The sequence below is a fragment of the Jaculus jaculus genome, chromosome 8 (assembly GCF_020740685.1).
Source record: "Jaculus jaculus isolate mJacJac1 chromosome 8, mJacJac1.mat.Y.cur, whole genome shotgun sequence".
NCBI lineage: Eukaryota > Metazoa > Chordata > Mammalia > Rodentia > Dipodidae > Jaculus > Jaculus jaculus.
Genome location: NC_059109.1, coordinates 3,125,757 through 3,197,296, shown reverse-complemented (window position 1 = coordinate 3,197,296; position 71,540 = coordinate 3,125,757).

Sequence of the window (71,540 nt, the reverse complement as noted above, 5' to 3'; positions counted from 1 at the left end):
AAAACCCTCACAATTCTCCCCTTAAAAGGAATAAGTTTATTCCAGAGCCAAGTGTGAGGGACCATGGCTGGGGAATGCAGATTCAGGTTATCCCAAATTCTGTGTTCCAAGGTGGAAATGGTTTCATGAAGTTTTTACAGTCGCAGAACAAAAGAAAGTCATGAATCAAGGCACTTTTCAAAGATAACCATGGAACATCAGGTAGATGGAACATCAGGTAGGCGGTTACAGCAGAGCTCTGTTGCAGGCCTCCTCTGCCGTAGCCTCCGAGCTGCCTGATGACATTCCTAGCTTTGGGTTGGTGGAAGCTGGTGGTCTGCTCGATAAATACCTTTCAAAGCTCTTACCTGACAGTTGAAAGGACGGATGTTGGGTAGACACAGGCGGCAGGCCATGGATGGCTATTCAGGGTCTAAAGGATAATTTATTTGGCTTTGGATCTGCAACATCCCAACTCTCCACAATCACATAAAGTTATTTGCTTAAGAGGGAGAGAGGCGGTTGGAGGGTGGGGGAGAATGGCCCTGCCAGGCACTCCTGCCACTGCAAACAAACTGCAGACACATGTGCCACTTTGTGAATTTGGCTTTACATGGGCATTGGGGAATTGAACATGAGCCATCAGGCTTTGTAAGCAAGAACCTTTAACCACTGAATCATCTCCCAGTACACACCCCCTAACATCTTGTAGAATCTTTTTTCTTTTAAATATCTTTATTTATTTATTTGCAAATAGAGAGAGATAGGAGAGAGACAGACAGAGAGAATGGGCACATTAGGGCTTCTCGCCACTGCAAATTAACTCCAGATGCATGTGTCACCTGGTGCATCTGGCTTATGTGGGTCCTGGGGAATTGAACCTAAGTCTTTTGGCTTTGCAGGCAAGCACCTTAATCGTTAAGCCATCTCTCTGACCCATAAGTTTTGACTTTGGCAAGAGTGGACCCCAGGCTCTGTTAAAGAGGAGGGTCAGCTACCTACCCAAGAACACACACACCAAGGTCAGAGAAGGCTGGGTGAGACCTCTGGGACTCACCATGAGTCCAGGCTATCAGATGACGAGAAACAGTGACCCCCCAGGGATCAGCTCCTGCGTGCTGGGATCACCGGCGTGTGTCACCACACTTGGTTCATGCGTGCTGAGGATGGGATCCAGGGCTTCGTGCATGAGAGGCGAGCATGCTACGGACTGAACCCTAGCCCCGACTCTTTATCTCAGTATTTAATGAGGACTCACAGGGACATGTAAGGGGCAGGCCCTTCTGCAGCCACCAGGAAGAATTACAAACAGATGGCATGGCACGTCACGTCAGACCTTTGCCAGAGGAAAGCCAGCGCATCTGCACAGATGTGAGGAGGGCGGCTCTGCCAGCCTTTTGTAGAGCTTGTGGCCTTGTCACCCAGCTCCAGGAAGGGCAGAGGCCCACGTAAAACCCAGAACCCAAGCCGGTCAGGAGGCAGAGCACCTTTTTACCCCGTGTCAAAGCTTTATACCATTTTGGTGGGTGAAGAGGAAGCCCTGAGGCAGGAGGACGACTCTCAGAGGCATCGGTAGAGTAAATTCTACCCTGTGCTGTTTGCTGGGGCCTCCTGGGTCTCGTTGTCTTTGTGGGCTGAGCGTGGGAACCTACGTTGTCAGCCGGCTACTCAGAAAGGCCAGCGAGGGACTGGAGAGGTGGCTAAGCAGTTTAGGTGCTTGCCTGCAAAGCTTAACGACCCGAGTTTGATTCCCCAGCACCCATGTAAAGCCAGATGCACAAAGAGGTGCATGCATCTGGAGTTCATTTGCAGTGGCTGGAGGCCCTGGCATGCCCATTCTCTTTACCTGCCTCTCTCATCTGTTTCTGCTTGCAAATAAATAAATAAAAGCATTTTAAAAATAGTTTTAAAAAAGGGGTGGTTCTGGTGGTGGCTGGAGAGATGGCTTAGCAGTCAAGGTGCTTGCCTTTGAAGTCTAAGGACCCAGGTTTGACTCTTCAGGATCCACGTAAGCCAAGTACACAAAGAGGCACTCGCATCGGGAGTTGGTTTGCAGTAGCTAGAGGCCCCAGTGCACCCATTCTCTCTCTCTCTCTCTCTCTCTCTGAAATAAATAAGTAACTGTTTTTTTTTTTTTTTTTTTAATCAGGCCACTTAGAGCAGGGAGATAGCTCAGTTGTTAAAAGCACTTAGCTGTATAAGCCTGAGCCAGTGTTTGGATCCCCAGGACCCATGTAAAACCCAGCTGGTGCTTGGATGCAGTAGAACGGGGCTAATTGTGGAGGGTTTTGCCCCCTCCGCCCCCGCTTTGCCGTGGGTGACATTGAGCTGCCCACAGGGCTGACTGTTCTGTGCAAAGCTGCACTCTTCGCCGATGACAGATGCCTTTCTTTGTCTGTCCTTGTTCTCAGGGAAACAGTGGCCTTTCGTACCCTAACAATGAGCTACAGTGTCACCTATTCCTGGGAAAAGGCACACGTCACAAGACCTTTTAGTTGGTAATTTTTCTCTGGAGTTACAGAACCTGGAACAGCCAGTGACTTGCAGAGAGCCTCCTGCCTGTCAGAAAATCAGGGCACCCAGGCTTTGGAATTCCCCTGGGAACGGGAACTCCCACATGCCCCCAGGACTCCCTGTAGAAGCCGCAGCCTGCGAGCACCCTCCCGGGAAGGCAGTCCTTGCCGGCCTACGTCCCCCCTTCCCAAAAAACCTCCCACTTGTCCTGATAACTGTTCTTGTTATCTCACTCGTCTTTTGTTTTCATTTTTGCTGGCCTGCCCTCTTTCCCCTTATTTATTTATTTGAGAGAGGCAAAGAGGCAGGTAGAGAGAGAGAATGGGTACACCAGGGCTTCCAGCCACTGCAAACAAACTCCAGATGCGTGTGCCACCATGTGCATCTGGCTTACGTGGGTTCTGGGGAATCAAACCTAGGTGTTTAGGCTTTGCAGACAAGCACCTTAACCACTGAGAAATCTCTCTATCCTCATCCCCTCATTTTTATGTGTGTGTTTATATATGAACACTGTGTCTATGGACGCCTATGGGAGTGTTGGTCCTTTCTACCTTGAGTCAGGTATCTCTTGTTGCTTGCCAGTATGAATTCTTTTGAGTTTAAAAAAATTCTTTTTGAGAGACAGAAAGAGGGAGAAAGGCTGAGAGAGGGAGAGAGAATGGGCACCCTGCGGCCTTTCAGCCGCTGTGACAAGTGTGACATTGCAGGCTTGTGTCACTTTTGCATCTGATTACACATGGGACCTGGAAATTCAAACAAGTGTTCTTAGGCTTCACAGGCAAGTGACTTAACTGCTAAGCCATCTCTCCAGCCTGCTTTTGAGTTTTCATTTGTGACATCAGGTAGGAGCCAGGTTTCTTTTTTTTTTTTTTCTTTTTAAAAAATATTTTCATTTTTTAGACAGACACAGAGAGAATTGGTGGGCCAAGGCCTCAGCCACTGTAATTGTTGAATTCCAGACGATTGCGCCACCTAGTGGGCATGTGTGACCTTGCACTTGCCTCACCTTTGTGTGTCTGGCTTATGTGGGATCTGGAGAGTCCAACATGAATCCTTAGGCATCACAGGCAAACGCTCCAACTGCTAAGCCATCTCTTCAGCCCCAAGGCTTCTTTTTTTCCTCCCTAAATGATCTGATTGGTCCAGCTGGCCCAGTGCCACACTTAGGAGAGACAACCCTTCCTGCAGGGAACACAGCACTGGCCAGGAGCGCATGGCTCTAGTTTGGAGTTCCTCCGTTCCCTTACACGGGTTTATTTGTCTGCCTTGGAACCCGAGCACCACATCTTCAGTGCTGAAAGTTTCAGAACTTTGGAAATGAGGTTGATGGTACTGTCCCCTTTGTTTTTCCTCATGGCTGTCTGGCTCTGGGAGGCACTTGCAATTCCAGTGCTGGGGTGTGTGGGAAGGGGAGTCTAGGGCCTGCCTGGCCCTACATTTCAGAATAGGCTTGTCAGTTCCCACAAGCCCTGCTGGAATGTTGATCTCATGCACTGAATCTGCACATGAGTTAAAAAAAAAATAGTGGGGGGAATGTTTCAAGGCAGGTTCTCACTCTAGCCCAGACTGACCTGGAATTCACTCTGTAGTCTCAGGCTGGTCTTGAACTCATGGCAATCCTCTTCCTATCTCTGCCTCCCAACTGCTAGGACTAAAGGTGTGCGCCACCACTATGTTGGGTCTTTAAAAATATTTTTATTTATTTATTTATAGGACAGAGGACGAGAGAGAGAGAGGGAGAGAAAGAGAGAATGGGTGTGCCAGGGCCTCTAGATGTTGCAAAATGAACTCCAGGTGAATATGCCACCTTGTGCATCTGGCTTTATGTGGGTACTGGAGAACTGAACCCCGGTTGTGAGGCTTTGCAAGGGAACACCTTAACCACGGCGCTGGCTCTCAGGCCTGCACGTGGTTTTACCTCCATTGTTTTGCTTTCTGCCTTAGGTCAGTGGGGGCGTTAGCTGGCCTGGTGCTCTCCGCTCGCTCTGCGGTGCCCCGGCCTTGCAGCTATCCTCCTGCCTCCGCCTTCTGCAGTGCTGAGACGGCAGGTGTGCACCACGGCACCTGACCGGAGTTTTCTGTTATTATTATTATGATGATTTGCTTTTAGACAGGCTCCTGCCAAATAGCTCAGGCTAGCCCAGAGCTCATTAGGTAGCTTGTGCGGGCTGTCCTCACGGGGTGCTCCTCCTCCTCTGCCTCTTGAGGGCTCGATGACGGGCCTGCGCCTCTGCCTCTGCTGGCGTGAACTCCCTGCTGCCACTGGCTTTCCACGCTCCTCGTGCCCTGGTATTTTATGCCAGCCTCCTCTCCGGGGCATTGGCACCCCACCCTGCCCCCTTTGCCCTGAGGTGTGGGGCGGGGCAGCAGGTCCAGAGGCTTCAGGGCTGCCACAGGGCCAGGCCAGGCTGGGTGCTGCCATTCCCAGGCTAGCCCACCCACTCAGGCTTCCAGCTTATTAAACCCAGGCCGGTGCCAGCTTTGCTTCTAACTTTTTGCTGACAGAAGCAGTTTCTTTCTAGGTTATTCCTAAAGGGGATAATCTCTTATCTTGCTGAGTTTTCATGGAAGACAGTGATCTTACAGTATACTATACAAAGAGGTCCAGTGACCCCTCCCTGCAGTCCATCTTCACATGAGGGTCAAGTTTATATTTAATTAATGTGTTTATTTGAGAGAGAAATAGAGAGAGAAAGAGAGAAAAAGACATATGAGAGAGAGAGAGAATGGGCACACCAGGGCCTCTAGCTACTGCAAACAAACTCCAGACACATGGGCCACTTTGTGCATCTGGCTTTATGTGGGTACTGGGGAATCAAACTCTCTGGTTGTTAGGCTTTGTAGACAAGCTCATTATCCACTGAGCCGTCTCTCCAGCCTGGATTTGGGTTTTCATAGAGGGCATGAGGTATGCAGTCCTGGTCAGGTGAGGTCTCCTCCACCATTGTCTCTGCCATTGTCTTCCCGAATCTTCCTTGAGCCAAGTTCCCCTCTCTGGGTGGCACCGGGCTTCAGCCTTTTCCCTCTTCCAGCATGACACTCCTGGGGAAGTTCCATTTTTGGGGGGAATCATTATCAGCCAAAGAGAGGGGCACCAAGCATTTATTTAGAACTTCTTCCCTCGGGCTGGAGACATGGCTTAGCATTTAAGGCACTTTTCTGCTAAGCTCAGGTTCGATTCTCCAGATTCCATGAAAACCAGATGCACAAGGTGGCACATGTACTTGGAGTTTCTTGGCAGAGGCTAGAGGCCCTGGCGTGCCCATTCCCTCTGTCTCTCTTCCTCTCTCTCCCCCTCTTTCTCTTTGTGTAATAAAAATTAAAAGAAATTTAAAAACAAAAGCTATCTTCCCTCCTGCCAAGATGGTTGCAATGGGTGGTCCCCATCCCAGGTAAAGTTTTGGGAGGGCTTCCAGGAGGAGGTGGCATGCCAGGCAGAATCTGGTTGGATGGGAGCTCTGTACTTGGGAGGGCTACTGAGAAGAAAGGCAAAGGGAGGGGGAGGCCCAGTGACCCGGAGTGATCCAGCGGAGTGACCCAGCTTCCCCGCGGGCTAGAGCAAGCTGCTCCCCAGGCATGCTGGGAAGATCAATACTTGGCTGAGTCTCCAGGCACCGCGCCTCAGGACTGTGTTCAGAAGCCAGGAGCGCAGCGGGCCCGGCGAACCTGGCAGTGGGGAGGGCCGGGCATCCACAGCCCCACAGAGGGGCCCTCACAGGGTCTTTCGTCATTAAATATGCTGGCCTCTCTTCCCTTGGCATGTGGCTTGTCCCCTGCAGACTCTACTGTAGGCCAGCCCCATTCTTGTTTTTTTTTTTGACTTTTATTTATTTATTTTTCTCTTTTTTTTAAATTTTTTAAAAAATTTTTATTAACATTTTCCATGATTATAAAATATATCCCATGGTAATTCCCTCCCTCCCCACCCCCACACTTTCCCATTTGAAATTCCATTCTCCATCATATTACCTCCCCATCTTAATCATTGTAATTACATATATACAATATCAACCTATTAAGTATCCTCCCCCCTTCCTTTCTCTTCCTTTTATGTCTCCTTTTTAACTTACTGGCCTCTGCTACTAAGTATTTTCATTCTCACGCAGAAGCCTTGACTTTTATTTATATATCTTTATTTTATTTTATTTTTTGGTTTTCTGAGGTAGGGTCTCACTTTAGCTCAGGCTGACCCCATTCTTTTTTTTTAGCATCCCTTATTATTTTTATTTTTTTCAGGCAAGCCCAACAGAGTGGCTTTTTAAAATACTTTTCAAATTTTTATTAACAACTTCCATGATTATAAAAAATATCCCAGGGTAATACTCTCCCTCCCCCCACTTGAAACTCCACTCTACATCATATCCCCTCCCCCTCTCAATCAGTCTCTCTTTTATTTTGATGTCACCATCTTTTCCTCCTCTTATGTTGGTCTTATGCAGGTAGTGTCAGGCACTGTGAGGTCATGGATATCCAGGCCATTTTTGTTTCTGGGGGGAGCACATTGTAAGGAGTCCCATCCTTCCTTTGGCTCTTATATTCTTTCTGCCACCTCTTCCACAATAGACCCTGAGCCTTGGAAGGTGTGATAGAGATATTGCAGTACTGAGCACTCCTGTCACTTCTTTCCAGCACCATGATGCCTTCTGAGTCATCCCAAGGTCACTGCCATCTGGAAAGAAAAGATTCTCTATCCAAAGTGAGAGTAGGATTAATATAAGGGTATGAACATTAAGAGAAGTGCTTACTGGGCACTTTGATAAGCATAGTATATACATTTAGCCAGACAGCAGCAGACATTATACCCCAAGGGCTCATGACTACCCCTACTTTAAGTTTTCAGTGTCAGGGATGTATTCCCTCCCATGGAGCGGGCCTCCAGTCCAATTAGAGGGCAGTTAGTTTCCACCATAACAGATGTGCTACTATTGCACCCATTGGCTCATTTGGCCTGGCTAGCCAATTATAAGGCTTGCAATGTCCACTGTTAAGTATCTTCACTGGTGATTTCTCTTTCTCCCATTGAACTGCATGCAGAATGGCTTCTTCCAGCTTTCCATCAGCTGGTCTACATGGAGGAGGTTTTCAGCTCAGCTCCAGCAGTATTTCTCAGTGACCTTGCAGCCCAAGTATGTGGAGTCTTTAGCAATAGGGTCTTACCATCACTTCCAGGTGGGAAGCCAACGGCCTCAGCAATGGCCTATGATGTTTTGGGGGCATCAGGGACCTCTCTGGCCAACAAATCACTGGAAGGTATCCCATTCCTGGCACTGAAAATTTTCTAGCAACAATGTATGGCTTCTGAGTGTTCCATTGTCCAAAAAAGTAGGTTTCCATATGACTTGTTTATATCCTCTTAGATTTTGATTAGCCCTCTCCCCACCTTTCCTTTACTCAGTCTCTTTCCTGACCTCACTTGGGCCTTTTACCCTCATTAATCTATTCTTCTACTTACATATATACAATACCATCCTATTAAGTCCCCCTCCCTTCCTTTCTCTTCTCTTTGCATCTCCTTTCTAGCTTACTGCCAGCCCCATGCTTGAGACCCTGCTCCTCCCATACCCAGCCCTCACTCAGTGGGCAATGCCTGCCCCATCGCCACCTGTCAGGATTCCAGCCAGAGCCACAGGCCGCCTCTCTGTGGGGGTCACCATGAGGACTGACTAGGAAGGGTGGCAGTGGCCAGGTAGGTCAAGGGCCAAAGGACCAAGAGCCTAAGGGGAGGAACGGAGGAGAAGGACCGTCCTGGGGGAGTCTTTGTCTGTCAACTGGCTGAGTCTAGAATTATCTAGGTGCTTGGAGAGGCACGCCTCTCAGTGTCTGCGAGTGTTTCCAGAGAGGATGACTGAATGGGAAGCATTACTCTATACGTGCATGGCACCATCGCATGGGCTGGCGGCCTTGGATAGAATAGAGGAAAAAAGGAGAAACCAGCTATGTGCCAGCCTTCCTCTGTGGCCGGAGGTCTTGTCTGGACCGGGCATTTTAAGTTTCTTGGTAGGGTCAGATTCAAAGAACTGAAAAAGTGCACACAGATAACAAAGCAGCAAGAAGCTTTATTATTATTATTTTTATTTTTGAGGTTAGGTCTCGCTGTAGCCCAGGTTGTCCTGGAATTCACTATGTTGTCTCAGGGTGGCTTTGAACTCATGGTGATCCTCCTACCTCTGCCTCCTGAGTGCTGGGATTAAAGACGTGCGCCACCACACCTGGCTAAGAAGTTTTATTTAAAGGTAAAGAAAAGGGGCTGGAGAGATGGCTCAGCAGTTAAGGTACTTGCTTGCAAAAGCTAACCCCCATGTTCAATTCCCCAGTACCCACATAAAGCCAGATGCACGAAGTTGCATATGCATCTGGAGTTTGTCTGCAGTGGCTAAAGGCTCTGGCACATCCATTCTCTCTCTCTTCTTGCAAATAAATAAAAAACTTAAAAAAATTTATAATAAAAAGATGGGCTGGAGATATGGTTTAGTGGTTAAAGTGCTTGCCTACAAAGTCTAAGGACCCAAGGACCTGGGTTTGATTCCCCAATACCCATATAAAAGCCAAACACACAAAGTGGCACATGTGTCTGGAGTTCGTTTGCAGTGACTAGAGGCCCTGGTGCATCCATCCTCTCTTTGTCTTTCTTTCCCTCTCAGTCTGTCTCTCTCTGCTTGCAAATCAATCAATCAATCAATCAATAAAATATATATTTTTTAAAAAGGTGATTGCGGGACGTGGTGATGCACTCCTTTAATCCCAGTATATGTCCAATCCCACAATGCATCTGATTTTAGTCCTATGAACACTAACCACACATAGACGTGAGATAGGACCAGGGAATTCTTCCTAACAGCTCACTCAGAGAACACTCTGTCCTGCTGCGCATGCACCCAAGCCAGTCCAGGCCGCATAGGCCCATGCCTCTAGTTTCAGGGTGTCATTCTGGGAGGCGTTTGAAAGGAAACGACGCATAAAGGGGACTTACTAAGGCTTGCTGGGGAGGTGACTTACTGTATTGCTTGAAGTTGGGCGAACATGTAGCTCGATGAAGGTGGGGTCCCAAGTTGCCAGGTGAGCTGCTAGGAAAGGGGTATGCACGTAGCTGAAGCCAAGCAGACCCCGTGTGACGAGGCGTTCCCTGTGTCTGTCTGCCTGTGCCTGTGTCTGTCTGTGCCTGTCCCTGTGTCTGTCTGCCTGTGCCTGTGTCTGTCTGCCTGTCCCTGTGTCTGTCTGCCTGTCCCTGTGTCTGTCTGCCTTTTCCTGTGTCTGTCTCCCTTTCCCTGTGTCTGTCTGCCTGTCCCTGTGTCTGTCTGCCTGTCCCTGTGTCTGTCTCCCTTTCCCTGTGTCTGTCTTCCTTTCCCTGTGTCTGTCTGCCTGTGCCTGTGTCTGTCTGCCTGTCCCTGTGTCTGTCTGCCTTTCCCTGTGTCTGTCTGCCTGTGCCTGTGTCTGTCTGCCTGTCCCTGTGTCTGTCTGCCTCTCCCTGTGTCTGTCTGCCTTTCCCTGTGTCTGTCTGCCTCTCCCTGTGTGGTGGTGCACACCTTTAATCCCAGCACTTGGGAGGCTGAGGTAGGAGGATTGCTGTGAGCTCCAGGTCAGCTTGGGTTAGAGTGAGACCCTACCTTAAACAACAACAACAACAACAACAACAACAACAAGCCATACAAAAGAGCGGAGTTTCAAAGCGGAAAGGGGGAAGGGAGGGAATTACCATGGGATATTGTTTACAATTATGGAAGTTGTCAATAAAGAAGAAAAAAAAATACAAGAAAAAAATCAATCAAGTCTGTGGTCCGTTGCTTTGGGGCCTGGGGTGAGGCTGTCAGAACATCATAGTGGGAGTGTGTGGTGGAGAAAGCAGGTCACCTCATGGTGGCTGGAAAAGAAAAGACAAGAATGGTCAGAATTACTGAATTTGCCTCTGTGAGCTAACTTCTCTCCGTGAGGCCCTCACCTCTAATGGCAGCACAAGCTGGGAACCAGGATAAACAGAGGCTTTTGAGGGACATTTAATATCCAAACCAGGGGCTGGAGAGATGGCTCAGTGGCTAAGGCACTTGCTTGCAATGTCTGGTGGCCTGGGTCTGGTTCCCCAGGACCCACGTAAAGACCGATGCACAAAGTAGTGCATGAGTCTGGAGTTCGTTTCCAGTGACAGGGGACCTGGTGCGCCCATTCTCTCTCTCCCTGTCTACCTATTTCTCTTTCTCTCAAATAAATAAATAAATTTAAGAAAAAGATCCGAACCAATGCAGACCCAATCCTGTTTGTGGGCAGCTGAGGGTTGGGGGCTGGAAAGGGAAGGGGACAGAGGGCTCACCTCTTTCAAAGCTTGGGATGGCCTAGGGCCTCAGTTCTGGGGGTTTTGACCAAGGGCTTTCTCTCAGTGAAGGAAGAAACTGTGGGCGAGGCAGGCTGGTGTGCTTGTGTAATGCGTGTGTGTGTGTGTGTGTGTGTGTGAACACGTCAGAGGCTGCTGGAAATATCTGAGTGGTTAGAGAGGATGGGATGGCAGCAAGGGAGTTAGTTTTCCCCCCAACATTTTACTCTGAAAAGTTTGGACCACTCATAAAACTGGAATGAGTTGGACAGTGAAATGTCCATTTGCCTGTCACCAGACTCTCTGTTGGCCCTTCGTGAGGCTTATGTGATTGCCATCCCTGTCTCTCCGTCTTCCCACAGCTCTGGTTTTTGCTGCACCTCACAGTAGCGCAGACGTCAGATCCCTCCGACCTTCCGCGGGAGTGCCTGCAGCCAGAGATCAATATTCACTTGCAGCTCTTTTTTATTCTTAGAAATGTGTAGCGATATTTTCACAAAGTGAAACTCATAGACCTTACATGGATCATTCTAGAAGCTCTGAAAAATGCATACATCTATGTAATCCAAACTCTATCAAGATACAGAACATGACTGACCCCTAGTAAGACCTCTTGTGCCCTCTTCCAGAGGAGCCAGGGAATTGTGAACAGCAAGTTCTTGGTGTGTTTGGACACAGCATCTTGCTCTGTAGCCTAGGCAATTCGCAAACTCATGGTCCTCTTGCCTCCGCCTCCTAAGAGCTGGATGAAGGGTATGCACCAGGGTGCCTAGCTTTTTTTTTTTTGCTTTTTTTCCTTCAGTGCTGGGGACAGAACCCAGGCCCTGCGCCTACCGGGCAAGGTCTCCACTACCGAGACACATTGCTACCCACTGGGCGGTGTTCACCAATGCCCATCTTTCCTCCTTCCTTGGTGACAGAGTATTTGGTTGAGCACCGGCTGTCCCAGTGAGAACTACATTTCCCAGCCATCCTTGCAGCTGGGCGTGCTTCGGTGACGAAGCCTGGGTCTTGAGTATAACTATAGCATGATGTGGCCGCTTCTAAAGGCTTTCCTGAGAAGACAGCTCGGGACCCCAACCCACCCAGGGACTCCAACCCACCCCTTCCTTCTGTAAGTAGAGTTTTAGGGTAAAAGTCCCAGTTCTGGCAGCCCCAATGGGCTAGCCTCGACTTCCCATCCACATATGCCAACTAAAGAGATGAATAATGGAAACAAACAAACAAGGAGATTTAGGGCTCAGTGGTTAAGGCACTTGCCTCCAGAGTCTAATGACGCAGGTTTAATTCCCACATAAGCCAGATGCACAAAATGTCACATGTATCTGGAGTTCATTTGCAGTGGCTGGCATGCCCATGGTTTCTCTTTGATTGTAAATAAATAAAATTAAAGAAAAAACACAGAGATTTAATCAACATGTTAGGAAGAATAAAGGGATCCATAGACCCCCAAATTCCTCTTTGGGGTGCTGACATGAGCTTTATTTATTGATTTTTTAAAATGTTTTTTAAAAATTTTCTTTTTATTTATTTGAGATAGGGAGAGAGAGAGAGAGAGAGAGAGAGAGAGAGAGAGAGAGAGAGAGAGGAAGAAAATGGGTGCTCCAGGGTCTCTAGCCACTGCAAATGAACTCCAGAAGTATGCACCACCTTGTGCATCTGGCTTATGTGGATCCTGGGAAATTGAATCGAGGACCTTTGGCTTTGTAGGAAGCACCTTAACCACTAAGTCATCTCTCCAGCCTGATGATGATGATGATGATGATTTGTGAGACAAGGTCTCATTCTATGATTCAGGCTGGCCTGGAACTATGTAGTCCAGGCTAACCTCAACCTGAAGGCAATTCTCTCTCAGCCCCCCAAGGGCTAGGAAGGCTTGCAGGTGCGAATCACCCTCGGGAAGACCTGGGGCAGGGCGCAGGAGGCTCAGAACGAGGCAGCCTGGTCTACACAGGGTCTTGTGGGCAATTGCCTCAGCTGCTTTCTGCAAGGTGGTCCTCGGAAGTCCTCATCACTTGACAGGAAGAGCTGCTTCTCAGGAGATGCCATGCTCCCTTCACCGGTAAGTTCTGAGTGGCCATCAGACCTAGGCAGAGTCGAGCGGGGACCAAAACCACATAAAGGTGACAGGCAAAACAAAGGCAGAGGTATCAGGCTTCCATCCTGTGTTTAGATGCTTGCCAGGCCCAAGTGAGTTCAGGCTTTTTAGCAAAAGCAGCTTCCTCTTTTTAAAAAGATTTTATTTTTATTTATTTATTTATTAGAGACAGGAGGCAGGAGGAGAGAGAGAGAGAGAGAGTGGGAGACAGAATGGACGCGCCAAGGCCTCCAGCCACTGCAAACAAACTCCAGGTGCGTGCGCCATCTTGTGCATCTGGCTTACATGGGTCCTGGGGAATCAAACCAAGGTCCTTTGGCCTCACAGGCAAGCTCCTTAATGGCTAAACCATCTCTCCAGCACCCCTTTTTCTTCCCTGTGGAGATAAGGCCTCTTGTAGCCCAGGCTGGCCCCAAACTTGATATGTAGGGTCCTCTATGCCTGCAGGCAGCTTGGCTGTTTGCGGCTTTCCTCATCTTGGGGAGGGCCTTGTGAATCTTGTGCGCTTCCTGGGTCTGTGAGGCTCCTGCCCCCTCCAGGATGTTTGAATTAGGATGAAAGGTCCCCTCAGCAGCAGGGGTGGTGGTGGAGGGGTGAGACGCCGGCAGAGTCCCTGCTTTCCCTGGGACAGAAATACTCTGGATGGCTTCTTTCAGACTTTCATGTGAGACAGAAATAAACCTTCTTTAGTCACTGTCAGATGGCAGTCACCATTACAGTCAAACTTGAGTATCAAATGACAAACTTTGGTACCTTTTAAATGTGCCCTGTGAGTGACATTGTTGAGATACTGCACCCTGGTCCAAGAGAGGCTGGGAGACAAAAGTGTCTCTTTTATTAGGAAAGTTATGCCGTCATACCCCAGGCAGCATAATGGGGTTTGGAAGCCAGACAGAAGGGAGGGGGCTCCAGAAATCACAGGAACAAGGGGTCAGTACACCAGGGAAGAGCGCGATGGGGTGGCCAAGGCCAGAGGGAGAGGCGCTTCCGCTTCCGGAGTTTCTTGCTTTCGTGGTCTTCGGGGGAGGGGGAGCTCCCCAGCACCTGCAGAGAGCTGTGGGGAGCCAGGAAAGGACTAGACAGGACTCACGGCCATAACACAGGAGGTCTTGGGAGTCTCTGGTCCTGGGGAGCAGGAAGGATGGGTTGGACCTGGTTTCCACTGTGCTCACAGCAGCGGCAGGAGGAGAGGAGTGTCGGGGGAGACTGCGGGGAGCACGACTGCCCAGGGCGGGCGAGAGCTGGTCGTCTATGTTCCAGCACCTGCACAGGGACGCCGACCTCAGAAAGGAAATGGTGTGGCTGGAGAGGTTGCGCCAGGGTTAGAGGTGTTGCTTGTAAAGTCTGCAGACCTGGGTTTGATTCCTCATGCTCCTGGAGCTCATGGCAGGTGGCTGTGGTGCCTATACACACCTATACATACATACTCTCTCTCTTTTCCCCTCTCTGTCTCTCATAAATAGATAAAATATCATTTTAAATTATTTTTTAAATTTTTTTATTAACAACTTCCATGATTATAAAAAAATACCCCATGGTGATACCCTCCCTCCCCCCACTTACCCCTTTGAAACTTCACTCTCCATCATACCCCATCCCCATCTCAATCAGTCTCTCTTTTACTTTTGATGTCTTGATCTTTTCCTCCTCTTATGATGGTCTTATGCAGGTAGTGTCAGGCACCGTGAGGTCATGGATATCCTGGCCATTTTGTTTCTGGAGAGAGCATGTTGTATGGTGTCCTGCCCTTCCTTTGGCTCTTATATTCTTTCTGCCACTTCTTCCACAATAGACCCTGAGCCTTGGAAGGTGTGATAGAGATATTGCAGTCATGAACACTGTGGTCATTTCTTTTCATCACCATGATACCTTCTGAATCATCCCAAGGTCACTGCCATCTGAAAAGAGAAGATTCTCAACCAAAAGTGAGAGCAGCATTAATATAAGGGTGTGAACATTAACAGAAGTGCTTACTGGGCAGTTTGATAGCATAGTATATACATTTGGCCAGACAACAGCAGGCATTACACCCCCTAGGGCTCATGACTACCCCTGTTTTAAGTTTTCAGTATCAGGGATGTATTCCCTTCCCATGCAGTGGGCAACTCCAGAGGGCAGTTGGTTGCCCCCATAACAGACATGCCACTATTGCACCCATTGGCTCATTTGGCTTGGCTAGCCAATTATAAGGCTTGCAGTATCCACTGATGAGTATCTTAACTGGTGATTTCTCTTTCTCCCATTGAACTGCATGCAGAATGGCTTCTTCCAGCTTTCTGTCAGCTGGTCTACATGGAGGAGGTTATCAGCTCAGATCCAGCAACATTTCTCAGTGGCCTTGCAGCCCAAGTATATGGAGTCTTCAGCAATAGGGTCTTACCATCTATTCCTGGTGGGAAACCAAGGGCCTCAGCAATGGCCTATAACGTTTTGGGGGCATCAGGGATCTCCCTGGCCAACAACTCACTGGAAGATATCCCATCCCTGGCACTGAAAATTTTCTAGCAACAATATATGGCTCCTGAGTGTTCCATTGTCCAAAAAAGTAGGATTACATATGTTTTATTTATATCCTCTTAGATTTTGATTAGCTGTCCCTCCACCTTTACTCAATCTCTTCCCCAGACCTCATTTTGAGCCTTTTCACCCCCATTAATCTATTCTTCTACTTACATATATACAATACCATCCTATTAAGTACCCCCTCCCTTCCTTTCTCTTCCCTTTCTATCGCTTTTCTAGCTTACTGGCCTCTGTTACTGAGTTTTTTAAAAAAAATGTTATTATTATCACTTCTTTTTATTTTTAAATATTTTTTCTTAATTTTTATTAACAATCTCCATGATTATAAAAATATCCCATGGTAATACCCTCCCCCCACTTTCCCCTTTGAAATTCCATTCTCCATCATATCCCCTCCCCATCTCAATCAGTCTACTTACATATACACAATACCAACCTATTAAGTACCCTCCTCCCTTCCTTTCTCTTCCATTTATATCTCCTTTTTAACTTACTGGTCTCTGTTACTGATTTTTTTTCCTTCTCACAGAGAAGCCCAATCATCTGTAGCTAGGATCCACATATGAGAGAGAACATGCGGTGCTTGGCTTTCTGGGCCTAGGTTACCTCACTTAGTATAATCCTTTCCAGATCCATCCATTTTCCTACAAATTTCATAACTTATTTTTCTTTATCGCTGAGTAGAACTCCATTGTATAAATGTGCCATATCTTCAATATCCATTCATCAGTTGAGGGACATCTAGGCTGGTTTCATTTCCTGGCTATTATAAATTGAGCAGCAATAAACATGGGTGAGCATGTACTTCTAAGGAAATGAGATGAGTCCTTAGGATATATGCCTAGGAGTGCTATAGCTGGGTCATATGGTAGATTAATTTTTTGCTGTCTTAGGAACCTCCACACTGATTTCCACAATGGCTGGACCAGATTGCATTCCCACCAACAGTGTAGAAGGGTTCCTCTTTTTCCACATCCTCTCCAACATTTATGATCATTTTTTTTCATGATGGTAGCCAATCTGACAGGAGTGAGATGGAATCTCAATGTAGTTTTAATCTGCATTTCCCTGATGACTAGTGACGTAGAACATTTTTTTAGATGCTTATATACCATTTGTATTTCTTCATTTGAGAACTCTCTATTTAGTTCCATAGCCCATTTTTAATTGGCTTGTTTGATTTCTTATTATTTAATTTTTGAGTTATTTGTATATCCTAGATATTAATCCTTTATCAGATATATGGCTGGCAAAGATATTTTTCCCATTCTGTAGATTGCCTCTTTGCTTTATTCACAGTGTCCTTTGCCGTACAAAATCTTTGTAATTTCATGAGGTCCCAGCAGTCAATCTGTGGCTTTATTGCCTGAGCAATTGGCGTTCTATTCAGAAAGTCTTTGCCAAGACCAATATGTTGAAGGGTTTCCCCTACTTTGTCCTCTAGCAGTTTCAGAGTTTCAGGTCTGATGTTAAGGTCTTTAATCCATTTGGACTTAATTCTTGTGCATGGAGAGAGAGAAGAATCTATTTTCAACTTTCTACAGATAAATATCCAGTTTCCCCAGCACCATTGCTGAAGAGGCTGTCTTTTCTCCGAGTATTTTTGGCATTTTTATCAAATATCAGGTGGCTATAGCTACCTGGACTTGCATCTGGGTCCTCTATTCTGTTCCATTGATCTATATGTCTGCTTTTGTGCCAGTACCATGCTGTTTTTGTTACTATGGCTCTGTAGTATAGGTTAAAATCAGGTATAGTGATACCATCAGCCTCATTTTTGTTGCTCAGTATTATTTTAGATATTCGAGGTTTTTTTGTGATTCCAAGTGAATTTATGGATTGTTTTTTTCTATTTCCGTGAAGAATGCTGTTGGAATTTTGATGGGGATTGCATTAAATGTGTAGATTGCTTTTGGTAAGATTGCCATTTTCACAGTATTGATTCTTCTGATCCAGGAACAAGGGATGTTTTTCCATTTCCGAGTGTTCTCTGCAATTTCCCACTTGAGTGTTTTATAGTTTTCATTGTAGAGATCCTTTACTTCCTTGGTTAGGTTTATTCCAAGGTACTTTATTTTCTTTGATGCAATTGTGAATGGGAGTGATTCTCTGATTTTATCCTTTGTGTGTTTGTTGTTAGCATATAAGAATGCTACTGATTTCTGTGTATTTATTTTGTATCCTGCTACAGTGGCTGTAGGTTTTTATCAGCTCTAACAGTTTGCTGGTAGAGTCTTTAGGGTCCTTTATGTATAGAATCATGTCATCTGCAAATAATGATAACTTGATCTCTCCCTTTCCAATTTGTACCCCTTTTATGTGCATCTCTTGCCTTATTGCTATGGCTAAGACTTCCAGTACTGTATTAAATAAAAGTGAATTCCAGGTCAGCCTAGACTAGAGTGAAACCCAACTTGAAAAACGAACAAACAAGCAAAAACCAACAACAACCCCCCCCAAACAACAACAACAACAACAACAGAAAGACGTTCTGGGGCTGGAGAGAGGGCTTAGCAGTTAAGGTGCTTGCCTGCAAAGACTAAGGACTCATGTTCAACTGTCCAGGTCCCATGTAAGCCAGACACACAAGGTGATGCAATGTACAAGGTTGTCTGGAATTTGAGTACAGTAGCTGGAGTCCCTGGTGCATCAGTTCTCCCCCAACACCACCTCACTCATAAAAAAGCAGGGGGGCTGGAGAGATGGCTTAGTGGTTAAGGTGCTTGCTTGCAGAGCCAAAGGTTCTTGGTTTGACTCTCTAGGACCCAGATAAGCCAGATGCACAAGGTGGCACATACATCTAAAGTTCATCTGCAGTGGCTGGAGGCCCTGGTGTGCCCATTTTCTCTCTCTCTCTCTTTCCCTCTTTCAAATAAATAAATAAATAAATATATTTTTAAAAGGCCAATCTGTTGGTCTTGCCTCAAAGAAAAACCACCTTCTGTGGTGGAGACTTCTGCCTGCCCCTCCCATCCATCAGTAGCTGGTCTGCACAGAGGACCTAAGTCACATAGTAGGAACCCAAATTAACAGTAACTGAAAAAAGACAGAGAGACAAAGGTATGTTTCCTGCCTGGGAAAGCTGGGCCAACCCTACCACAGGTTTCAGCATCTGGCTCCCTTCTCTGCTCCTGATCAGACACTGACCATAGTTTCTGAAGACACAGGACACAGAACCTCATACCTGACTGGCCAGGGGACAACAGTGGCTAGGAGAGGAGATGCAGGTATCCCTCTGGTCCATACCACAGGGCCTGTACTATAGCCTTTCTGTAGGAGAGCCCATGCACAGTAGGCTCCCAGCAATAGGCATCTCAGGGCTGGCCTGTGTCCCTGATCGCATCTGTGCCTGGCTTCAAGTTGTCATCTCTGTCCCCAGACAGCCCCATCCTGGGCCAGGGATTTGGAGGCACATTCTCTTATCTGGCCCTGCAGCAGGTGGCCGACAGCTTCCTGCCCCCCCACTGACACCCCGGTATTGACACTCCACGTCTTAATCCTCTTAAGACTGTCATACTGCTGTCGGGCTCTGTGCCTGCTGCCCCTCGGACCTCCACCTCTGATCCTGGCTGGCATGTTTCTAGCCTTTTGCCTCTGTTCCCCAGCCAGGTCGCAGGAGCCTGGGCCTTGGCTGACAGCTCTCGGGGCCCAGGAGACGAGGGACAGGGTGAGAAGGGCTCTTTGAGCATCCTCCACTCCAAATCTTGGCAGCACTGCAGTCAGGCGTGCTTCCTGCATGAGCCTGCGAGCCTGGGGGGCCTGAGGCCGCCACGCGAAGTTGCTGGGCGTGGCCACGCGCACCTGCAATTTCAGCCCCGCGGCGGAGCAGAGCCCCCAGAATCCACAGAACCCTGCAGATGCCAGACCTGGTGCCGAGAGAGCCCAGCTCAGGCAGCTCAGCACAAGGCCGGGCAGAAGAGACGGAGCAGAACACCCGGCACTCCACCGTGGCCCCACAGGCACACACATGTGCACACTCCACATGCATGCTGTGTTTCACACCCACACGCAAGCAAATAGTTAAAAAGAAAAAAATCCAAACCTTTGGGCTGGAGAGATTGATCAGTGGTTAAAGGCACTCCTGCCCCCAACCCAACCCAGTTTGGATCCCTCGATCTCATGGGGTACATGTGTCTATAATCCCAGCTTGTCTATGGGAGGCAGAGTCAGGAGAACCTTGATGCTTGCGGGACACCTAGTGTGGTGTTTGCAGAGGGCAACAAGAAGACAGACCCTGTCTGAAACAAGGTGGAAGGCAATGACCGACACCCGAGGGTCTCCTCTGACCTCCACGTGCATTCCATGACACACATATACATGCCCAAAACACAGCCACCCTTGGACTGAACCATCATTAGAGTGGTAACAACTATGACCTCAATGGTAACCATGGTAACCATAACTGTAATACTCAGAACTTCTGCTTCCTGGGTACCCACTGATGACAGGTGCCATCTTCCCCGTTTCTTTGCTGATGTTTATGCAAAACACAGTTCTCACCTCAAAGGGATTAAGAAGGTTGATTCTGAACATGGGTCCAGATTACCCCAAATGCCTTGTTCTACTGTGGAAATGGGTTCATGGAGTTTTTATAGTTACATAACAAAAGAAAGTCATGAATCAAGGCACTTTTCAAATCCATGGTGGGAACATTGGGTAGGTGGTTACAGCAAAGCGGGAATTCTCTGCTCCAGGGCTCAGACGGTACCTGATGACGTCCTTAGCTTTTGGGTTGGTGGAAGCTGGTGGTTTGTTAAGTGGATACATTTCAAGGGTTTTGCCTGGTGGTCACAAGACCGTTAGACCAGAAACCCAGGGAGGCAATGAATGGCTATGGGGGGAGCTGTGGAGAACCCGAATAATTTGGCTGTGGATCTGCAACATCCCAACTCTCCACCTTCACAGAAGTTCTTGTCTGCGGTTGCTGGGTTATGCATGTGTGTGTAAATGTAGCGTGTGGGCGTGGCGTGTTCACACGTATGAGCCCGTGTGGCACCGCATGTGCTCACCTGTGGTGACGGGGGTGTGAGGTCGGGTGTCCTGCTGTCCTATTGCTCCTCTGCCCATTTTACAAGATATTTTATTAATTTGAGAGAGAGAATGGCCATGCCAGGGCCTCTAGCCACTGCAAACAAACTCCAGACACATGTGCCACCTTGTGCATCTGGCTTTATGTGGGTCCTGGGGAATTGAACCCAGGTCACTAGGCTTTGCAGGCAAGTGCCTTAAGCACTGAGCCATCTCTCCAGCCCTCCTCCACCATTTTTGTTGGAGCTGGCCTCTTATTTTCCCTCCCCCTCCCCTCAGGTCTGCTCCCCACAGGACTGGGGTTACAGACATGTGCGACCATGCCCAGCTGGGAACGGAACTGGCATGGTCACTCAGGCCCCATGTCTGCACAGGAAGTGCTCTTTAGCGGCTGAATCATCTCTTGAGCCCATCACAGAAGTTTTAATCAGCTTTGTAGGACATTTAGCATTTGTTTCTGGGACACGTTTTACAGATGAAGAAACCGAGGTTTAGAGGTGTTAGCTCTGTTGAAGGCTACAGTTTAGACACCACTGTATGGCTGAACCCCAAACCCTCTCCACCCCCACCTCCCCCCACCAAAGACCTGGAGGTCAGTGTGCTTCTCTCAGTGTCCCTAGCTGTCAAGTGGCCAGCATGATGCGTGGGGACACAACAGAGCTCTTTCTCATGGCACTGTGACCAGTCTCTCTTCTGCTTCCCAGGCTCCTCAAGTCCGGGCACCCTCAGGTCTGACCCCGGCAGCACCTCAGTCACTACTGGGCAAGGAGCTGTGAGCTGCTGTTTCTGTTAACAGGCCCTGTGGAGAAAACCCCAAGGAGGGAAAAGAGGTCAATCTGGGCTCTGTAGTGTGAGGTGGAGATGGGGACCCTCAGATAAGATCATGGAGGAGTGGACTCTGGTGGTGGACAGAGGCTGGGGCAGAGCTGGGAGGGGCTTAAGGCAGGGCAGAGGCATGGGGGGTGGGAAAGGACCTCGCATGGCACATTGCCCAAGGATAGGACAAGCAAGGGCAATGACCATGGCTCCCGTATTAGGCCCTCCTGGCACAAGGCCCCTGGTCCTGGCTGGCAAGGTCACATTTGTGCCCACTTTGCACCCCAGGCCTGCCCACTCTTCTTGGGGGTCAGGCATGAACCCTACTACAGTCAAGCTTCTGGAAGCTTCCAATTATAATATCCCTGGGAGCTGAGGCAGAGTTTCTCCAACACCTCAGGCCCAGCGTCCTCCCAGCCAGTACCAGTGTTGGCTGTGGGCAGTGGACATCGGCGTTGGGAGCTGGGGCTGGAATGGGAGGGACGGATTTCAGATAAACCTGTCAGTCCTCAACAGGGGCCTTGGGTGAGACATTGGACAATTTGGAGAGAAAACTCCAAGCTGTTTACCCACTGGCGAGGCTCTGAGCATTTATTTACTTTTCTGAGACGCTGGGAGGGAAAACGAGCCTGGGGCCTCAAGGGGCCTCAGCAAACCGAGGCGAGGCAACCAGTGTTAACTGATTCTGTCAGCTGCTTGGCAGCTTTGCCTCCCCAAGGCCACTGGCATACACAGCAGATCTGGGGGAGCCTCCGTGACAACATGAAAGGCCAAGCGCTCAGCCAGAGAGTGGGGTCAGGGAGCCGTGTGGCCACCCACAGCTCGGTGCCCAGATGAGGAGCAGGCCTGGAGAGGGGACGCTGCCCCCTCCAGTTCCCACGACCCACTCAGAGTGGACTCTGGTCACAGAACCCGGGCCCAGCAAACAGGAGAAGGAATGTGGGGAGAGAGAGGGGCGAATGGCAGCCAGGGACACCGGCCACTGGGCATCCAAGACTCTTCACAGCTGGGCTGTTCCTGCAGAAGAGAGCTGGTGGCTCCCACAAAGGCAACTGAGGGGCTCACAGGTCTCAGCCAACTGTGGAATTGGAGAAATGAGTGTCACCATCTTCTCACCTCGTGCCTGGGGGCCATGTGACTTTCCTTTTCAGAATTGTGGGTGGCAGTGAGAGCCATCGGGGTGCCCCAGCTCCTTCCTGTGACATGGCTGCATTGCTGTGGGGAGAGTGGAGCCCCTCAGGCCAGCAGTCGTGACCAGTGACCGTCCACTGGTCCTGCTCCATCTCTGGAAGGAAGGCAGCGGACCGAGCTGGTGGCTGTTCTGCTCGTCTCTGCCACAGACTTGCGGGGAGGAAAGGACAGCCGGGCCCACCGAGGACTGATGAGCTGATCCCAGGGACAAGCGCGATCAAATCTCCATCCTCCAGTGTCTCTTCGGCATTCTAAATGCATGGCCAGTGGGGAGGCGCGAGCGGAGCGTTTCTGAAGAAGGAAGGCTGTCCGAGCCCTGAGCCGGCACTGGCACACCATGCCCTGCGGAACGAGCAGAGCCAGTGCTTGCAGCCGGTGCCCCTCCACCTTGGTGTTGGCACACCCGCTCCTGGAGAGCAACGAAGTGAGCCTGTTGCTTTGAGGAAAACAATGGACAGGGTTTGTTGCCAATGGTAAAATGTGAGCTTTCCAGCAATGATTTGAATTTGGAGACACCTCCCTATCTTTCAAAGACTTTCATTCCCCAAATGGCCTCTGGCACGTGTGGTCACAGAGGAGAAAAGACGCGCTGGCCGCGTGAGCTGCATGAGGCTTCTAACGGCCGGGCATGAAGCGTTTGTGGTAAGTGTTTAGGAGGCAGGCTCGTCAGCAACCCTTAAGAACCTACCATGTGTTCAGGTTTGGTGAGTCAGAGGATGCCCACGGTCACCGAAGGGCTAGAATTAACCTTTACCACAGCCAGATGTGGGCAAGGCTGCACTTTCCCAATCCCCTTCAACCCAAACAGCAGCTCTCCAATTCCACGAGAGCACAGACAAGAGTCCAGCTGTCTGCTGCTGAGCAGACTCTTGAGAGAACGGAAGCAAGGCTACTTGCTCTCTCTGCTGCTGCCGCTGTGACAAAACACCTGACAAAAGCAACTTAAAGAGGGAAGGGCTTCTTTTGGCTCGTGGTTTAAGTCCACAGTTGCAGTCCGTCATGGTAGGGAAGGCTGGGTGGCAGGCGTGTGCGGCGGCTAGGCACTTCACTTCCACGCTCAGGAAGCAGAGAGGCGCGTGCTGGTGCTCAGCTGGGCTTTTTCTTTTGCATTCAGCCCAGGACCCCAGCCGTGGATGGACCCGCTCACACTCAGGATGGGTCCTTCCTCCACAGTCAAATCTCTCTGGAAATAGCCTCACAGACACACCCAGAGGTGTGTTTACATGGTGATTTGAAAGCCAGCCAAGTTGATAATGAAGATTAACCACCACAGTACACTTTCCTCTTTTGTTTTCAAAATAGTCACCTCTCACAAAAATATATTACTTATATTGACATGAACTGAGTTGATTTATTTAAAATATTTTTTATTATTCATTTGCAAGGAGAGAGAGAAAGAGAGAATGGGCTTGTCAGGGCCTCTTACTACTGTAAACAAACTCCAGATGCATATGTCACTTTGTGTGTCTAGCTTTACATGGGTCCCAGGGAATCCAAAGTAGGCAGTCCAATTTTGCAAGCAAGTGCCTTTAGCAGCTGAGTCATCTCTCTGGCCCGAGTTGATTATTTTTTTCCTTAAATGAGTGAATGAATGTTTAAAAATTTCTCTGTTTTAATTTAACTGATAATCTCACATGACCCAACATTCTGAAGATAATACATTTTAAGAGCTTGAGGGGTCCTGGCACCCAAGAAGTTGACCACTAGTGACACGGGGGTGGGGGACAGCGGGGCAAACCAGCAGCCTTTTGCGGCCGGGGAAGACCCTGTATGTGTCCAGGAGGAAGGACCACTTAGGGAGCCCGAGGGAGGTGTCCTTGTCACACGGCAACATATGGCTGGCAGGAGGCTGTCCCCTTTACTGGTACTGAGAGGTGGGCAGGAGGTCTCCCCAAATAGCAGGGAGACTCCCAGAATCTGTAAGAACGCAAACACCTGAGGGACAACTTAGACCGTTTCCTACAGGCAAGGCTCTATGTTCCAGGTGCTTGAGCCTCAGGGACCTTGCCACCTTGTCCCCGCATGCTCAGGTCCAGTGGGTCCAGCCTGGCCCCTTATTTTAGCAGTAATGTGGGGCCAGGATCAGGGAGGGGCCTAACCTCCAAGACTCTGTCTGCCCCTCTGGAGTGGATGGTGGGTGGGTGGGTGACTTCCCTTGGAGGACCTATTGCCCTGGGGTACCCCACGTGATGATGCCAGATTTGAGCCACCAGCCAAGAGTGACAGTCCACTGCCTGGTCTGGATTCATTGTAAAGCCTCAGCTCCACACCCAAGCCCAAGCTGAGCTTCCCTTCCAAGCGAACAGCCCCACAGCTCTCTTGGCTGCCCGAGGTGGACACAGCTCCTTTCTGTCCCCATGTCCATGCTGGGCATCTGTTCTCCCTCTCCTAGTCCTCTGTCTTGGTGCAGGTCTGTATCAGCCTCTGCCTGGAACCTCTTTCCCCACAGCCCCTCCTTACACCGGAATCCATCTGTTCAGGTCACACATCCATCTGGTCCTTCTTGTCATGTTGTCACTGCTGGAAGGTCCTTTCCGCTCAGGTCATTAACAACCAGCTTCTCTCAGGCAGGTGCATGCCCTGGTCCCATCAGACAGGGACATGGAGGATGGGGACCTCGCTATGGTGACTTCCGAAGGGGCTGGGGAAGGGCTAGAAGACAGGTGGTGGCTTCAGCAGTCCAGCCTCTCCAAGTTCTCACTCTGACAAGGCCCATCTCTAACCTGCCTAGGAGCCTCCTCTCCCCAACAGAGGTCAGGATGCCACAGCTTGACTCTTGTCTACTGTGGTGGTTTCAATTAGGCAACCCCCATAAAGTCATGTGTCTTGAATGCTTGGTTCCCAGCTGATGGCAATTTGGGAGGTGGAGCCTTGCTGGAGGAGGTGTGTTGTTGGGGTGGGCTTAGGAGTGTTACAGCAGCTCCCCTTTGCTAGAGCTCGGCTCACACCCCGCTGCTGCTGTCCACTTGATGCAGTTGGGGAGGTGATGTCTGGCCTGTGCTCATGCCAGGATTTCCCCTGCCCTTGACACTGTAAGCCAGAATAAAGAACTTTCCTCCCATAAGCTGTTTCTGGCCAGGTGCTTTGTGTCAGCAACCCTAAGATAACTACAATAGCCACCATGCATTAGGACCCCACCTCACAAGAATGCGCATGCCAGGGCATGCCTCTGAGTGGGTCCCCTTCCTGGCTTGTTTTTGGACCCCTTCCCCCCAGTCCCTTAGCCAACCTGTGCTGTGAATACATGGGTGTTAATAAGTGTTGGGAATATGGTGTGAGCAGATGCCTGGCCTGGAGGGCGCAACACTGTCCTCTTGCTCCCCACTTCCTACACCCCATGTGGTGTCCGTGCCAGCCCTCCCATTGGGCGGGATTGCCCATGCAAGTCTGAACATGGGCTGCCTTCGTATGTGATGATGTGAGGTCACCCAGAGCAGAGCCTGAGTTGAGGCTCTACCTGTTTATTTATTGGGAAGATGAGGTCCAGTGTGAGGAAGAACAGACCACACTGAGCTGAGCCCGGCAGCTGACTCGGGCAGCATAGGGCATGGCCTTCTGACATTTCCCCACTGTTGGGTGCAGGGCCACCTGGACAGAAGTTCTGAGGCAGGAAGTGGACGATGCAGGAAGGGTGCTCGCCTGCCACCCTTATCCCACCTCAGCCTTCAGAGGCAGCTGGGGGTGGAGCAGCGACTCTCCTTGGCTTGTCAGGAGAACTTGCAGAGCCAAGCGGATCCTTCCAGCTAGTGACCCTTCTGCATTCTCTACTGTGCCTGCAGGCTGGCCAGTGTGCCAAGCACCCTGGCACCTCATTCTTTTCCTGAGGACACGGAGGCTGAGGGACCACAGCCAAGGTCACACAGCTGTGCACACACTCAGCTCAGGGACCCCGACTCCTGGTGGAGTATCCCTACCACCGCTCCCCTTACCTCCCCACCACAGGCTGTGGTGGCCTCTCTCCTCTGGCTCAGGAGCAGGGTTCCAGCCCACTCTGTCCAAGCCCCATCCCCTCTTGCAGCCTGCGGGACCGGATCTAGTAAATGACATGCCACCCATCGATTGGAGGTCACCAGGGCCAGGGCCAATCGATGGCTGCAGACAGCTGGGCAGGCGGGTAATGAAGTGCTGGCTCCTTTGTGGGGGCGCTGGCTAGGCGGGATTTAATCCCCTCACCTCCTCCACAAGGCTTGATGACAGAATGGAGGCAGAGAAGATGGATGGAGGAGGCTCTGGGGCAGAGGGGGTGGGGTGGGTGAGGGATGTGGAGTCTTATGCTCCTTTGGTCCAATTCAGGGTCCCCAGTGGGTTTCTTTAGAGACCCCCAAATAAAAAGTGCTTCCCAGCTTCCCCTGAATGTGGGGCACACCCCAAAGCTGTGCTTGTTTTTATAAGCATGGAAGTGGCCATCCCTCTAAGACGAGGGTTTGGCAAGGCAGGAAGGGTCGGGACTGGGCCGTGTGCAACACACAGGGGAGGCCAATTCCGAGCCTGGGGCTTTGTGGTGCCCCGTCCCCCCTTTGTTTGAGACAGAGGCTCAAGGCTCTGGCCTTGAACTCACTATGTAGTTGAGAATGACCCTGAACTTCTGCTCTTCCTGCCTCCACCTCCCAGTGCTGGAATGACATGCATGTGTCAGCACACCAGTTATGGGGTGCTGGGGGTTGAACCCAGGACTTCGTGTATGCTAGGCAAGCACTCTACCCACTAAGCTACCTCTTTAGCCTTGCACGTCACCTTTTTCTAGCTTATTGAGCCCATGCTAATAGATGAAGAAAGGATTTGGAGAGGAAGAGATGACTGACAGTCGCTGGACAGTTGACCAGACCAGGCAGCCTCAAGCTGGTGATGTCCCTGTCACTCTGGGCATCAGAAGAGGTTGAGGGCTAGCTGTCAAAGAGTGACGAGGAATTCCTGGAGAACATGGGCTTGGAGCCACATGGCATGGGTGGGCTCCTTCCCAACTCTAAGCCATTGGTTCAAGTTTTCTGAAGGGTGGGAAGGAATATGCTGGCTTTAATGGAAGGATCACCAGGTGAGATGTGGTCACTGACTTCCTCTGGAGGCAATTCAGAGTCCAGGGATGTTTGACTCCAAGGTCATTTTCTTTGAAGGGTCAAATATACAAATACTTCATACATTATTATCATTTATTTTTTGGGGGTTGGGTCTCACTCTAGCCCAGGCTGACCTGGAATTCACTATGTAGTCTTAGGCTGTCCTTGGACTCACAGTGATCCTCCTACCTCTGCCTCCCAAGCCTCCCAAGTGCTGGGATTAAAGGCGTGTGCCACCATGTCTGGCCACATTGTTATTTCTTTATTTATTAAAGGGGGGGGGGGAGGGAGGAAGGGAGGGAATGGGTGTGCCAGGGCCTCTAGCCACTACAAACGAACTTCAGACACATGAGCCACCTTGTGCATCTGGCTTATGTGGGTGCTGGGGAATTGAAACTGCTCTTAGGCTTTGCAGGCAACAGCCTTAACTGCTAAGCCATCTCTCCAGCTCTCCAAGTTCACCTTCAATACCTGCGTTTAAAACAAGTGCAGGCTGAGGATAGGGTTACACAGTTATCAGCCCATTGGAAATTGCCAGAGGTGCTTTGGGTAGACACGAGTCTCAAGAGTGTCTTATGGCTGTCTGTCTTCCTCCCTCCCTCCCCTCCCTTCCTTTCTTTCTTCTTGTCTTTGCAGAGCCGGGGAAACCTCAAAACCTCAGATCCTCATTATGCTAGGTAAATGCTCTACCACTGCACCATGCCCCCAGCCTGTCCCTGGGGGATTCCAGGTGGACAGTCAATGACCAGGCTCCAGCCTGGCCCTCTTGTACCTGCATTAACTGAAGAGCATTGCAGGAAGGGGTAGACAACAGAAAAGGACCCAAGCCCCCTCTCTTAACTTGCAGCTACTTATCTGTATGAAAAATAACAGCGTAACAAACATACAGGGAAACACTGGCCACTGCGCCCGATGTAGGAGGGAGCGGTCCTGGGTAATCCCTTTTTTCTGTTTCTATTCCTGAAGCAGCCTTGTTCTCATCTTATCTGATCGGTTTGTAATTGCTCTCTCCCATTAGGAGAAGAATGTGGCGCATGTGGTCATGCTAAGGGCATTTGTCCTCGAGGAATGAACGTGCCCTTATTTGTGGCACCCGCTGTGATTCCACTCCACTCAGGTTTCATTTGAGAAAGAGCTCTTCTTTGAGAATGCCCACGTGCCACTGTGGTGGGGTCACCTAGGCTGCCAGTCCAAGCGCTTTCTAAGCAGGGTAAGGTGGGATTGGGGTTCACAACCCTGCGTCTCCCACACATGGTCTAGCCTGGGGTCTTCCCCAATAGGGAAGCATGCTCTCAGAGGCTCTTGGTTGGCTCCTCCTGGGGAAGTGGGAGTATTGTTGTTATGCGGCCATCTGCTGCCCCAGACCACAGAGGCCGCCTGTGAGCAGAAATGACATAGGATCTGAAATTCTGAGGCCAGGCTGAAATTAATGGTGTCTGTGGGACGGGCCTCACATTTGATCCTGTCTGTGTCCTGACAAAGAGGCCTAGAGGCTGAGCCTGCTCTGGCCCTGGACCTGTGTCCCTCTACAATCCCCTCTGGGGATGTGGGCTACGGAGGTCATCCATGGGCCTCACTTCTATTACTTGGTGGTGTCCCATGGCTCAGACCTTGACACACGAAGAGACCATCTGCTCAATGGCAAGCCTGAGCCCCTCTCCCAGCAGGCCTGGGGATGGCCCTGACCCCTGCCGTAGGGATGAAATGCCAACCTTATCTTCGAGCACTCGCTCAATTTGTTAAGCTATTCTAGGGTGATTTCTCAAGACATGGGCAATGCAAGTTGTTAAACTCGGCAGCACGGCGTCTAGAACAGGGAGACAGACAGAGAGACAAGCAAAATCTCAAACTTTCATCGGCCACTTCCGGTTCAGTCTTCCTTGCTGGGGCCCCACACACCTGAGAGGACCGCTGGCCCCGGCTGGGCATCTGGGAGCTGTGGCTGTCACGGAGGAGGGTGTCTCCGGCTGGACACTTGCGGAACACAGGCTGGCGACACCGGGAGGGAAAGCGGCCTGGACCCACACGGCCGACCAGGAGGGAGGGTGGGTGGGCCGCGGCGGGGCCTCTGGGGGCGGGGCGGGGCCAGCGAGGGGGCGTGGCCTTCGGGGACGGGGCGTGGCCTGAGAGGACGGGGCGTGGCCTTCGGGGACGGGGCGTGGCCGGCGCGGGGCCCAGCTGAGAGCAGCCCCGCGGGTGTCCGCGCCCGCGCGCGCTCCGGCTCGGTGACAGCGGTCCTTTCAGCCCTCTGCTCATCAGGGCCACCTGCCCGCCTCCCCACTCTGATCTCGTTTAGCGACAATTAAATTTTAAAGTCCCTGCCACGCCGTCCTCCTCCCAGACCGCCTTATTTAATACACTGCCTGGCGACTCTGCGGCCGTGCCTGGGGCTGCTACCCACCGAGGCAGAAAACGAACAGCGCCCGCCGCCTCCGCGCCCGCTCGGGGCCGCAGGTGGTGCAGAGAGCCGCGAGGCCTGCGGCTGGGAGCTGCTCCCGGGCCCCGGGCCTGTCTGGGAGCCGGCCGCCCTGATCGGCTGAGCGGCGGGGACCGGGGCTAACTCCCGCGCCTCGGCCCGCTCTCCCGCGTAGTGGGCTCAGGACAGGGCCGCAATGCATGCAAGAGTGGAAACCAGGCCCGCAGCTCCGCAGACCGCGTCCACTAATAATCCCACTGGGTGCTGATGTCGCCGGCCACCTGGCTGCGGAGTGGGGACCACTCACAGTAGCCAGGCAGTCCGTGACCAACCAGGCCCGAGGGTGCCTGAGTGGGTAGGCTCCTGGGACTTACTTGGGCCTTTGGCGTCAGGGAAAGCCATCCTGGAGCTGGAGAGATGGCTTAGCCGTTAAGACATTTGCTTGCAAAGCCAAAGGACCTCGGTTCGATTCCCCAGGGCCCATGTAAGCCAGATGCACAAGGGGGTGCATGCGTCTGGAGTTCGTTTACAGCGGCTGCGCACATTCTGCTCTTTCAAATAAATAATACAGTTTCTTTCCTTTTGTTTGTTTCTTTTTTAAAAAAGCTGAACTGTGTGGGAGCTTCACTATGCATTTCAGCAACTCATCTGCTGTCTTGGCCTCACTTTCCTCACTTGTGAAGGCAGATCATCGACTTCATGGGGTCCTGGTGAGGGGGTGAGGTGATTCTGTGGAGCCCCTAGCTCAGCAGCAGGCCTCCATGTTCCTGGAGTCTCCAATGGGCAACCTCGGGAGAGCCACAGGGAGCCAGTGCAGGGTGGTGAGGCATGCTCTGGGGATGAGCTGGGCTCTAAGGACAGAGCAGGCCTGGCACAGGGGATCCCAGGACAGTTTCTTCGCCACCTGCCCCCTTCTAGCTCCTTCTAGAACCTTCTAGATCCAATGCTGTTTTTATGGGGGTAGGGTGGGGAGAGTGAATGGGACTGTGTAAGCTCCAAGTGCCAGAGACCTAGAAGGGATCACAAGGAAGAGCTTGGCTTCATGGAGCTACAATTTAAAGTCAGCCAATGGGGAAGGGGCCAGGTGGGTGGTGCAGTCAGGGACCAGCTCTGAGAAGGTGACATTTGAAACAGCCCTGAAAGAAGCAAAGAGCCATGAAGCTACTGGGAAGCGGGGTGGGGGGCTCTTCCTTGGGCAGACACCCAGTGCAAAGGCCTGGGTTGGGAGTCAGTTGTTGTGTTTGAGGGGCAGTAGGAGTTGGAGGAGGAAGTGGGCTGCCATGCTGTAGAGATGCGGGAATGAGGTCTGCTGGGCAGGAAAGGGCTCCCTGTGTGCTGTTTTACTCACAGAAGTGCAGCAGGGGAAGGCTCTGAGCACGAGGGGGGGCCGTCCAAGATGGTCCCACTTGCTGTGGCTTCTGAGGGGAAACAAGATTGAAGAGGACCCCAAGGCCAGTGAGACAGCTAGGCCCCCTTGTGGGTGGGTCCTGCATACAGTGAGGAATGAGGGAGGTTTGAGGAAGCTGGACTTCTGGATAGGCCGAACAGACAGGAGGGAGCAGCTGGCTCCTCCCGCGGGTCATCTCCCCCTTCCCTTCCCCAGGTCAAGCAATCGTCTCCATGGCTTTTTCTTAACCTCATCCAGCTGGCTGGGCAGAAGTATCTGCGACCATTGGCATGAAGCGTGGGCAGCAGTATCTGTGACCATTGGCATGGAGCGTGGAGGCCAGGGACCAAGATGAGGAGGGTGATGGAGAGTTATGGGGAGGAGGTGCTAGAGGGGACCAGCAGCTTCTCACCCTCCAGCCTGACTCTGCACCCCTCCCCCTCAGCTCTGTGCCCTCTGCAACCTGGAACAGTCCTCAGCGTCTGCCACCCCCACCCCTGTGGGGATCAGAGGCCTGCGGGCTGCCAAGAGGGAGCAACCATCTTGGCAACGCTGAAAATCAGCAAATTGTGGGGTGTGCTCAAGCCTGCTTTTCTGCCGTGCTCCGGTGCCCCGACAATTATCCAAAGAGAAATCAACCCTGTTTTCCTTTTTTCTCACAAAGGAATAATGAAAAGGTTTCCAAATTGCTTCAAATGAGGCGGGTCGGCCTGGCGCTCTGGCGATGTGACTGGCACAGTTCCCACCCACCCCCACGTGGGGGGCAGGGTGGCCATTGAGGCCCCTGGAGGCCTGCTGAGATGTAGATTGCCAGCCCCTGGCTTCAGGACACTCCGGGGTGTAGACCTGCGTCTCCAGGCCTCAGTGCCCCCAAGCCCCTCCCCCAGACGGCACGATAAGGAATTTGAAGACCCCTGGAGGGAGGGTGTGTCTTGGGAGGTCATTGGTGAAGAATCTGGGTGATGTGTGGGCATGGTGACACAGCCCAGAAATCCTAGCTCTTGGGGGGCTAAGGTGGGAGGACCTAGAATTCAAGGCCCGCTGCAGCTACACAGTGAGCTGGAGGCCAGCCTGGGCTATGTGAGACTGTCTTAAATAAAAGGGAGTGGGCTGGGGGTGTGACCCAGCTGATAGATATTTATCTTGCATGCAGGAGGCCCTGGGTTTGAACCCCAGCAACTCATAAATTGGGCCTCATGGTACACACTTGTAATCCTAGCATTTGGGAGGTGAAGGTAGGAGACTCAGAAGTTCAAAGTCATCCTTGGCCTCATAGGGAGTTAAATGTTAGCCTGGATCCTGTCTCAAAAAAGGAGCGGGGAGAGCCGGACATGGTGGCACACGCCTTTAATCCCAGCACTCGAGAGGCAGAGGTAGGAGGATCACAGTGAGTTCAAGGCCACCCAGAGACTGCATAGTGAATTCCAGGTCAGCCTGGGCTAGAGTGAGACCCTACCTCGAAAAAAACAAAAAAATCAAAACCAAAAAAATTTATTCTACAAGCATAGTTTGCCAATTTGTCACACACACACACATATAATATATATATTATATATATATATTATATGTGTATATATATATTATGTGTGTGTGTGTGTGTGTGTGTGTGTATGTGTACCTTCTATTTGGCGCATCTGGCTTTAGGTGGGTACTGGGGAATCCAATCTAGGTCAGCAGGCTTTGCAAGCTAGTGCCTTTAATCACTGGACTATCTTCCAGACCCGACCTTGTATTCTCAAACCTTGGTGGATTTACTTATTAGTTCTTGGAACTTTTAGATGATAGATTCCATATTCTCTCTGTGGAAATCATAGTCTGTGAAAGGGGACAGTTTGTTTCTTTATTTTTCATCTCTGTGTCTCATTTCTTTTTCTTGCTTTGTTGCAGTGGCTAGAACATTCTTTGGAGCATTGAACAGGAGTCTGAGAATGATCAGCCCTACCTTGCTCCGGTCTTAGAAAACAGCATTCAGTCTTCCACTGTTTGTTTTCTTTTCTGATAATGAAAGTGGATAGAGAAAGCTTTTATTTTATTTGCTCAAAATAACCAGTACTATTGAAGCAAAATGAGAAACCCAAACCCATCACATCTTAGCAACCCTCGGGCGTCCAGTGCTATTTTCAAAACCAAGAGACCCAACTTGATTTTCCTTGGAATGTAGCGGCTTCTTCCCTGGAGTAAATCAAAACCAGGACCGAGCCGTACCGTATGTTGGTGTGCAGTTATTGCTCATCTTCCCAACAAAGTGCTAAGTTAAAAGTGATGACGGGAGACTCCTTTGATAGCGCCAGGCCAGTCTTCCCCTGCAGGCGAGGCCTGTCCTGTGCTCCCGGGGACAACGGCTGCAGCACCGGGGGTCGGCTGTGGCTGGCAAGGCCTCCAGGTTTGCGCTCAGAGCCTTCCCTCTTCCTTAACTTGCTGTCACCAGCTCCCACTGTCCATAAAGATTCTTTTTCTGGACCATCTTTTTCTTTTCCAGCTATTCGAGAATTAAGAATAGTTTCAGCAGGGCGTGGTGGCACACCCGAGGATTGCTATGAGTTCGAGGCCAGCTTGTGACTACATAGTGACTTCCAGGTCAGCCTGGGCTAGAGTGAGACCCTGTTTTGCAAAAACCAAAAACCAGTAAGGAATAGTTTCAATTAGCTGGGTGTAGTGGCACGCTCCTTCGATCCCCACATAGTGAGGCTGACGTCGGGGTGAGCCTGGGACTACGGAGTGACCCCGGTCAGCCTGACAGTTGACACTTTCTCCACGTTCTCGGATCCATCGGCATCTGTGAGTGTCTCGGGCTTCCGGAGCTTCTTCACTCCTCTGTCGTGGTCGCTGGGTCACTGCACGCTGCTGGCCAGCCGTGGTGTTGGCAGTACACGTTCCGCAGCCTCTAGCTCCTCAATGCCTCCCTTACCACCGGCATTTTCCCTGTTTGTGTGACATGGCTCGTGTGTGTGTGTGTGTGTGTGTGTGGTGTGAGGATCTGGATGTGAGTTCATGTGTGTAAGATCATGTGTGTGTGCAGGTGTGCATGCGTGTGGAGGCCAATGGCGGGCCTTGGCTGTCTTCTTCGTCGCTCTCCCTTTAGTCGTTGAGGCACAGTCTCAGTGAACCCAGAGCTTGCCAATTCAGCCAGTCTAGCTAGCTAGCTTGCCCTGGGGTTCCTCTGTGCCCACCACCTGAGGGCAGGGCTTACAGGCGGGCACCGCCACACTCAGCAGATACTCGGGTCGTCACACCCGCGCTGCAAGCATTCAGCCACTTCCCCAGCCACAAAAGTCCTTCTTATTGTAAACTGCAGACTGGAGAACGATTACTCACAGCCTCTGACATACCAGGCTGGAGTCAGTGGCATCATTGGCCCTGTGTGTCTCAAGCTTGAGTCACACATGACAGGGAGGGGGTGGCTAGCTATGGAGTGTCATATTAATTGCAAGGGTTTTTTGGTCATTTTTAAAATAAGAGAGTGGGGGAGAGAGAGAGAGAGCGAGTGTGAGAGAGAAAGAATTGTCATGTAAGGGCCTTAACTACTGAAATCAAACTCCAGGCACTTGCACCTCCTTATGGGCATGTGTGATCTTGCGCTTGCCTCCCCTTTGTGCATCTGGCTTCTATAGGATCTAGAGAGTAGAACATGGGTCCTTAGGCTTCACAGGCAAGTGCCTCAACCACTGAACCATCTCTTCAGCTCTAGCCTAGCCCCCTTCTTTGAGAAGGTTCTTGTTACATAGTTCAGGTGAGTCCAGAACTTGTGATCATCCTGCCTCAGCCTCTTGCGAACTTGAATTATGGGCGTGTGCCCCTACATCAGGCCCAGGCCCTTCTGCTCTTTTTTATTTTATTTTATTTTTTTTCTGCTCTTTCTTAAAAAATAATTTTCATTTTAAAAAAGTTTTTTATTATTTATTTATTTGCAATCATGGAGGGGGGGGAGAGAGAGAGAGAGGGAGGAGATAGTGCACCAGGGCCTCTAGCCACTCAAACAAACTCCAGATGTATGCCGCCCCCCGCCCGTGCATCTGGTTTACATGGGTACTGGAGAATTAAACGTGGGGCCTTTGGCTTACAGGCAAGTGCCTTAACCACTAAGCCATCTCTCCAGTTCCTGCTTTTTTTTAAACCTAAGGCAGTTCTTTCTTGCTTTCTTTTTAAAAAATTATTTATTTATGGGGCTAAAGAGATGGCTTAGTGGTTAAGGTATTTGCCTGCAAAGCCAAAAGACCCCAATTTGCTTCCCTAGGACCCACATAAGCCAGTTGCACAAAGTGGTGTATGCATCTGGAGTTCATTTATAGGGGCTAGAGATCCTGGCACACCCATTCTCTCTCTCTGCCTCTTTCTCTCTCTTAAATAAATGTTTTAAAAAAAGATGTGCTTTGTCACTAAAGGATTTTAATTTTAGGTAAATAAAATTATTTACTTATGTGTGGGAGGATGTGTGTGTGCCGCTGTATGGTGTGGAGATCAGGGGACAGGCTTGTGGTATCCCTGTCCCACCTTCTTTTTCCTCTTAGAGATAGGGTCTCCTGCTGCTGCAAATGAACTGCCAGACTGCAGACTGGCTGGCCCAGGAGCCATCTTCCCAGGCCCCTCCTGTGCTTTTGGCGGGAGGCACATGGGCCTTTCCAAAGGAGACTGTTCCAGAAGAGAGAGCAGTGACCTGGGGAGACAGCAGGCTGAACTGTGGGTTCCCCAGCAGGCAGGAGAGACCTCACTGGGAGGGCGGGGCTGGGCACGGCTCCGGCAGGACGGGCTCCTGCATGCTGTAGCTGTCTAAGTTTGGTCCCACAGCAGAGCTGAGCCAGCTTGTTTGGAGGCAGCTGGGGCTCAACCCTGTGGGGACACTCCGGGGCACCCTTTCACTGTCCCTGCAGAGAATGTTCATTTACACATTTGGTCTGTACTGGGTCAGGGTTTCCCCTGGGATCCTGAGAGCTCACTTGGGTCTGTTATGTCTGCATCCCTGCCCCCACCCTGTCTTCCAGCGGAGGAGGTGGGACAGGGGACTGGGTGGTCACTTCTGCACTGTCTGCACAGTGGCTGACCCAGGAAGGTAGACGCAACTGGGTCACACCGACCCCCTACCTAGAGGAGGGGCCAGGAGTGTCCCCCCCTGCTGGCTTCTCTGGCTCAGGGAGGAGGGCGAGGCTGGGGTGAGTGTGAGGAAGGATGGTGGGCAGCTCAAGGGGGAGAGGGCAGAGGGTGGGGGAGGAAGGGCCTATCCACTGTAGAGTGGGAGAGGCCAGTGAAGATGGGCAGGTGGACTTTAGGGCACAGTCAGGCTGGTGACCCTGAACTGGAGTGGAGACATTTCAACACCTGTGTGCGGCAGGCAGAGCGGGTTCAGTCAGGGGTAGGGTTCTGCTAGACTCACCGGGCTCTCTCTCTCCCACAGTGGGGAGCAGTGAAGGGTGGGGTTCCTACTCAGCAAGCCTGTCCCCGTGCTGCTGAGCACCCTGTGGGTCAGTGAGCCTGGGATTGAAAGAGGATCTGACCAGGCGTGGTGGCGCACGCCTTTAATCCCATCATGCAGAGGTAGGAGGATCACCGTGAGTTCGAGGCCACCCTGAGACGACATAGTGAATTCCGGGTCAGTCTGGACCAGAGTGAGACCCTACCTCGAAATAACAACAAAAACTAACAGCAACAAACAGAAAGAGGATCTGACCTCATTAGCGAATCCTGTTGTCCCAACCTTCTCCATATTCACCCCCTCCCTGTCCCCACCCTCCCTGACTGGGCGATAGCCACTGCTCCCGCACCACCATGTGGATGTCTGCGGGGAGAGGCCTCGGGAGAACTGTGAGGACGGTACGACTGCAGAGACTCGGGACTTAGGCTTTGGTGCTGTCCTGGCAATGGCTTTGGACGACCCCCAGGGAGCTGGAGCGGTGGTCGCCTGCTGCTGGTCCTGTCTTGAGGCCAGGCTTCCAGGCCTGGGTGTCCTTCATTTGAGCAGCTGTGACTATGGGCCACCTCGGGCTGGGAATGTGCCCGGGGTGAGTGAGGCGGCTCCCTTTGGTTGGGGGACAACTTCCAGAGGTCCTAAATGAGGAGCTGGTAGGGCAGTGACGTCACCAGGCAGTGACGTCACCCTGCGTCCTGCCGTCCATCCGCTCCTGTCTCTTGTGGGAGAGGCCTTCTGGGGACTTGCTGGGAAATAGCTCCCTGTCGCAGTGTCCCAAGCCTGTCTTCTTAGAACCAGTCACCATCTGTGCTCATCACTTGCTGTCCCCTCCCCACCCTCACTGCCAAGGGCAGCACGTCCCCCAGCTTAGGACATGACTGTCTGTAAGCTTCTTGCTTAAATACACAGAATATGGGCTGGAGAGATGGTTTAGCAGTTAAGCGCTTGCCTGTGAAGCCTAAGGACCCTGGTTCGAGGTTCGATTCCCTAGGACCAGATGCACAAGGGGGCAAAAGCAACTGGAATTCGTCTGCAGTGGCTGGAAGCCCTGGCGCGCCCATTCTCTCTCTCTCTCTCTGTCTTTCTCTCTGCCTCTTTCCCTGTCTGTCGCTCTCAAATAAATAAAAATAAACCAAAAAAAGTTAAATACACAGAATACTGGGGTACAGGGAGGGCACAAGACTTTGGTGTCCCCAGGCATTAGCTTGGGAGGCCCTGTGCTTGATGCTGAAACACTAGGGGACAGATACTCTGTGAGGCCCTGAGGCTGTGGGCCCATGGCAGGGTGGGGGTGTCTCATAGAGATGTCACCTGAGATCTAAGAATGACAGCAGCCATCTGCCAGAGGATGGAAAGGACCAGTGGCTGCAGAGTCCCCCCCTCCCTTGGCGTGGGGAGGCCGGCCAGGTGGGGGATGGGGCTGAGGGAAAGTGGCAAAGTGCTTGCCAGGAAGACCTGCGGCCCCACAGCAGGCTGGCTCAGGAGCGTTTTGTGCTCTGGACCACTGGGGCTTGGCGGAACGACTTAAGCCATGGGGAGCCCCTGAAGTGTTACAAGCCAGCGAGGGACATGATCGGATTTGTAATTGAGAAGGATTGTAGCAGCTGGGGCGCAGGGGAGGGCCAGGCTGGAAGCCAGGAGACGCTGCCAGAGAAGTCGCCATTGTCTGGGCTGACCCAGGGACTCTAGCGGGGAGGAGGTGGCAGGAAGGGGTGCTCAGGAGACTATGCTGGGGTGAGGTGGGGAGGGGCTCCCTCAACCCCTGCTGGGAGAAGTGGGGGGGGCATGAGTTTGGGTCTGGCAGCCTGGTGGAAGAGCCGGGCCGGGGATGTGGGTTTAGGGGAGCATCAGGGAGCCCAGGGCCTTTGGTGGAAAACTATGCACTGCAGCTGTGACCATGAGGCCCTGAGGTCTCATGCTGGGGGAGGCCATACTTTGGCTCCTGAATCTGCAGTTGGCAGAAGAGCCCAGGCCAAGACTCGGGCTTCTATAGCCTTGAGACAGCTGGAGTTCAGAACTGAAATGCTCTTGGATGTAGCCATCCTCGGCCATATCTTTCTTTCTTTTTAAAAATTTATTTACTTATGAGAGAGAATATATGGGTGTGCCAGGGCCTCTAGCCACTGCCAAAAACTCCAGATGCATGTGCTACCATGTGTATCTGGCTTATGTGGGTTCTGGGGAACCAAACCTGGGTCCTTAGGCTTTGAAGGCAAGTGCCTTAACTGCTAAGCCATCTCCCCAGCCCCCTTTTTAAATTTATTTATTTATTTATGAGAGAGAGAGAGAGCATGCGCTCAGCTGTATTTCTTGAAGCCACTAATGCCACATAGGGTACAGGGAAAGAGGCACAGAGAGAGGTTTCACTGCAGAGAGGGAACATGCTTTGGTTTCAGGACAGCAACTAGTTCCTCCTGGCTGGCTAGCACCTCCAAATTCTAGGCCCCATAGAAGCATGAAGCATGCCGTGTCAGTGGTGGGTGCTGTTGGCCTGTCGTGGTGACTCTACGTATAAGAGGAGGTCAGGGGGGATTCCACGGGAACACTGTGGCTGGGTGGAGCACAACTGAATTGGCTGGGTCCATGCAGACGATACCTGACTCAGGGACGTCAGGGCCTGTGCACTGAGCCACAGAGGGCTAGGCAGCCCGTAGATGTGACTCTGCCAGTCCTCTAACCCAAACCGCAGCCTAACTTTAAACCCTAACCCTAACCTTCAGCTCCAACTTTAACCTTAAACGTAACTTCTAACACTAACCTTAAAACTCAACCTTAGAGCCGGGCGTGGTGGCACACACCTTTAACCCCAGCACTTGGGAGGCGGTGGTAGGAGTATCACCATGAGTTTGAGGCCAACCTGAGAATTTTGTGAATTCCAGGTCATCCTGGGTTAAAGTGAGACCTTACCTCTGGGGGTGGGGGCGGGGAGACCCAACCTTGGTCTGGAGAGATGGCTCAATGGTTCAGATGCTTAGTGTAATGACTGGGGTTTGATTCCCCAGTATCCATGTCAAGCCAGATGCACAAAGTGGTGCATTCCTCTGGAGTTCATTTGCAGTGGCCTGAGGATTTGGTGTGCCCATTCTCTCTTTCTGTCTCTGCTCACGAAGCAAAGTAAAAACCCAGTCCCAACCTCTAACATTAACCTTAACCTTAAATCCCAACACATACAAACCTGTAACCCCAGCCCCAACCCGAAATCTAACCTCTAGCCCTAAATCTAAGACTCATGTTCACCCTTAACTGAAACTCTAACCTTAAACCCTACCCCTAACCTTGAACTTAATCCTATCCCTAAGGGTAGCGGTAATCCTAACAGAATCTAGCAAGGGCACACACAGTGGTGTCAGTGACATCTGTCGCTAGGTGCAGCTGCTCAGGTCCGATGTCTATTACCATTCTCTCTTTCTCCTGGCCCTCCAAGGGCACATGGCAGAGGCCCTGCCCATCCATCCATCCATGCTCCCTCACCCCTCCTCCCTGGGTACACAATGGCGGCACCCCTGTGGCTATTTCCATCACAGAGGCCTGGGGGCAGTTGAATCACTGCCCAGGGTGACACAGTGGTTAGCTGGCCTGGCTGGGAGGCTGCCGTGATGTCTGCTCTCTGCTGCAGGTGGAGGCGGCAGGGCACTCTGGAGGAGACGGGAGAGAGGGAGAACAGACACAGAGCTCATCCGGAGCTGGGCGACAACGGGGGACAGGGCCAGAGGGACGTGTTGAAGGAGATGGTGAAGGTGCATGGGGTCAACAGAGGGCAGCACGGACTCTGAGGCTGCTTGGGACACATGGAGGCAAAGCATGGCTCTTGAGGGGCTGGGTACACATACGCCACCCACAGGATGCATGCATCAGGCCATCTCAGGCTCAGCCTTGAAAGGAAGCCACTGGCAGGAGGGATCCATTGGGAGGCGTGTCAGACGTCCCAGCAGGCGTCTTTCCACGCAGAAGACGCCTCGTGCAGTAAGTGCTCAGCCCGACCCGCAGGGAGCCTGGGGATCCCGGAGGCCTCCCTGCCCCAGCTGCCTTGAGTCGGTGTCTCCCGGCCATGGTTTTAGCTCTCACTCCCGGAGCCTGTTAAAGACTGCATTCATTAATTAACCAGGCACTTTGCTGAGAGTCAATGGTGTAATTGTTCGCGGTGGATAAATACTAATTGAATGTCAAGAACACGTTTGTGCAGAAGGAGCTGCTTCGGGAGCAAGCCGTGCCCTTTGTCAGCCGGTGTCCAGGCTCGTCACAGAGGCTGGTCGTGAGCAAGAGCCCTGGCATTTGGACCGTGCCACTCTGTGTCAGGCATGGAAGGAGGGCAGACCTGCTGCCAGGCATGATGGACGGGGACTGTCCTGGGACAAGTGGACGGTGAGTATGTGTTGAGCCATGTCATGGGTAAACTGAGGCACTCAGAACTTCCTTCCCTCTGGAACCTTTCTACAGCTGGTTTAATCCTGGCCAGTGAGGCGTGCAAGTCAGCCTGCCCATCTACCCATAGTGCAGGGCGCTCAGAATTGCCAAGCCAGTCACTGGCTCTCATTGGTGCCAAATGCTTGGCCCCTGGCCTCCTAGCTGGCTGGATTGGGGTGACCACCTTCAGTTAGTTCTCTGGAGTTCTGTGTTTTGGGGTGACTGACTCCCTGGAGTTGGAGCCCCCTGGCTTCTAGCCTCACAGCTGGCTCTGCCCCGTGAAGAGGCCACCCTAAGACTCCATAGTGAATTCCAGGTCAGCCGGGCTAGAGTGAGACCCTACCTTAAAAAATAAAAGCCGTCCCTGAGAAGTGGGTGTGTACCAGATCATAGCTCAGTGACAGTTTGCCTTTCCTCTTGAGCAGTGAACAACTCCTGACTGTGCACGGTGGCCTGTCTCCAGACCTGATGGGGAGACAGAGCACCCCGTGTCAGCACTCAGTGCCTGGTGGTCATCTTTGGTTTTCTACATCATCTTGCTGCTACTCACATGCTGTTGGCATCGTCTTCTAGAAGGTCTGAGGAGACCTTGGTGGTGGGTGTGGTGGCTCACGCTGAGGATCCCAGCACTCCAGAGGTGGAGGCCAGAAGATCTCAAGACCCTGTCTGCCACAACCAAACAGCAAATAAAACGCACTGGCCTGGGGCCCAGGAGCACCAGCGAGGGCGCCTGTCACAGAGTCCATGACAGTGGAGGTCTGCTGAGCCCATGAGGAAGTGCCTCCCCAAAGCCTGGGAGTGAAAGAGGGCCCCTGTCTTCAAGGCCACCTCCAATCTCCTCCTCACTCGCTTCCGCAGAGCCGCCTCACGTCACGCTCACCTCTGGACTGGCCATGCTGGGGGCCAGGCCTGCAGTGTGCTTCTCCCCCTCCCTGGACCCTGTTTGAACTCTTTTTGGGGGAAATGAGGCCTTTCCCGGCATCAGTGCTGGGGAGCAGGAGGGCCATGTGGGGCCACACTGTCCTGGTTTCCCAGGCTCAGGGGGGCCCACAGGGAGCCACTGGGCTCCCAACGTTCCAGAGCCCTGCTTCCCCACCGAGGAACATGGTGCCCATCCAAGGTTGAGGAGGCCTCTGCCACAGCAGCCCCGTCTCACAGCGCAGGGCTGTGCGGAGCGGCGCTGGGCTCAGACAGGCATCAGCTTGGGTGCTGGTCCCCGGCCCAGGGCCCCAGGCCAGGCCCCCCCAGTCTTACTCTTCTTGCTGCTGGCTGGGGTCTGGGTGGCAGGGCATGCAGGGACACCCATCACCAAACCGGCAGCGGCATGGCCAGAAGCTCCTCCGGAGGTGGAGCCGGGGGCTGGTGCAGAGGTGGAATCACCCAGAACTTCTTAGATGTGGGGGGCTCAGTCCTAGTTCTGGGGACCACTGTGTGTTCCACCTGCTGGGTGGCATCTTGGGGTCTAGACAAGCTACACCCGGAAGCCTGGAGCTTGGGTAGGTGGGGGTGCCAAGTGGCCAGGAGGAAAACCAGGGTGCCTTCTGCAGAAATCCACCAGTCAGGGAGGCCAGGCTGGGAGAGTCGGGACCCTGCCTGCCTCTAAAGGGCCTTTACTACTGCTCCCCTCAAGGACAGTTGGGATGAGGCTCATCCTTCAGGCATGCGGGCCCTGCTTGGGTAGTCTGTGGTGGTGTCGGGGACATAAGCCTTCTTCGGTAGGCCTGGGGTGTCTGTCTGTGGGTCTGCTGCCACGGGATGGAGGAGCCAGAGAGGGCTGAGGTGTGGAGCCGCAGGTGTGTCACCATGACCTCCAGGACTTTAGCAACTCAGGCCCCCACCAGCACCCAGCCAACCAGTCCTGGGAGCCAACCATGTCACAAAATGCCCCAGGAAGCCATCCACCTCCAGGGTGACAGACAGAACTGTGTGTGTGGAAGAAGCAGCCAGTCACCTTCATCTTCAAGCTGCCTTCTGCTCCGCGGGCCTCGCTCCCGGCTGCCGCCGCCTATATTAGGAGTGGAGCAGATGGAGGCAGCCGGGACCCTCCCCCGTGGGGCGCTCCTCGTGCGCCAGCTCCCCGCAGCTAGCAAGGGCCTGGCCCAGCCCTCCTGAGCTCCTTGCCAGTGCCAGGCTGATTCCACACAGGAAGGGGTACAGGGAGGTGGGACGGGGGTGGGAGGGCACAAAACCCAAAGACCTAACAGACAGTTTGGGGTGACTTGGCCCTGAAAGTAAAAATCAAGAACGTCCTTGGGTCTGGCCTTACAGTCTGAGATAAGAAGGAGCACTTCTCTCTCAGGACCCATGTAAGCCAGATGCAAAAGGGGCACATGCATCTAGAGTTCATTTTCAGTGGCTGGAGTCCCTGGCACACCCATTCTCTTTCTCTCTCCCTCTCTCTCTCTCTCTCCGTCTTTCTCTCTCTCTTGAATAAATAAATAAAAACAAAATCTGTATTTAAAATAAATAAATAAATAAAATTTGTGAAAAGAGAGAACCTCAGAACCAGTGCGAGCCCATTCAGTGGACACGGCGTAGCATGGCTCAGGCCCGCATGAGGAACACAGCAGGAAGCACGTGGCCAGCACACAATGGGGGTGACTGTGTCACTCGGCTCCTCCAAATTTTGTATTTCCCATCTATAGAGTGGGTGTGATGACATCATACTTACTTTCCTCAAGGAGTGGTGGGAGGATCTATGCACAGCTGGAAGCCTGTGCTTGGGAAACTGCATGTGGACTGGATCCTCTTGGGGTCCAGAAGATATCTTTCTTTAGCATACCAGGAACCTTAGTCATCCCAGGTCCTCAATCTCAGAAGCTCGCTCTGCTCAGAAATGCTCAGGCTGGAGAGATGGCTCAGCAGCTAAGACACTTGCCTGTAAAGCCTAATGCCCCTTGTGAGATTCCCCAGTATCCATGTAAGCCAGATGCCCAAGGTGGCACATGCATCTGGAGTTCATTTACAGTGGCTGGCGGCCCTGGTGTGCCCATTCGCTCTCTCTCTGCTTGAAAATAAATAAATAATAATGAAATAGATAAAAAAAGAAATTCCAGGCACCACCTTATGTTCACAGCAGCCCCACAAAGCCATCGCACTGCTCCATGTGCAGAGGAGGGACGGCCTCTCGAGCAGGCCATTCCTGACCTCTGACCGCCGACTCTGCGTAAGCCGCACCGAAGGCCGGGGTTTGGGTGGGCAGGAGAGGAGCTGGATGTGACCACAGCTATGTCCGCTTGTATCCAAAACAGCCACAGTGGACGGCCTGGCAGCTGGGACCCTGAGAGAGTGTGCACCTTGCTGGAAGGAGCAGAGACTTGTGGCCCTGAGCTGAGGGAGGACAGGTGGCCTCGGGCTTCTGTCCTCTGCTCGCCAAAGTGAGCCCTACAAATGGATGCTGCTCTTTGAGCACGGTGTGATGGGTAAGAGGACACCAGTGAAGGTTGTGAGTAGCAGCCCTGGCTGGGAGTGGGCCACTGGAAGAACGGCTATGCCCTGGGCTCTCCAGTACCCTTCGCCGATGACTTGTCCCAAGTGCCTTCTAACCTCCCTCTCCACAAACACCTGTACGCTGATGCTGGGGTCTCGGAGGTCACCCTTCCAGAGGCATGGGACAGCCCCTCCTCATGTCATCACCACGTGGACGCATGCCTCAGCCCACCTCACTTGCAGAAGCTGCAGGCCCCAGCCTGTGCAGAGTACGACCATGTCGCTGTGTAGTTCTGTGGACAGGGCTCTGTGGATGATTTCCCCTTGTGGCTGACTTATAGGCCAAAGCCCCATCTCTGTTGTGATTTCCTGAGCACTCACCGAGCCCAGGCCATGCTCCAAGCATGCTGCTGTGGCTTCATGGACACCATGGGCAGCAGGTACGACTGTTGTCTGACAGCCAGGGAAAGTGAGGCTCTGGCAGAGGCAGCTTAAAGCCCAGGGCAGCATCAGGATGTCCTCTCTCCACTGAACTTGATCATTCGTCCCTCACTCTCCTCCCCATGCCCTCCTTCTGGCTGCTGTGTATTGAACACCTACTTTGCTGAGCGGTCCCTCTGCACAGTCCAGAATGGGTCTCCTCCTCATAGCTATGGCTATCAGATGGACCCTTTTGATATCTGGGGAAACCTGTGGTCCCTTCCTTAGAAGGACCCTTTTTAAAGCTCACAATATAAAAGGAATAAGATTCAAAGGAAACTCATTATTCTAAAATATGGTTATCAAAATATTAGGAAAAACTCGTGATGAAGTAATATATGTGCTTCCTTAGGCAGTCACTAAAGAAAGATCGAGTGGCAGGCCTCATAAACCCCCACTGTGTTGAAATAAGACTGTACCCAAGTGCTAGTTCAAGTTCTCAGCTGTGACTGGAAGAGGACTGGAAGCTGTGTGCTCCGTGGGGACAGTGGCACAGCCTGTGACTGCTGCTGCTCCCACAGCCCAGGCATGCGTCAATTGCAAGTGCTAAAGGTCAGCTGAAGAGGAGGTGAACTAGGCGTGACTTTCTCCATCCACATTCAGACTCCTGAGCCCCCCTGCGACCCTTTGGGGGTTCAGAGGCCCCAGGTCTCTTGCCGGGGCTGAGGCAAGCAGAAATGGGTATCTGCTTACGGGTTTGAAGCTGAGAAGACAAATGAAGAGGTCTGGAGCTGGGGGTGTAGCTCAGTGGATAGAGCGCCTGCCTAGCATGCAGGAAGCCCTGGGTTCAAGCCCTAGCTTTGCATAACCAGTGTGGTGTGCATGGCTGTGACCCCAGCTCTAAAGGGATAGAAGCGGAGGATCAGGAGTTCAAGGCCAGTCTGAGCTCCATGAAAAGCTGTATCAAAAAAGAAGAGGAGATCGGGCGTGGTGGCGCACGCCTTTAATCCCAGCACTTGGGAGGCAGAGATAGGAGGATCACTGTGAGCTTGGAACTACAGAGTGACTAAGGTCTCAGTAGAGGGATCCTTCCTGAAAGAAAACAAAAAGGAGACGAGAGGAGGAAGAGGAGAAGGAGGAGGAGGGCTGGCTGCATAGGTGGGCAGGTGCATTCCAGGGGAGAAGGCCCCTGCATAGGAGGGGCAGATAGGAGCCCAAGCCGCAGGCTGCGTGAGTGGAGACGGTAGTGGCCATGAGCCGCATGTCACAAAGGCGGAGGCACGGGAGTGGGCGAGACGACTGACCCTCCAGGCTCTGGCCCGGGTGGCTACAATGGGATGGAGGCAGTGTTGAAGTTGGGGTGCAATTTTTTTGAGAGAGGCTTGCTCTAGCCCAGGTTGACCTAGAATTCACTCTGAAGTCTCAGGGTATCCTTAAACTTTCTGTAATCCTCCTACCTCTACCTTTCAAGTGCTCGGATTAAAGGTGTGTGCCACCATGCCTTGCTGGGGTGCATTTTGAAACAAAGCCAACTGATTCCTGGGATTGAAGGGAAAGTCATGTCCCTCTCCCTGACCCTGTGGGTGGCTCAGGACACCTGCTCAAGAGGGCACAATGGTGAAATGCTTGGTTTGGCTACCTGTCCCCAACCTGACAAGGTGCCCTGGGAACACTGAGACGGGGTGGGGGGTGGGGTGGGAGGTGGGAGAATGGAGGTTGAGCAACCAGCAGGACAGATCCAAGAGCACGTGGGTTTCCACAGCTGCTGTTCTGGGCCATCAGGCTTGCCTTGCACATGGGACTGGCTGAGCCAACGCCCAGCAATTCCCTCAAGAGGGTCATCCTCTGCCCCACTGTAGCCAAGTCTTCTGCGTACTCACTCCCCAGGCAGCTAAGCAAGGGCCTTGACAACCCACAATGCTCCTCTCCTCCCAGAATGTTTGCCAAGACAAGCCAAGACAGGTCTCAGCAGACGACACCTTCGGTTGAAGCTCCAAACAGGTTCATGGGTGAGTGAGGTGAGCGGGGAGAAGGAAAGACAAGTCCACGGCCCCTCCGGGTTTGCTCTTTTGTTTCCTTACAAGTCCCAGAGCAGGAGCTGGGAATGTGGCTCAGTGGTAGGGTGCTTGCCTAGCATGCCTAAGAGCTGGAAGGCGCCCACACGGGAGCAAGAGGCCCCTGTGTAAGGGCTGTCGGCACACACACACACGTACACACACACACACACACACACACACACACACACACACGTGTGACTCAAAGCCATCCACACCAGCTCCTCAGTCACCTCTCTGAGCCCACAGACCATGCCACAGGGCCACCCAGTTCTCTGCTGATGTCTTCCAGTCCTTCCTAGCAAAGGGCTCCATGAGAGGAACCTTTTCTCCTTCCCCAGGAAGTCACATCCCAGAAATGTTCCTAAAGCCTGGATCAGAGATTGGAAAACTCTGGCATGTGGGTCAGAGCCAGCCGCCTCCTGACTTGGTGCAATAGTGTGGTCCTTGGGCTGAGAATAGCTTTTCCATTTCTAAATGTGGAGAGAATCACAGTAAGAATATTTTGTGGCACGTGAAATTGCATGGGGTTCCCGTTTCAGCACCGTAAATAAAGCTTCGCTGGCACTCTGCCAGGTGGCTCCCGTGAGAAGCATCTGTAGGTGCTCTCATGTCCTCAGCGGGACTGGGTGGGGTGTGCCATGCCCTCTGTGGTAGGCAAAACTTACCCTTGCCTCCTGGCCCTTTACCGAAGAGGCTGAGGATCCCTGGCCTAGATACTGTGGCCTTTGGAGCCCAGGCCTGGGGTCAAGGGCAGGCCCACTGTGGCGGTTTGATCCAGGTGTCTCCCATACACTCAGGTGTTCCGAATGCGAGGCTCCCAGCTGATGGAGATTTGGGAATTAACGCCTCCTGGAGGCCGTGTATTGTTGGGGGTGGGCTTATGGTTGTTATAGCCAGCTTCCTCTTGTCAGTATTTGGTACACTCTCCTGTTGTCCACCTTATGTTGGCCAGGGGGTGATGTTCACCCTCTGCTCATGCCATTGTTTTCCCTTGCCATCAGTTTCCCCTTGAGTCTGTAAGCCAAAATAAACCGATTTTCCCACAAGCTGCTCTTGGTCGGGTGATTTCTGCCAGCCATGCGGACCTGACTGCACCACCCACCCTCTGCTCGCTGGTTCTGGAGCATGAGCCCCTCCTGGACTGGAGTGGTCTTCCCTCACATCACCTCCTGCTAAGATCACTGGAGGGTGCCGAAGAGCAACTTGGGTGACATATGGTGAGAACGGGTGTGGGGATGTGCCTTTTGGAAACTCACACTGCAGACCCTTAAACGGCTGTGCCACCCTGCTCACGTGTGGCACCACTTCATTCAGGAAGACAAGTCACAGGGGCCACCGTGGCTGGGGAAGGAACCCTGGGCAGAGACACAGTTACAGGTCTGTCCTAAGAAGTATGGAGGCTGTGTAGCCCCTGAGCCTTGGGTGGGTGTACGCCTGCCAGGTTGGGCTGCCACCCATGCAAGGGCTGGGCAGAGGTGGGCAGGAAGGGCATGGCCCTGACCGTTCTGTCTGGGGGGGGGGCGTGTATTCACTGACACCATCAGGGCACTGGCAGCCTGGCTTCTCCCAGCTCTGCAGCTAAGAGCCCCCACCCCGCCCGGCACCCTCTACCTGACCTCTGTCACGGGAGCTGGCCAGCATGCTCAGATAGGGGATGGGGCCCTTCCTCTCACCTCCCATGGTGCCTTTATTAATTGTTTATATTGCAGTCTGTTAATTGGCAATAACCGACATGCTGAAGTGTCTTTTAATCACCCCCTCTCGGCCCGAGGCAGGAAGGATTGGTAGATTCAATAAAGTAAGCAGGCGTGAGAGCGTCCTCTTCATTATCACAGTTAGACAAACTGCCAACACCTGTGGGCAGATGCCGCGGAATGGAGGAGCCGGGAGCCTCTGCCTGAGCGCGGCTGATGGCCCACCATGGTCAGGACGGAGCCCAGCACACACTCAAGCTTGCACACATGGGAACACACAGGCACACACGACCCCCTCCCAGAAGCACATAGCTGCACACACATGTGCACACACACTCAGGAGCATGTATGCACACAGACACACACATACAGGTCCATGCACCAGACTCAAGTCCCCTGTCTCCACAGTCAGGCCTATGCACACACTCAAGTGAACACACAGACCCATGCGCATGCACACTCAGGTGCAATCAGATACACGCAGACTGCCCACACCCAGGCACGCGCACAGGCGGAGGTAGACCCATCGCGAGCTCCCGTGCTGGCTGTGGCTGGCCTGTCGTTCCGCGGACCCAGACTGCGCGGTGCCACCGCCGCGGACGGCTGCTGCTGCGGGGAGACAGACTGGTTCCACACAGCACCATCAGGGCCGGGAGAGAGGCCACCCCAGCCTGTCGTGAGAGCCAGAGAGCCCAGGGAGGAGCTGATGAGGCTGCAGGGCTCAGAGCCGTCCCCAGGGCAGCTGGCCCAGGTGTGGGCTTGCTGGCCCCCTCCCACACCCGGCTCTCTGAGTGCATCTTGCCAGCTCCAGAGAGCGACTCCTGGGTAAAGTGGCCCATCTACCTTTCTGCCCAGTCACCATGACTCACCAAGTCCCAGTGTACACTGCCCAGGCCAGATGCTAGGGGCAAAGGCCCTGAGGCCCGCGAGAGAGGGGGACAGAAAGTGAAGGGGCAAGCTAAGCCCTGGGAGAGCAGCACAACATGCTCCGTCCTGGAACCTGAAAGCTCTGCTTGCCCTTTCCCAAGCACCCTCCTTCTCCTGGAGGCAAGGCCATCTCTGCCATGGTCGCCTGCTCTCTGCTGGCCTGGGTCCCTCAGAAGCCAGCTCCTCTGCAGTCCCCCAGCTGCTCCTGATGGCTCCCAGCCTTTCCCAAGTGCTCTGACACCAGGACTTAGGAAAAGGTCTGGGGTGAGGGGGTGCTTTGCTTTCTGCTACTTCTCTTTTTAAAAAATATTGTATTTATTTGAGAGAGGGAAGGAGGGAGGGAGGGAGGGAGAGAGAGAGAGAGAGAGAGAGAGAGAGAAAATGGGCACGCCAGGGCTTCCAGCCACTGCAAACGAACTCCAGATGCATGTGCCCACCCTGTGCATCTGGCTTATGTGGGTACTGGGGAATTGAACCTGGATCCTCTGGCTTTGCAGGCAAGTGCCTTAATGGCTAAGCCGTCTCTCCAGCCCTCTGCTACTTCCGATAGCTTAGCTTGCTCTGTTCATTCATTCATTCAGCAGCTGTGTGGTAGACTGTGAGAAGATGGCAGAGGTGAGGTCCCTGAGCCTGTGCTGGGGAAGTGCCCTGCCTCCAGGCTTCCCATACGGCAAAGCCCACAGCCTCCCTTGGATACCGCCTGCTTCTTCTCTGTGCATCGAATCAAGTGGGATGGCATTAGTCCTGGCTCCAGGAGGATGCTGGGCCTCAGTTCCAAGTTCATCTACAGGAGATGTGGCAGAGGTGCCTCTTCCTGTGGCAGCTTTCCCACTTGTAGAAGGAATTTCTGGGGCTTCCAGGGGGCAGCTCTGCCAGCTCAAGTGTGAGGCCAACCCCAGGAAGTCAAGACAGCCTTGAAGACAACACTGGGACACCTGGATCCAGCTGTATGTGCAGTGCTATGCTTTTCATTGACTTGAGCCAATACATTTATCCCTCTTTATATATATATATTTGTAAGCAGAGAGAAGGGCGTTGCTGGAGAGATGGCTTAGTGGTTAAGGTACTTGCCTGCAAAGCCTAAAGACCCATGTTTGACTCTACAGATCCCATGTAAGCCAGACACACAAAGGTGAGGCAAGCGTGAAGTCGCACATGCCCACTAGGTGGCGGAAGAGTCTGGAGTTCCATTGCAGTGGCTGAGGCCTGGGTGTGCCCATTCTCTCTGTCTCTCCTCTCTCTATCTTTCCATTTTTTTCTTTCTTTTTGGGGGAATGTGTGTGGAGACAGAATGGGCATGCCAGGGCCTCAGCCACTGCAATGGAACTCCAGATGCTTGTGCCACCTAGTGAGCATGTGAGACCTTGCACTTGCCTCACCTTTGCACATCTGTTTACATGAGATCTGGAGAGTTGAACATGGCTGCGCAGGCGAGCACCTTAACCAAGGTACTAAACCATCCCTCCAGCCACTTTTTGAGTGTTTTTAGCCCAGGCTGACCTTGAATTTACTATGTAGTCTCATGCTAGCCTCAAACTCATGATGATCCTACTACCTCTGCCTACCCAGTGCTAGGAGCACACCACTACACCAGCTAACATTCTATTTTATTTATTTATTTTTGGTTTTTAGTTTTTTTCTCAATTTTTATTAACATTTTCCATGATTATAAAAAATATCCCATGGTAATACCCTCCCTCCCCACTTTCCCCTTTGAAATTCCATTCTCCATCATATCCCCTCCCCATCTCAATCAGTCTACTTACATATATACAATACCAACCTATTAAGTACCTTCATCCTTTCCTTTCTCTTCCCTTTATATCTCCTTTTTAACTTAACTGGCCTGTGCTACTGAGTTTTTTCCTTCTCACGCAGAAGCCCAATCATCTATAGCTAGGATCCACATATGAGGGAGAACATGTGGTGCTTGGCTTTCTGAGCCTGGGTTACCTCACTTAGTGTAATCCTTTCCAGATCCATCCATTTGTCTGCAAATTTCATAACTTCATTTTTCTTTACCGCTGAGTAGAATTCCATTGTATAAATGTGCCATATCTTCATTATCCACTCATCAGTTGAGGGACATCTAGGCTGGTTCCATTTCCCAGCTATTATAAATTGAGCAGCAATAAACATGGTTGAGCACGTACTTCTAAGGAAATGAGATGAGTCCTTTGGATATATGCCTAGGAGAGCTATAGCTGGGTCATATGGTAGATCAATCTCTAGCTGTTTTAGGAACCTCCACACTGATTTCCACAATGGCTGGACCAGATTGCATTCCCACCAGCAGTGTAGAAGGGTTCCTCTTTTTCCACATCCTCTCCAACATTTATGATCATTTGTTTTCATGATGGTAGCCAATCTGACAGGAGTGAGATGGAATCTCAATGTAGTTTTAATCTGCATTTCTCTGATGACTAGTGATGTAGAACATTTTTTTAGATGCTTATATGCCATTAGTATTTCTTCCTTTGAGAACTCTCTATTTAGCTCCATAGCCCATTGTTTGATTGGTTTGTTTGATTCCTTATTTTTTAACTTTGTGAGTTCTTTGTATATCCTAGATATTAATCCTCTATCAGATAAATAGCTGGCAAAGAAATCTTCTACATTTATTTTGTTTTTTTGAGGTAAGGTCTCACTCTAGCTCAGGCTGACCTAGAATTCACTATGTAGTCTCAGGGTGGTCTTGAACTCACAGTGATAAGGCATGTGCCACCGCTTATTATTTTATTTTATTTTTTCAGGAAAAGAGAGAAAGAAATGGGCATGCCAGAACCTCCAGCTGCTGCAAACAAATTCCAGGTGCATGTGCCACCCTCTGCGTCTGACTTACACGGGTACTGGGGAATTGAGCCTGGGTCGCAGGCAAGTGCCTGAACTGCTAAGCCATCTCTCCAGCCCCCAGTCTCCTGCATTTGCAGCCATCTTTGGAGCCCCTGAGAATGGAACATTCCAACCCTGTAGGCGAGATCCTGCCAGGTCTCCTGTGGTCCCAGTTACCTTTCCTTCCTGAGGTCATCACTGGTGAGGGAGGACCACAAATTCCCTCAAGACATCAGAGGTCAGGTGAACGCTTACGAGACCCCAATGGGGACAGAAGCTTCCTTATCAAGAGGCCATGAGACCCGCAGCACTTGGCCATCAACAGAGGGACAGGGAGGGAGTGCTCAAGAAGGCAGAGAGCTCGCACCTATACCTCACTCGGCAGCTTCCATAAATCCCTGGAAACCCTGCCCCTAAATGAAAAGCCATTAAACGAAGGAATATTTTCATTAATTTTAATGAAAAAAATTACTGAGAATTCAATCCCAGGCTAAGGCAGCCAATTTCTCAGACACAGAAAAAAACACAGCCACCTAACAAGGAAAACAAGTTCATGTAATAAACAGCAGCCTGAGGTTGAGGAAACTAACAAGTAATAAGGATTTTTTTTTTGGAGGGGGGGTTCGAGGTAGGATCCTGCTATAGCCCAGGCTGACCTGGAATTCACTGTGTAGTCTCAGGGTGGCCTTGAACTCACGGCGATCCTCCTACCTCTGCCTCCTGAGTGCTGGCATTAAAGGTGTGTGCCACCATGCCCGGCTCTGAGATAGTCTTGCTATGTAGCCAAGACTGACCTGGAATTCACTATGCAGTCTCAGGCTGGCCTTGAATTCATAACAATCCTCCTCCCTCTGCCTCTCGAGTGCTGGGATTACAGGTATGCACCACCACACCCAGCAAGCCTGTGTTTTGGAGGACTGGGCTGCTGGTTTATTAGCAGAAGGCTAAGCCCTGAGACTGAAGTGTTCAGGTACAAACCAGTCCTGCGGATTCTGCAAGGAATTTCCCGGCACCCCAGGGGAAGCAATACTTCCCTACTGCCCTTCCCTTCCCCTCTCACACCAGCACCCAAGGGACACAAATCCATGGATATAACATGGATGGAGTCTGAGTTTATATGATTCAGGCAAGAAATGGGACTGTGCCAGGCATGGTGGCGCACGCCTTTAATCCCAGCACTCGGGAGGCAGAGGTAGGAGGATCGTTGTGAGTTCGAGGCCAACCTGAGAATACAGAGTGTATTCCAGGTCAGCCTGTGCTAGAGTGAGACCCTACCTAGAAAAACAAAAACAAAAATTAAAAAATAAAAAGGAAGGAAGGAAAAGAAAATTGGGAGTGGGATTCTGTAGTCATGGACGGTGGGGGGGGGGCGGGAGTCCCTTACTTCCTGTGCCCTGTGTGCAGCCTGCTGCTAGCAATAATGGCAATCTGCCCCCTCTACTGGAGGACCACCCTCTCCACTTAGCTGAGCGGTCTGGATATCACTGGCCCCACAGCCTCAGGGGCGGAGCTAGAGGTTGCAGGTTCCTTTTGGTCTGTGGCTTTGGGCTCATGTGGCTTCTTGACTCTCCCCACCCCTGAGATTCCTTGATTTACTGCAGTGTGAAGTCAGGTGGGGACACAGCCCTCTGAGTAACTGAGGTGCACAGGGCTCGGTGGTGGTCCTGTCTTCCAGGGTGAGAGGTGGCACAGGTGATCGTCTAGTCACCCACCTCTTCTGAGCACAGTAACCCAGGTGACAGGCCTTGAGTGCATCTGGGGAACTGGAGGGACTGGTGTGGTGACCTGGGGACTGCTCTAGGGCCCTGAGCAGCGCTGGGAAGCTCCGGGGGCTCTGACCGGCTGCGATGGGAATGCCCGTGGCAGCGCCGCCTTCTCATTGCTGGGACAGAACACCCAAGCAGAAGCAGCTTGTGCAGGAAGGGTTGACTCTGGCTTACAGCTTTCAAGGGGAAGTTTCGGCATGGTGGGCAGAGCATGGCAGAGCAGGCGGCAGAGGCAGCCCGTCTTGTCAAGGCAGCTTTGAGCTCTGAACGCAGGTCCTACCTCCCAAGGGCTCCAGCAGCTGGGGACTAGCAGGGAGGCTTCGTCATGAGCAGTGAGGCTAAGGGGGCTATTCTGCATTTGAGCCAGTATTCCAGGTGGCAGGTGTGCTGGTGCGAGAAGCCTGAGGCTCCCCCTGCACTGCAGTCTCAGGGTGAGGGGCGGCTCCGCCTCCTTCACCAGACCTTCCCAATGATGGGATGGCTTGTTTGACTCTGCTTATTAGGGGATGGCCATGCCAGCTGCTTTCATACCATCTGTGCCCTGCCTGGGTCACTGAAGCTGCCCCAGCCAAGTGTGGCAAAACCCTGTGCGTGCCATCCTTCACCCAGAAGGCCTACTGTAGACTGTGGGTGGCTGGGTCCACTTGAAGGACTTAGCAGTGTGTTCTCATGTGGTCTGGCTGGTGTCCAGGCTGCTGCCAAGCCCTCCATTATAACTGCACACCACCCTCACGCAGGTGGCTAGAGGCTTCTGTGCCTGGGGTGGGGGTCCTCTTCTAGGACATCCCCGAGGCCTCTTAAAACATTTTTAAAATTTTTATTTATTATTTGAGAATGGCAGACAAAGAGGCAGAGAGAGAGAGAGAGAGAGAGAGAGAGAGAGAGAGAGAGAGAGAGAGAGGGAATAGGTGTGTCAGGGCCTCCAGCGACTGCAAACAAACTCATGAACTCCAGGTGCATGCACCACCTTGTGCATCTGGCTTATGTGAGTCCTGGGGAATCGAGCCTTGAACCAGGGTCCGGAGGCATCACAGGCAAGTGCTTAACTGCTGAGCCATCTCTTTAGCCCCTTATGAAACATTTTGAGAGCCACCTGATGTCTGATCTCTCCTGGCCTAGCCTACATCCTTTACCCCTCCATCCTTCAAGACAGACAGGTCTGGTGACCGTAAGGCTGTCACATGGTTGCTGCCTCTCTCCCAGCTTCCCTGAAAATGCTTTCGAGTCTCTCTCCATATCTGCACACAGACTTGAACTACCACGTTTCGTGTCTCCAGTTGGATGAAGGTTTCATGAGTGCCGTGTTTCTCCGTGCCTCTTGTAGCTCTACTTCTTAATGACAAAGACAAGACACAGCATCTCGTGTCACTGCTGGCACCCGCTGGGAAGGCAGGGAGAGCCTCGGGAATAGATGGGGACTGGCAGATCCACGCAGCACTTCTGTGTCTGGCTATTTTGACTTCATTCCTGACAATGTGCCAAGAATTTTCTGGTCCCTCTTTGCCAATTAGTATAGATTGTCATTTGAACCTGGTTCATGATAGTGACTTCTGCAAAATGTCAGAAGATCTGCCAACTGCCTGAAAGAACACCAAAAGCACAAATTTCCAGCACACAGCCTCGTCCTCACAGTCTCCTGAAAGAACACCCCAGGCACACACTTCCTGTACACAGCCTCGTCCTCACAGTCTCCTGAAAGAACACCCCAGGCACACACTTCCAGCACACAGCCTCGTCCTCACAGTCTCCTGAAAGAACACCCCAGGCACACACTTCCTGTACACAGCACGTCCTCCCAGTCTCCTGAAAGAACACCCCAGGCACACACTTCCAGTACACAGCCTCGTCCTCACAGTCTCCTGAAAGAACACCCCAGGCACACACTTCCAGCACACAGCCTCGTCCTCACAGTCTCCTGAAAGAACACCCCAGGCACACACTTCCAGCACACAGCCTCGTCCTCACAGTCTCCTGAAAGAACACCCCAGGCACAAACTTCCTGTACACAGCACGTCCTCACAGTCTCCTGAAAGAACACCCCAGGCACACACTTCCAGTACACAGCCTCGTCCTCACAGTCTCCTGAAAGAACACCCCAGGCACACACTTCCAGCACACAGCCTCGTCCTCACAGTCTCCTGAAAGAACACCCCAGGCACACACTTCCAGCACACAGCCTCGTCCTCACAGTCTCCTGAAAGAACACCCCAGGCACAAACTTCCTGTACACAGCACGTCCTCACAGTCTCCTGAAAGAACACCCCAGGCACACACTTCCAGTACACAGCACGTCCTCACAGTCTCCTGAAAGAACACCCCAGGCACACACTTCCAGCACACAGCCACGTCCTCACAGTCTCCTGAAAGAACACCCCAGGCACACACTACTTCCAGCACACAGCACGTCCTCACAGTCTCCTGAAAGAACACCCCAGGCACACACTTCCAGTACACAGCCTTGTCCTCACAGTCTCCTGAAAGAACACCCCAGGCACACACTTCCATCTCACAGCCACGTCCTCACAGTCTCCTGAAAGAACACCTCAGGCACACACTTCCAGTACACAGCACGTCCTCACAGTCTCCTGAAAGAACACCCCAGGCACACACTTCCTGTACACAGCCTCGTCCTCACAGTCTCCTGAAAGAACACCCCAGGCACACACTTCCAGTACACAGCACGTCCTCACAGTCTCCTGAAAGAACACCTCAGGTACACACTTCCTGTACACAGCCTTGTCCTCACAGTCTCCCAAAAGAACACCCCAGGCACACACTTCCTGTACACAGCCACGTCCTCACAGTCTCCTGAAAGAACACCCCAGGTACACACTTCCTGTACACAGCCACGTCCTCACAGTCTCCTGAAAGAACACCCCAGGTACACACTTCCTGTACACAGCCACGTCCTCACAGTCTCCTGAAAGAACACCCCAGGCACACACATCCAGTACACAGCACGTCCTCACAGTCTCCTGAAAGAACACCCCAGGCACACACTTCCAGTACACAGCCACGTCCTCACAGTCTCCTGAAAGAACACCCCAGGTACACACTTCCATCTCACAGCCACACATGTGTCCCACTTTACCACGGCACCGTTGGGTCATCCCACATGTGCTCTCCACTTTATGTGAATTCCACAGCCATGAATCTCTGACGTTCTTTCTGAGCATATCTCTCCTCTCCCTACACCAGGTCCTCACTGGATCATCTGGACCACACTGAATTCAGATCCTGAAAGAATTCAGTGGTCATGCAGTGAAGTACCTGGGGTCTCAGGGTCCTCTGAGTTTTCATAATCCTCGTAGACATCACTGTTGTAATAGAATATTAATATTTTCTGGCATGTTCCCTCCCTTCCACTGAAGGGACCTGGTGAGGCTGTGAATCCAACAAGCACTGTAATTCACTAACTTCAAAATCAATGTCCAAGTTCCGTCTTGAGCAATTTCAACCTCATGGCTGTATACAAGGAAAGATTCTCTCAGCATGGCCCTGTAATGGCCCTGAATTTTATTCTGTGCCTCGAGGTTAGCATTTTGATTTGAGCCTGTCATTTTCTTGCTCTAAATTATCCCGTGTTAGGAACCGTTGGGCCAATGGTCCCAGTGTTCCTCATCCCTTATAAATTGGTCCACGGCAGCTGCCACTGACATTCATTTTTGGCTGGCATCTGGCCCCAGGTGACTGGAGGGTATAACATGATTAGCCACAACCATTGGCAACCACTTTCCTATGCGGTGATACGAAGCTGAGCTCAGTTTTTGTCCTATGGAATTAAGCAAATCCAAGTAGCTCCTATGTCCCCAAGGGTTTTACGTGACTCTCAGTCTGGGCACTAGTTTTGGATTAAGTGTTATTTGGTTGCAAGTACCAAAACTTGGCTGTGGGTGAGGACATGCCCCATGCCAATAACTCAGGGCTGCGTGGGGCAGAGTCAGAAGAGCAATCACTGGGGCTTTCCTGGTTACAGTCTAGATGAAAATTGGGGTTTCAGGCTCAGTGAGAGACTCTGTCTCAGGGAAATAAGGCAGAAGAGTGAGGGGGGAGGACACTCACCATCTTTCTCTGACCTCCACATACATGTATGATGAGGTGTGCTCTTCTTCACACACATATGAAGACACTACATGCCTACATATATAACCCATACAATACACACACACGCACACATACACACACGCACACACACACGCCCTGGAAAAAGCTAACCAAGAACAGAGGATTTACTAATGATTTACTGAAACAGGTCCCACACAGCACTGAAGGAAAATTCGGATCATAAGTCTCAGGATGGATGGAGCCAAAGTGGCCCTGCGGTTTGACGTCATGGGCAGTCTCCTCTAGGACATGGCCACAAGCCACTTCAGCACTAACAACCCTCCCTCCCTCGTGTCCGCACTAGAGACCCCATTCTCAAGAGATGTTCTCATTGGGTCCTAACCCTATGGTAGGGATGCTGTGATTCCCCCACGATGAGTCACCTCACGTAGGACCAGGGAGGCTGGTGTCCTCGGGGAGAAGATGCTAACCAGACACGAGTGGCATGTGAGTTCCTAGAATGGTTCACTCCCCTCCATTTGGAGCCATTCCCACTCTGTCCCTCTTCCTGGAGGCCTGTGCCCTCCTGAAGACCTGGGCATGCTTGTCCCCTCCTCTAGAGGGTCTGTGAGTTTCTCAGCTGGGAGTGAGTGTCATTCTCAAGGTTTTCACCCTGTGGGATTGTTTGTTTCCTGTCCTTTCTCTCACTGTGCTGTGGACTTAGTGACAGTGGACATTCTGTTCCCTTGCTCACAGTTGTAATCCCAAGTGACATACTTGGTGGCACATACGTGTCCTCTATAGCTACTGGTTATGAACAAGGGACGCAGACCTGGCCCTTTCACTGACTGGGGGAAGCCTTCACCTCTGCGCTTGGTCTTCATACTCACAAAACACAGGCTGGGGCTGAGGAGATGGCTCAGTGGACATAGCACTTACAATGAAGTGTGAACGGCATGCGGGTTGTGGGCACGTGCAATCCCAGCATGGGGCAAGTGGCTTAGGTGATTAGCTGGATCGGTGAGCTCCGAGGAGCTCTGGACGGACACTGTGCATCAGTGAACAAAGTGGCAAGTGATTTAGGAAGACGCTTGACTTAACCTCTAACCTCCATGCACACACACACACAGCACATACACACATTAAAAGTAAAATAAAGCGCCACATGTTCTCCCTCATATGGGGATCCTAGCTACAGATGACTGGGCTTCTGTGTGAGAATGAAAATACTTAGTAGCAGAGGCCAGTAAGTTGAAAAGGAGACATAAAGGGTGGAGAAAGGAAGGGAGGAGGATACTTAATAGGTTGATATTGTATATATGTAATTACAATGATTGTAATGGGGAGGTAATATGATTGAGAATGGAATTTCAAACGGGAAAGTGTGGGGGGGGGGAGGGAGGGAATTACCATGGGATATATTTTATAATCATGGAAAATGTTAATAAAAATTAAAAAAAAAATAAAATAAAATTAAGGGCTGGAAAAAAAAAAAAAAGTAAAATAAAATCCCTCCCACAGGGGAGGAGGCAGTGTGTCACCCTCAAGGATCACTGGATGGCAAGAAGTACTTCAGCCAGGTAGTTTCAGAAGTCAGCCTGAGGGCTGGCGAGGGACAGACCCAGGAACACACTTTTGTCATCGCCATGGACACTGGTCCACCACCTTCCCTCCATGGCGCTGGCCTCTAGTGCCTATCTCTCTCTTCCACGTCTGAATCCCCTCGTGTCCAGGCTGGGCCCCTGGGTGGCAGGCTCTGCAGAAGCTCCTGGTGAGGCTGTTTCCAGGTGAACTCCTGAGCAAGGACAGGGAAGGGTACAGTGGGGTGTCACACCATTCTCAGTAGTCTGATCTCACAGATAGCTCAAGACTGGGGATTCTGGAGGAATAAGGCCTTTAACCAGTCTCTCCAAGAGTCATCGGCTGTGGCCTGTCCTAGAAATAAACCTTGGGCAAGCAGCTGTCCTCAACTGAGGCCGTCTCCAAAAGGGGCTAGCGCTGAGGATGTCACACGGCAGCCCTTCCCACAGCTCAGGGATAAACCCTTCGTTCCTGCTGCAGATCGGGACAGCACCTCCCACATCGCGCACAGGAGACCAGGTCCCCGCCTGCTGGCCTCGGGTCCTCCTGCTTGAGCCGCCGGCACTCTTCGCCACTGAGCCGTCTCCCCAGCACCTCACTCTGCATCCTTGACAAATCTGATTGGCCCTGCTCTTGGCCAGCATCTTTTCAACTCTGTTCTGCATTAGTCAGAACAAACAGCCTTCATTCAGCTAAGGATGGGAAGGGACCAAAAGGAGCGTTCCGGTACCAGGGGGGCTGGGCGCTAACAGGGACTTATCCTCTGCTGGTGGGAAGGCTGCTTTGGAAGACAATTTGGCATTTTCTTATGAAGTTAAACACAATCTCATCATTTGATCCGGCAATCACACTCCATGTTGACTCAGGGGAGCTGAAAGAGTTCCATCAAAACCCTGTAGGTTTAAGCCAGCATTATTCAGAATTGTCAGAACTTGGAAGCAAGATTGCCCGCGGAGGAGGCAGATGAAATCGCTGTGGTGACTCAGACAATGGAATATTATTCTGTGCTAAAAACTGAGCCATCGAGCTGTTTGAGTTTGGATGTAGAATTTCCCCCACCCCAGGCTTGTGTGTTTGAGCATCTGGCCCAAGCTGGTGGCCTTGTTTGGGGAGGCTGTGGAACCTGAAGGAAGTGAGTCGCTGAGGTCTGGACCCAGCTCCGCTTCCTTAGCCTCCCGGCAGGCGCTGTCTCTCCATTCCAAAAGGGACGCCTGGTCCAGGGACTCTCCCATGGGCCAAAACAGTTCCAGGGCTATGTGCAGCCATAAAGTAAGCTGGCCATAGGGAAAGGAAGGGGGTGTGGCAGTGGCTTTGGCATAGTCCCTTCACTACAGATGTCACAGCCCCTTCCTGTGTGACCTGGGGCAGATCGCTCAGCTCCTCAGCCTGTGTCGTTGGAAGGCCCTCACTGTGTCTACACCAGAGGCCCTGCCTGGCAAGAGCACAGGACGAGCTCAGTAACTGCACCGAGTCGTACAGTACAAACTCAGAACCACGCACGTGGGGGCCTCACAGGAGCGGCCGGGCTGGGCTGCGACTTCGTAGCAACCAAACAGGATTGGGTCAGTGGCAGTGTGCCCCAGGAGTCAGGGTGCTTCTAGTGTGTGTTTCTGTCTCCCGGTTAGAGGAGAGGGGCTACTGTGTCCCCTCTGGTCTGGAGGGTTCATTGCCATAGGTGAAATTTGGCCCTGTGGCCTGATGCTTCATTTCTCTTCACCATGGGGGAATCAGAACAAATCAATGGTGAGCAACTTTAATAAATTGATTCAATTTGGAGAACAAAAGAGCAAAAAAAGAGAAGGAAATATGTATCGCTTGCAGCCACAGCATCAGCAGTTAAGCTCAGCTTCATAACCCGGCCCCGGGAGTGGCTTAAATAATTCAGTGGAGTGAAGGTGACTAAGTTATGTCTCCTCCCCAAGGTGGCTTATTGGTAGATCCTACTGCTAGCTCATACTGTCAGCCGTTCTGCTTTCCAAGCCAGGGCTGTTCTCAGACGCCTAGGGGAGGGTATAGGCCAGGGCCCAGGTGAGCTCAGAGCAAGCGTGCCTGCCCCCACTGCCAGCCTGCATGGCCACACTCAGCTTGCACATACCCTGTGCACCTGGAAGTATCCTGACATACACACCTGTGCACATGCACACGTGCGCGCGCACACACACACACACACACACACGCACGCACGCACACGCACATGCACACCTGCGCAGCACACTTTGGCATAGGAGCAAGGAGCAATTCCTCCTCTAGCGCATCTGCACATAGACACATAGGCCTACCTCTATCTCCTAACCACAACCAGAACCTCTCAGCAAGTCCAGCCTCAGTTTCCCCAGGCATCATGGTGGCCTCCAGGAGCCCCCAGGCAGGAGTGGTGCTGAGCATCCAGCCTCAAGGCAGCTGCGCTCCCGCGCTCTCAGCGCTCTCGTGGCTCCTCTGGTTCCAGCGCGCTGTGCTGATCCTCCGCTCCCGGTGGCCTGGCTGTGTTCCCTGTCTCCTCCCGGCTCTTCCTCCAGCACCCTCAGAGCTGCTAAATGCCCAGCACATGGCAACTCCTGCTGGCATCTGTGTCCTCAGCAACTAATTCCACCTTTCTGTGCCTCGGTTTCCTCACCTATAAACCAAGGCAGAGCGGTGTGGGCTCTGGACTTGAGGCTTCCGTGTGGAGGTGGAGCCGCAGGCTGGCACAGCCATCTGAGGGTTCTTAGAGCAGGAGCCGGGACAGGCTTTAGATGAGGGGTTTGTAGGGTGGGAGGGAGGGGTGTGCACCTGGCTCATGGCCACTCCAATGAGGATGTGTCAATATGGGTGGGAAGAAGGACATCAGGACAGTTCAGCTGCCCCAGGGCTGAGAAGTGCCAGGACAGACAGTTACAGAGAGGGTGACCAACCTGTGTGACCGGCAGAGCTTTGAGGGACACCAGTGGCAGTGCTAGGCTTCCTGAAGGAAAGCTGAGGGATGGCTGGGGTGCTGGCCCTGTGCCACCCTCGAGTGCTGCACTGGTTTCTTCCAGCTGCCCATCTCTGCAGCAGAGGCCTCGGTTCTGATTCCTCCCTCTCCAGAGGCCCCTGCACTCCAGCTGGCACCGCCTCGTTAATAAAAGCAGATTGCTGCTCCGCTCGTCCCCAGCACTCCTGACGGGGCCATTAATATTCCAGGGAAGATTAAGTCCCCCTCTGCTCCTGCCCGCCAGTTGCTGAGCCCTGCCTGACAGCTGCGGGCCCTGCTCAGACAGACAGGGTGGGGATGATGACGGGACCCCGGACCATGAAAGACTGCTTCGTCTGCACCTGAGATGAGAAAGAGAGAGAGAGAGAGAGAAGACAAGGAGAGAAAGGGAGCAAAACCTAGGGTGAAGGAGGGAGGGAGATAGGAAATGGTAGGGAGGAGAGAAAAGAGAGAAATTAGAGGCTAAGGAGAGGCTGGTGGGGCGGGGTAGGCTCCGCAAGGCCCTGGCCCTCAGGGATTGGATCCTAGGGTGTCTGGTTCTGTCCTTTAGTTTGGTGCAAAGAACGTCTGCTGTCACGTGGCAGGAAATCAGGACTCCTGGCTTCCGGCTGAGTGCCTTTGCACGCTATACTTCAGGGCCCAGGACAGAAGGCAGTGTCCTGCGTGACAAGGATGGTGTTGCAGTCAGCTTTGCCATGATGCACAAAGAACCTGACCAAAAGCAGTTTATGCGAGGAAAGGGTTGATTTTGGCTTACAGACTTAAAGGGAAGCGCCATGATGGCAGGGAAAACAATGGCATGAGCAGAGGGTGGACATCACCCCTTGGCCAACATCAGGTGGACAACAGCAGCAGGAGAGTGTGCCAAACACTGGCAAGGGGACACTGGCTATAACACCCATAAGCCCGCCCCCAACAATACATTACCTCCAGAAGGTGTTAATTCCCAAATCTCCATCAGCTGGGAACCTAGCGTTCACAACACCTAAGTTTATGGGGACGCCTGGATCAAAGCACCCCGACGGCAACATGACCCTGATGCCGGGAGCCTCCACATCGAGGAGCTCCCTATCACCCAGGCGCTTCTCCCGGCCTGCAGCCGTGCGGCCGTGCGGGTGTGGAGTCCCGAGGAGGGACAAGCTTTGGTAGTGCAGGGGCAAACTGAATCACAGAGACGCAGCCCACCTGGAGTCCTGCTGCGGCTCCGTGGGCAGGACGAGATCCCCTAACACATGTCCACTCCACACACACCGGTGTTCACAAGGGCATCTAGAACTCACTTGTTCCAGAGCTCGATTCCCACGTAAGCGCTGGGGCCCCAGGAGGTGAGAAGCAAGCGTTCACTCTCTGGCCCTGGCACCTGGCACATCCCTGGTACCTGTGTATGCAAACAAGGTGACCAGAGAACAGGCACTGCTTGTAACCTAGGATGGGGTCTTGGCACCAGAAAGACCAAGGCAGGACTAGAGGGCTGGCGCTCCCTGCAGGGCGCTGTCCGGGCACGGAGAGGGGCTGGAGGATGGGTCCTCTCCGTCAACGATGGACGTGGTTAAGTGAGGAAGCTCAATAAACTACCTAGCCCATGGAGCTTTGGGGTTGTTGGCATGGAGGGGGCAGAGAGGGCATGAGGACCCGCACCCCTCGCCCACACCGGGTCCTGCGCAGCTATGCCTGAGGTCCAGCCGGGGCAGGACAAGTACTTTGTTGAGTTCTGCGGCCATCTAGACAGTCTGTGCCCAGGATGAGTGACTGTGGTTATATGTGCCCTTGACTGCAGCCTGGTTCTGAAGTCCTCCAAGGCCTCCGTCTGCCTGTAGGGTCCTGAGTCCGACCGTGGAAGCACAGCCTGGTGAGCTGCCTGCCTCCCTCCTTACCCAGCCTCACTGGGCAGCTTCCCACACACTTGTGCCAGTCCTCAGAACCTCCAGTTAGTGGCAGAGAAGTTAATGCCCACCTCACAGCTAAGGAGGAAGGCTCCAAGAGCTTAAGACGCTTGAGCCACTTCCTGGTGGCTCAGTTGGAACTGGGACCCGGATCAGCTTCATTCCGAGCCAGTGAATGGCCGGCCTTCAGTTACATCACACGCGTGCAGGCAGACCCCGTCCCTCCCAAAGGCCTCTTCCTCGTCAACAGACTCATTTTCATATTCTTGCAGGTGCCCAGCAGCGGGGCGCTTACCAATTCCTTGAAACGAGCCAGTCCCTCCAGTGAGTACCCTTGCAAGCCTTGGGCACTCACTCGTGCTTGCCGCCCACGCTGAAGGTCTCCCCGTGCCCCGCCAGGCTGGCTCCTTCCCTCTGTGAAGTCTCAGCTTAATGTCACTTCCCCAGAGAAGGTAAAATGGGGAGACTGGAGAACTAGTGTGGTCATTTTCTTGCACGCGTGGTATGATGTATTGTGTGGTATGTGTCATGTGCATGGTGTGGTGTGACGTGTGTGGCGGGGTATGAAGTGTGTGATTGTGTGGTGTGGTGTGGTGTGTGTAGCGTGACGTGATGTGGTGTGTGTATGGTGTGATGTGTGTGTGTGGTGTGGCATGATGTGGTGTGGGTGGGTGTGGGTGTGTGCGTGTGGATGGGCGCTCCATGCGCGTGTGGGAGGAGGCCAGAGGAGAAGGTGGAGTCCTTCTCTTCCTGCTCATCGCCATGTGTCCTTGAAGCAGGATCTCTCCCTCAACCTGGAGCTACTGCTGCTCAGCGAGCTTCGGCAATTCTCCAGACTCTGCTCCCCACAAACTAAGGAGATGCATAGACACACCGAGCTTTTTATTAACTTGAGAGGGAGAAACAGGCAAATAGAAAATAGGCCCACCAGGGTCTCTAGCCACCTCAGACTCCAGATACACGGGCTACCCGGCTTACATGGATTCTGGGGAGTCTAACCTTGACCCTTAGACTTTGCAAGCAAGCGCCTTAACCATGGTGCTGTCTCTCCAGCCCATACCCAGAGTTCTAGGGAGTCAAATTTGGTGGTCTCTGGCTTGAGAAACCTTTATATTAAGCAACAAGCACTCTTAACTGTTGAGCCATCTCCCCAGCCCCTCCCCCATTTTCTTTTTGAGCCAGGGTCTCACTGTAGCCCAGGCTGACCTGAAACTCACTCTGTAGTCCCATTTTTAGTGTGTTTTTTTGTTTGTTTGTTTGTTTGGCTTGGTTTTGGTTTTGTGAGATGGTCTCATGTAGCCTAGGTTGGTCTTTTAACTTGCTATGTGGCAGAGGATAACCTTGAACTGATCCTCCCGTCTCCACCTCTGATGTGCTGAAATTATAGGTGTATACCAGGCCACTAAAATGCCTATTTTAGTTTTCTGAGGTAGGGTTTTGCTCTAGCCCTGGCTGACCTGGAATTTAGTAGTCTCAGGCTGGCCTCAAACTTGTAGCAATCCTACCTCTGCCTCCTGAGTGCTGGGATTCCAGGCGTGCCCCACCATGCCTGGCTGGTTTTTTGTTTGTTTTGTTTTAAGACGACAGGGTCTCTCATGTGGCCCAGGTTGGTTTTGAGCTGGTTGTGTAGCCAGCGCCGGCCTTGCGCTCCTGCTCCTCCTGCCTGTACCCACCAAGTGCTGTGGCCACAGGATGTTCGGCTGCTTTCAAAAAAGTTAAACATCAGCCGATTCAGGCAGAAAATGGGACTGTGCCAGGCATGGTGGGCACACCTTTAATCCCAGCACTCACGAGACAGAAGTAGAAGGATCTCTGTGAGTTTAAGGCTAGCTTGAGACTACATAGTGATTTCCAGGTCAGCCTGGGCTTAGAGTGAGACTGAAAAAAAGAAAACAACGTTAAGCATAGGGGCTGGAGAGATGGCTCAGTAGCTAAGGTGTTTGCCTGCAAAGCCCAATGATAACCGGGTTCAGTTTCCCAGTACCCACATAAAGCCAGATGCACAAGGTGGCACATGCATCTGGAGTTCTTTTGCAGTGGCTAGAGGCCCTGGTGCACCCATTCTCTCTCTCTCTCTCTCTCTCTCTCTCTCTCTCTCTCTCTCTCTCTTTCTGTGTCTACTTGCAAAATAAAATATTAAAGAAAGTTAAACATAAATATACCACGTGGCCCATTAATTCCATTCCTAGGCATGTACTGAATAGACACGAGACTATGTGGTCACGCCATGCATGTCCATGGACAAATTGGCCATTTTGCCTCTTCAGCAGTTAGATACTAGGGGGGGTTCACTTTGGGGATGTCACACCTATGTTGTGCCAGGCAGTCACGAGTCAGCTCTTGTCTCGACCCATGTGTCATTTCCCATGGGTGTCCACCAAGGAGGGGAGTTGCCAGAGGCTGCTCTGTACCAACAGTCGGAGGAGTTTCAGCAGCCACGTCCTTCTCCACTCCTGTCCATGTGGGAAACTGGGTTCTCCTGTGTCCCCAGCACCTCCCCACAGCTCCACCTAAACTACATTTGAACGGTAGGGTATCTTTTCTTTATTGACAACTTCCAGAATTATAGACAATAAGTCACGATAATTCCCTCCTCACCCACCCACACTTTCCACCCCACAGACCCACTCTCTATCATCTCCCCTCCCCCACAATCAGTCTCTCTTTTGTTTTGATGTCATCATCTTTTCCTCCTATTATATGCACTTGTGTAGGTGGTGTCAGACACTGTGAGGTCATGGATATCCAGGCCATTTTGTGTCTGGAAGATTGCATTGTAAGCAGTCCTACCCTTCCTTTGGCTCTTACATTCTTCCTGCCACCTCTTTCACAATGGACCCTGAGCCTTGGGAGGTGTGATAGAGATGTCTCAGTGCTGAGCACTCCTTTGTCACTTCTTAGCACCGTGGTCACTGCCATCTGAAAAAAGACACTTCTCTAACCAAAAGTGAGAGTAGCATTAATATGAGTATAGACATTAAGAGAAGTGCTTACAGGGCAGTTTGGTGAGCATAACATATGCATTTAGCCAGACAGCAGCAGGCGTTACACCCCTAGGGCTCATGACCTCCCCCACCATAGGCTTTTGACTAGGTTTTCAGCACCAGGCATGTATTTCCTCCCGTGGAGCAGGCCAATTAAGAGAGTGGCTGGTTTTCTCCATAACACACGTGCCGCTATTTCAACAATTGGCACATTTGGCCTGGCTGGCCAGTCTTAAGCCTTGCAGTGTCCACTGTTGTTTACCGCTGCTGATGGCTTCTGTCTCCCATAGGGCTGCATGTAGTGTAGCTTTCTCCAGCTTTCTGTCAGCTGGTCTACAGGGAGGAGATTTTCAGCTCAGCTCCAGCAAGAATTCTCAGTGACCTTGCAGCCTAAGCATGTGGAATCTTCAGCAATAGAGTCTTATCATCTATTCCTGGTGGGAAACCAAGAACTTTGGCAATGCCTGTAATGTTTTGGGGGCATCAAGGACCTTCCTGGCCAGCAACTCACTGGAAGGTATCCTATCCCTGACAACAAAATTGTTTTTAGTAACAATCTATGACTTTTGGCTACACCATTTTCCAAAGAAATAGGTTTCCATATGGCTTATTCATAACATCTTATTTTGATTAACCCTTTTCCCACCCTTCCTTTACTCAATCCCTTTCTCTGGCCTCACTTAGGCCATTGCACCCCAGTCATCTGTCCATCTACTTACATACATACAGTACCCTCCCCTAAGCCCTCCCCTCTCCTCCCCCCTTATAGCCCCTTTCTAGCTTACTGGCCTCTGCTACTGATTTTTACCCCAACTCACACACAAGTCTGAACATTTGTAGCCAGGATCCACATGTGCCAGAGAACATGCAGCATTTGCCTTTCCTCACTTAGTATAATCCTTTCCAGATCCATCCATTTACCTGCTAACCCAGGCACTTAATGTCATTTTTGAGCTGTGAGAGTCTTTTCAGACTCAAGTCCATTACCAGATGTGTAATTGACAAATACTTTCACCTATTTTACAAGTTATCTTCTCACTTTTATGGTAGTTTTCTTTGGAACACATGTGTTTGTTTGCTTGTTTTTAATTTTCACAAAATCTGCTTTAGCTGGTTCCATTTTAGTTGCTCAAGCTTTTGGTGTCCTGAGACTGTTGCTTTCTGTCACAGTAACCAATAACTCATACCATCAACTCACAATAAATTCTAAAGCCAGGCACAGTGGCACAGGCATGTCACCCCAGCACTTGGGATACGGAGGCAGGAGGATTAGGAGTCCAAGGCCAGTCTGGATGAGATGGGAACCTCTCTTAAAACAAAGAAGTTTGATTTTGCAATTTGAAAGATGGACCCCCTGACTGGGTATGTGCATTGCTTTTAGACTTCTGTAGGAGGCAAGTAGCATATTGTGGGGACAGTGTATGGTAGAGCAAAGTTGCTATTTAGTGTCTCAGAAATGAGTGAAGAGACTGGGGTTCTACAGACCCCTTGCAGGGAACACCCCCAGTGACTCAAAGATTTCCCTCCAGGCTCCATCTCCAAGAAGCATCCAGCTGGGGAACACACTTTAACACACAGGATGTCCCAGATCCAAACTGTAGCGGCGATCATGAATATGCTCCATGTTTTCTTCCTAGTCTTTTAATCTTAGCTCTTGAATTTAGGTCTTTGATCCACTTTAAAAAATATTTATTTAGGGGCTGGAAAGATGGCTTAGCAGTTAAGGCACTTGCCTGCAAAGCCAAAGGATCCTGGTTCGGCTCTCCAGGACCCACGTAAACCAGATGCACAAGGAGGTACACGCATCTGGAATTCATTTGCAGTGGCTGGAGGCCCTAGCATGCCCATTCTTCCTCTCTCTCTGCCTCTTTCTCCCAAATAAATAAAATTTTAAAAATATTTATTTATTTGAAAGAGTTGGGAGGGAGAAAATGAAAGAATGAGCATGCCAGGGCCTCTAGCCACTGCAAACAAACTTCAGATGCCTGTGTCACTTTATGCATCTGGCTTACATGGGTCCTGGGGAATGAACCTAGGTCCTTAGGCTTCACAGGTAAGCACCTTAACCACTAAGCCAGCTCTCCAGCCCCTGGTCTACTTTGGTTTTCTTTTGTTATTGAGGATTGAACCAGGGCCTCAGGAGTGCAAGGCAAGCGCTCTCTAAACTCTATCCCCAGCCCCAGTCCAACTGTGAGGTCACTTTTGCACATGGTGTGACTGTTTGCTACTTGCTGGAAGTGGTGAGTGGACTCAGCTGTGGGAGAACTGGAGACTGTGGTGGCAGGCAGTGCCACTGTCCTAATGTGTCACATCTGATTCTTTCCTCAGGAGCCACATACAAGCCCAGTGAAGGGGGGACAGCATGTGATGGCTCACTCACTATGTGGGTTGAGAATCTTCCTCTGACTGGGCTTCAGTTTGTTCATCCGAAACACAAGGAGATTGGGTGAGATGCTCCAGCCTCCTCATAGTTCTTTTTTTTTAAATTTTTTTTTGTTCATTTTTATTTATTTATTTGAGAGTGACAGACAGAGAGAGAGAGAGAATGGGCGCTCCAGAGCTTCCAGCCACTGCAAACGAACTCCAGATGCGTGTGCCCCCCCTGTGCATCTGGCTAATGTGGGTCCCGGGGAATCGAGCTTTGAACCAGGGTCCTTAGGCTTCACAGGCAAGTGCTTAACCACTAAGCCATCTCTCCAGCCCATCCTCAAAGTTCTTTATCATGATTCCACTGTCTTCTTAGGCTGCTCAGACTGGAAGCTCTCTAATGATAAATGCACTTGTTTTGAGGCTGGGGAGATGGTTCAACAGTTAAGAGGGCTCACTGCTGAAGCATGAGGGCTTCTCAGGCCAGAGAGCCCCAGGTTAGACTCCCTAGAACCCATGTAAAAAGCTGGGTACGCATGTCTGAAGCTCTAGCCTGTGGTGGGGGAGCAGTGAGGGAGAGACTGGGGATGTTCTGGAGCTCACTGACCAGCTGCGTCTCTGAGTTGAGGAAGAGACCCCATTGCAAGGAGATGGATGAGTGTAAGAGAAGGGTACGGAGGGTCTGCTCTGCCTCCACATGCTTGCGAATAGGGCACAAGCATCTGCATAGACACGTGTACACATTATACATCATACATCCCAGTCACTACACACGCACACGCACATGCACACACACATACACACACAGCTATGACTCACCCAGCCTGAAGTTCCTGATTCAGCTGTTTAGCTCAAACGTCCCAGACACTTGGATCTCATTCTCTGGTGAAATTTGCAAAAGATATTTTTGGGACCAACATAGGGTTGCCAATATTTTATTTTGTCAAATAGGACATTCAAAATAGCAACTTCTGCCACCTGTTACAAGCACTGAATCATGAAAGAAAGGACAATAAAGGACAACACTCTCAAACTGCCTGCGAGCCCCTCATTTCCTGGAAAAGGGTGAGGGGACCACCCATGCTCAGAAATGGTGGCTGCTTCTCCTGGCAGATTCCACCCAGAGCAGCTTGTGAGCCACATGGGAGTGGGTGGTGGCCTCTTGGGCTGGCTGGCTGGCAGGCAGGCGGGCAGGTGGAGCGCAGGGCAGGCTCTGGACAGCAGGCCTCCAAGGCTCGTCCACCTGAGCGGAAGGGCGGGAGGCGGCACCTGCCCGCTGGAGACCGGGCGAGCGCCAGCCTGCTGCAGAGCCACCGCCTCCTGCTGGCCGCGCAGCTAGGTCCTCGCCACACTTCCCAGCTGCCGCCCTCTATTTGAAGTCGTTTCCACCTCCAGCGTGTGCCCCAAGTCTGAGAAGTTGTGGGGGGCAGAGAATGTGGGCCCAGGGAAAAGGGACAGATTCCAGCTGCCACCTGTCATCACAGGTGGGCTTT